The sequence below is a fragment of the Fundulus heteroclitus genome, unplaced genomic scaffold (genome assembly GCF_011125445.2).
Source record: "Fundulus heteroclitus isolate FHET01 unplaced genomic scaffold, MU-UCD_Fhet_4.1 scaffold_180, whole genome shotgun sequence".
Classification (NCBI taxonomy): Eukaryota; Metazoa; Chordata; class Actinopteri; order Cyprinodontiformes; family Fundulidae; genus Fundulus; species Fundulus heteroclitus.
Genome location: NW_023396592.1, coordinates 38,441 through 110,529, shown reverse-complemented (window position 1 = coordinate 110,529; position 72,089 = coordinate 38,441). Strand labels below are relative to the sequence as shown.

The following is a 72,089-nucleotide window of genomic DNA, read 5'->3' as shown; positions in this document are numbered from 1 at the left end:
GAACCTCGTTACTTTGAGGTGGATCCGGTTGAAAGTCCCGGTGAGTCCGTGAGAGCTCCGGATCACGCGGCGTCCTGAAAGCAGGCAGCAGGGACGGGCTCACGGCGCTTTGCTCGGCCAAGCAGAAGCGTAGTCCTCTTCGATCACTGGGAGATAAGGCGGCTTCCAGTATTTGATCAGAGGGAATTAAAAAGGGTACCTTTTTGAGTTGACCTCCTGCTAAGTAAGCAGGGAATAAGTTGCTCCGAGAAATCTCGGTCCAGCGAGAAACTCGAGCACGTGGCGTGGGATTTGCCCCAACGGAGCTTACAGCTGTTGTTTTCTCAGGTTGGCTGTTTGCCAGGGAAGAAGGCAGATTTTCGTGTGTGGCCGCAATAAATACATTTTTCCTAGTAACGTTATCTCTCTGCTCTGTTGTTAGGGCGGCGGCCATTTTTGGGCTGCGTTGCATGATGGGAGTTGGCGGCCATTTTGACCACATTGCATCATGGGTAACGCAGTCCGTCACGTCCCGAATTAATGCAGTTTTTTTTTCGTCACGTCTGAACTGGCACAACAGTGGCTATAGTGTACAGGGCTTGGAGTGGTCAGCATGACTGGAAAAGCTCTATTTAAGTTCAGTCCAATTATTATAAGAAAATATTGTAGTCGATTATAAAAGGCACAATGTGAATTATCATATTCACATCCAGGCAATGAAAACACTACAGATTATCATTATTCTACGGGTTTCTTTATCAATGTTGGTCTCATTGGTGAATGAGGCAGAGTTTCATCAAGCCTATACGGTCCAACATTTCCCCCTCAGCTGCATCACTTAAAGCACACACGGGTTCACGCTGCGTCTTTATGCATGATCCAGCTGCTAGATTTTACCTAAATTACATGTAACGCAATTTTGCGCACCTGACTTCAAGCTCAAGGCAGCCGCTCAATGAAGCACCACTGGTTCTGTGTCGTTAAAAACAAAAGAGCATGAAACACAGCTACTGACTCTCCTATTGATTTTAATTGGGACATTTTGTCACTAGTGGAAGGACATTAAACGTAGTGATTCACATTTTAAAGGCTGGCCGCTGATAAAAGCACCTGGTTCTGAGGAAAGGGAGGGGAGAGGAGCAGTTAGACGGTTGAGGCACAGAAACACGGCGCACGTAGTTAAAAAATGAAGAATAAATAAAAACGAAACTTATAAACAGACTAATTGGCGTTTGAGACTGCATCTGGTTAGCAGATCTGTTTTCTGATCCAGTGTGCAGCCATGACTGGTTCTGAATGAAGGCTTTATCTGGGAGCCACTCTCCCCCTTCGCCTCCTGCTTCGCACTTTCACCGCTGGTTGAGACCAAAAAATCATGACTCTGATCGCTCTTCCTGCTGCTCTGTTAACTGCAGCAGAAAGAAGCAGTGAAAGAAGCAGAACCAGCTCCGCAGAAGGCACGTCTAGACTGAGCTCTGGATGGACAGAGCTGTGAACGGATCATCTGCAGCCCAGATCCTGTCGTTCTCACGTCACATGTGAGTGTTTGCGTACGTGTGTTTGTTGTCATATGAATTGAAAAATACAGAAGAATCTACCCAATGACTGAAAAACACAATTTATTTAGTACAATTATTTACTCGCCATGTGGCAGCTAGCCCTCTGAAATTCGCTCGCCAAACGGGAAATTTACTCACATTTGGTGTCTGGCGAGTGTTAAAGGTATACTATGCAACCGGGGTTGATTTTCCAGCGAGGCTCCCCCCAGAGGGCGAAAGTAAAAGTGCACTGTTGTAAAGATGCTCAGCTGTTCTGGTTTCCCCGTCAAGCCAGGCGCGGTTGTTTTGAGCTTAGCAGACAGGCGAACGCAACGAAAAGTGGAAAAAACGGCACTACAAACAATGACTAACACAGTGAAGGTATGAACATCAAGCTTCCCGCAGCGCTATCTTGGTGAGGCGGCGGCCGCCTCGCCAAGCTGCGGCCACGGTAGCGTCTCGCCAACATAAAAGAAAAAAAAAAAAAATAATAATAATAAAACTCGATATGATTGCATGTTAATTTGACGTTAACACGCGGTTCTTTGTTGTTGCTTTCGCGCGTGCATATAGTGAATGGCAGAGCAAACACACATGGAGTTCTCGCCTTAAAGCGAGACTTCTGTGTGTGCGGGCCGTGAGCTCTTGCAATTGCAAGTGCGGTATTTCCCCCACAGACCCCCAGGGCGGCCGAGAAAACCTTTGTTCGACCTGAAATGACTCATTTAATCATCCAAAACGGTATGGAACACATTAATTAACTGAAAAATGTTGCATAGTATGCCTTTAAGTTCGGACCCTGCTTGCAGACAGCTCAGGGGTTGGATCAGGTAGTGACAAAGTGTACCGTAATGCTCTGAATATCTATTGAGTGGAGCGGCTTTGTTGCAAACCAAGGTCTTACTTACACATTTTAACAGATTTTTGAGTCAATTGTACATAAGATCAGTCAATAAGCACAACTTTAATCACATATAAGGCGCACCGGATTATAAGGCGCACTATCCATTTTTGAGAAAATTTAAGGGACTTTCAGTGTCCTTTATAGTCCGAAAAATACAGTAATAAAATGAGTGCAAGAAGACGTCTTTTTATTTAAATGTAGAAGTTTTGACTATTCTGCCACAACATGACAACTACAGTGTTTTGATATAATCTTCTGATTAATTCCTTCTAAAAACTCACCAAATGACGTGAAACTGTTAACCCACCCACAGCTATTTTTCTAGTTAAAAAAAGACAGATTGGCAACATTTTTTTTGATTTTGGGATTTTATACAGATCGTTTTGCAGCACTGTAGGAGTGGTCACAGAGCAACTGTTCAGCCTAGCCCATCGTGTTCAAAATAAGACCGATTTTCAATTTGTTTTATTTGTGGATTTAATTGAGATTAAAGATAAAATAAGAAGCTCAAGAACAAAGGATGATTGAAAAAAACGGTTCCATTTGCCCGGCTCTACTCGGATCCACCGCCTTTCTGAGCATTTAGATTATAGTTTTTTCAGTAGCAGTGTGACTTGTTCATCTCTACTGTCTTATAATGTCACATGAACAGACCTTTTTCACTGAATGGCCAAGGATAAAGAAGGTTTTCAATGTAGAACTCAAAGGAAAAGTTACATTTAGAGTGATGTCATTAATATTAAGGACCACCAAAAACTGAGTGGGTCTATTGTCATTCTCTCAGAACAGCAGCTAGAGCTGCAGTGAGTCCCTCCCTTCTTCCCTCAGCGTTGCCTCACAGGCACAGGCAGCTGCCTCATCTTGTAAAAATCCCATCATTTTCTTCAATTGAATAAAAAAACTGAAGTAATAATATTTGGACCAATAGAGATCAAAAGTTAGCACACAGATTCAGCTGCTTCAGCTAGAAACCACTAATCAGGCCTGAAGTCTGGGAGTAGTGATGGACTCAGATCTGAACCTCCAAAAGCATCTAAAGACAATTACAAGGTCGGCTTTCTATCACCTGAAGAACATTTCCAGGATTAAAGGACTGATATCTCAGCAGGATCTGGAAAAAATAATCCATGCGTTTATCTCGGTCTTAGTGAGGACGCTGCTGCCTGCGTCCTCACTAAGACCGAGAAAGTAGAGAACATGGACCCGGTTCTGAAGTCATTACACGGGCTCGCTGTATCTCAGAGAATAGACTTTAAAATACTTCTGTTAGTCTATAAATCCCTGAATTAGCTCCTAAATACATCACAGACTTGTTATCAGGGCATCAACCCTCCAGACCACTCAGGTCTTCTGGCTCCAGCCTGCTCTGCAGAACCAGAACCAGAACCAGAACCAGACATGGAGAATTTAGTTCATTTAGTTTGCATTTAGTTCCTATGCTCCACTGATCTGGAACAAACTTCCAGAAAACTGTAAAAGTGCTGAAAGCCTGAGTTCCTTTAAATCAAGATTAAAAACATATTTGTTCAGGATTGCCTTCGATTGTTCTAGTTAAACTGTTTTAGTGAAACATTATTAGTTCAACTTTGTAGTCAAACTGTTTTTAATGTTTGGTTTTAGTTTCTATTCCATTCTGTTTCTCCATTTTATTCCTACTTGCTTTTATTCTGTTTTATTTACCTGTATTTTAATCATGTAAAGCACTTTCCATTGTCTCTGTACTGAAATGTGCTATAAAAATAAATTTGCCTTGCCTTGAAATACCTGCATGCAGTCAGAGCAAAGAGAGCAGAGAGGAGACCTGCTCCATTTTCACAATGCAGATGTATAACGTGCAAAGCTGATGGTGTTTCCTCCCTGGATTACAAAGGGGATATAAAGATAGTGTAAATATAGGTTTTAACATTCTCATATTTTTCTGACACTGTGGCACTAAAATAATTACCTGATTACCACACAGCTTGAATCACTTATTCACCTCTTCAATGTGTGTGCCTCTAATTACTATCTTTCTGGTAGAATTAGATGTATGCAGTGTGGATTCGGGCAATGTATAAAATTTCCTACATTACGACATAAATTAATCCTATTGTGTTTTGCATTTAAATAACATTTTAATAACAGTGACACAGGTTAATCTTTATAGTTTTGTCTGATTGGATGCCACTCAATCCAGAGAGTTTTGGCCTTTAGCTGCAACACAGGACACAGAAACAAAGTAAAGCAATCCTTACTGTTGATAGGAGCAGCAGTTAATGGAAAGCTGCTATCAGTCTCTTCCTTCACAAGGAGCTGCTCTCCTTCCTGACGGGCCCCGGGTTCCTCCTGTTCCTCCTTTATGTGGAGGGGCTCTGACTCCTGCTGCTCCCCCTCAGGACTCTGTTCTTCAGGAGCCTCTTCTTTAACATCTGCAGCCAACACTGAAACACATTACATGCTTTATGAACAACTAGATCTTTACAATGTTACAACCATGGGAAAGATTCAGTTTAGAGAAAAAGATTTGATCAGCAGTGAAGAGAAAACTGATCCTCAGGAACTGACAGTTTCACCCTAGAAATGATCACCGGTAACTTTAGTGTCATTCTGTTGTGGAAATTTAATTTAATTATTCAGTTAAAATGTTTAATAATGACTACATTATTTAAAGATTGATGTATAAATATTAGGGCTGTCAAAATTAACGCGTTAACGCGAGATGATTAATTTCCGGAATTAACAAAAAAATTTTTAACGCATTAACGCAGTCCCGCCCTTTTTTACCCACAATTCAATTGTCCGACATGAGCGAGATGGAGAAATCAGAAGAACCCGTTGGACCGCTGGATGGACAATTAGAGTATAAAAACAAAGACGGAACAATAAATAAACATGTTGTGGTTTGCTCACACTGCAAGAAGGACTTTTCGTTTCACCTAAGCACCGTCCGTCCGTCCGTCCGTCTTCTTCCGCTTATCCGGGGTCGGGTCGCGGGGGTAGCAGCTTCAGTAGGGAGGCCCAGACGTCCCTCTCCCCAGCCACTTGGGCCAGCTCCTCAGGAGGAATCTCAAGGCGTTCCCAGGCCAGCCGGGAGACATAGTCCCTCCAGCGTGTCCTGGGTCTTCCCCTGGGTCTCCTCCCGGTGGGACGTGCCCGGAACACCTCACCAGGGAGGCGTCCAGGAGGCATCCTGACCAGATGCCCGAGCCACCTCAACTGGCTCCTCTCGACGTGGAGGAGCAGCGGCTCTACTCTGAGTCCTCCCCGGATGACTGAGCTCCTCACCCTATCTCTAAGGGAGAGCCCAGACACACTACGGAGAAAACTCATTTCAGCCGCTTGTATCCGGGATCTCGTTCTTTCGGTCACGACCCAAAGCTCGTGACCATAGATGAGGGTAGGAACGTAGATCGACCGGTAAATCGAGAGCTTCGCCTTTTGGCTCAGCTCTCTCTTCACCACAACGGATCGGTACAGCGCCCGCTTCACAGCAGACGCTGCACCAATCCGCCTGTCGATCTCCCGCTCCATCTTCCCCTCATTCGTGAACAAGACCCCAAGATACTTGAACTCCTCCACTAGGGGCAGGACATCCTCCCCAACCCGGAGAAGGCACTCTACCCTTTTCCGGTTCAAGACCATGGTCTCGGATTTGGAGGCACTGATTTTCATCCCGGCCGCTTCGCACTCGGCTGCGAACCGCTCCAGTGAGAGCTGTAGATCACGCCCTGATGAAGCCAATAGGACCACGTCATCCGCGAATAGCAGAGACGCAATCCTAAGGCCACCAAAACGGATCCCCTCAACACCTTGGCTGCGCCTAGAAATTCTGTCCATAAAAGTTATGAACAGAATCGGTGACAAAGGGCAACCTTGGCGGAGTCCAACTCTCACCGGAAACGAGTCCGACTTACTGCCGGCAATGCGGACCAGACTCTGACACCGGTCGTACAGAGACCTGACAGCCCTTATTAAAGGGTCCGGTACTCCATACTCCCGGAGTACCCCCCACAGGATCCCCCGGGGGACACGGTCGAATGCCTTCTCCAGATCCACAAAACACATGTAGACTGGTTGGGCAAACTCCCATGCCCCCTCAAGAATCCTGCTGAGGGTATATCACCTAAGCACCTCGAGCCTTAAATATCATCTTAACGCCAAGCATACATTTGTTGGGGCTTCGACTTCAGGTGTTACGCCTGGCATGCGTCACCCTCACCGAGCGCAGGGCATTAAGTAAGTCAACGTCTGAGAAGCTGACCGACAAAATTGCCAGATGGATAGCCAAGGACTGTAGACCGATTAATACTGTCGAGGACACGGGCCTCGCAGAAGTTTTGAAAGTGGCAACTTTAGACGCATTCTACAAGCCACCGTCGAGAGGCACAGTGATGACTAAAATCAACGAACTTTATGAGGCTAAAATGAAAACGAAGGAAGAGGATTTGGCTTCAGCGGAACATGTTGCTTTGACAGGAGACCACTGGACCTCCGTGAATAACAATAATTATCTGGGTGTGACGGCGCATCACATCACTGAAACCTGGGAACTGAAGTCGTTTGCTTTAACCGTAATTAAATCAGAAGAGCGTCACTTCGCAGAGGCATGTGCTCAACAGTTTCAAACCGTGGCACACAAGTGGAAAATAGAAGGAAAAATCACAACAATAGGGACGGACAGTGCACGTAATATGACAGCTGCGGCTAAACTGCTGCCATATGAGCACATGCCCTGCATCGCTCACATGCTGCAGAGAAGCATCAACGTGAGCCTCTCCGATAGTGGATTTACAAATGTATTGGCCAAGTGTCGCAAAATTGTGGGTCACTTCAGACACAGCGCAGCCAACAGCATGGAGCTTAAAGCACAGCAAGCGGCCCTGGGACAGCAGCAGGAGCCACTGATCCAAGACGTGCCAACGCCGTGGAATTCCACGCTGGAAATGATCAAGCGCCTGAACCGCAATCATGCAGCAATGGGGTACCGCGCACGTGACGTCACCGTCTCAAGAGCAACGCCCCTTTTGCCGCTTAGGTAGGGCAGACAGTTACAGAACGCCCGTAGCAGCCAGTTATTACACGCGCAACAGAACCAGCGATATGACAGACTTTGCAGCCATTAAACTTTCCCAAGACGGTGTCCCAGGCACACGGTTTACTGGTCGCACTGTCGAAGAACACACCAACCTTCAGCTCAAACGATGAGGGCTTAAAAACACCGGAAAACGGGCCGAGTCGATTGAACGGTAAGCTTTGTTTTTTTTTTTCCTGCGCGGCGATCATGGCGGCGTCGGCCGTTTTTTTTGTTTGTTTGTTTTTAATCACCGTCCAGGAATGGGTATATGTTTAATGTTTGTCTCATTTTAAATGTTTTTTAGTAGGCTATCCTGGTAGCAGGGTATCATGTTAGCGCCTGCTACCATGACAGTCTATATGCGATCATGGTAGCAGGCGCTTCTTTATTAACATGTCGGCCACCAAAATACTCTTACCTTGACTTGATGTCGCTGGAATTGGGTCAGGATGTTCTTCGGTTGTGCCCTTTCCTCCGACAAAATGCTTGCTACATATATAGGCCGACCGCATCGGTGTACCAAGCGCACACATTTCTCCTTGGCACTCTTGAATTTCGGGAAAGTAATGAAGAAAACATCCTTCATATGCGGCCGATCAGCGTAACTCGAGTCGCTGTTGCACGTTCCATAGCAACAATGTTTAAAAACCATGGTCTTAGATTTGGAAAAAGCAGTCTTTTACCGAGTAAAACCTAGGCTAGCGCACGTCTCTTTTACAGCAAAACAGCGGCGGGTTTCCGGAGTTTGCCCCACTGCGTACCACGTGATGTGACGTTATCGTGACGTTACGTTTCTAAAAATAGCTCGCTCGCGGTTCCCCATTAGAGCAACCCTGGACCAACAACGCCACAAACTGGTTATGCTGACGCCACCAGAATGGGACAAACTGCAGAGACTGAGCACTCTTCTAGAGCCCTGCAGGTAAGGAATGCACATATAATGTGCAAATTGAAAATGAAATTGAACTGATCAAGCTCCTATTAAATGTTTAACTGATTTACCAGCATACCAACTGGTGTTCAAATATCTTATGTGTGTGTGTTTGTGTGTTATTTTACTGCAGGTATGTAACTGAGATTCTGGGTGGAGAGGCCTATATCTCCTGCTCAGTAGTACTGCCTGCCCTCCGCCACCTGCGTCAAGTGATGAAGGTCTCTGAAGAAGACCCTGCATATGTGGCGAGCTTTAAGACAAGCTTCATGGAAGACCTTGCCTCCCGCCAAGAGAATTCTAACAATGCATGGCTCAAGCTTGCAACGGCTCTGGATCCACGTTTTAAAGACTTGAAGAGTCTGCCCAAGAGTGAAAGGGAAGAGGTGTGGACCTCGCTTGGAAGCATGCTTCATGAACATTCACCCAGAAGGTCTCTGCTGACTTCTCAAGATGGACCACCCAAGAAGAAAATTCACCTTCTACAGATGCGCTCAGATTCAGAGTCAGATGAAGAGGCGCAACCTGACAGAGACAGACACAGGTACAGGGCAGAGCCAAGCATAAATATGGAGGACTGCCCCATGCAGTGGTGGGCTGCTCATTCAGGAGCACATGACAAGCTGGCGCGGCTTGCCCGCAAATATCTAGCAACTCCTGCATCCACAGTTCCTTGCGAACGACTCTTTTCAGTCGCTCGCCATATTGTTCAGAAGAAACGGTCCGCTTTACATTCAGAAAATGTTAACCAGTTAGTTTGCCTTAGCAACTGGCTAAAAGATGAATAAATAAAGGTAAAAGGACCTCATGTAATAGTTTAAAAGGGGAGTTGTTTGTTCAAAACGAAAAACGTTCCATTCACCCATCCTGTACGTGCTAAAAAAAAAAGAGCAATGGCTAAGTTGCCAAAATTGTTGAATGAAATTCTTTTTTTGGATTTGTCATTAATAAAAACTAAATGTAATACCCCCTTCTTGCTTATCTTTCTGTTTTGAAAACAGTACACAGAAAATGTGAATTTTTCAATAATATTTAGGCTTGTGATTAATCGAAATTAATTCAAGAAACCTTGTGATTAATTAGATTAAAAATTTTAATCGTTTGACAGCCCTAATAAATATATATATTTCTTTTTATTATTTTGTTGCATTTAATGGCACAGTTTTATATTATTAGCTACTTTTTAGCCTGGTATTTATTTAAGTGAGTCACTGATTTATTTCTTTATATATTCTAAATGTTGGCAGGATTGGTCCTCCAAAGTTAGAGAAAAAGATTTGATCAGCAGTGTAGAGAAAATTGAATCTGAAGAACTGAGTTTCACCCTAAAAATTTTCACCGGTAACTTTACTGTCATTCTGTTGTTTGGAATTTAATGTAATTATTCCTTTTAAAACATTTAATAATGGCTACAACACAGGACACAGAAACAAAGTAAAGCAATCCTTACTGTTGATAGGCTAAATTGGATAGATTATGACAGTTAAATAAATACGAGAGATAAAATATGACAGTTAAACATTGATTTAAAAGTATATATTTGTTATTTGAATATATATATTTGTAGCTGATTATTTGATCAGTTATTAAATAATTGTCTTTTTATTGTTTTGTTGCATTTAATGGCCAATCCTCCATACAAAACCGTATGGAGGATTGGTCCTCCATACGGCCAGAAGAAAACCTGCAACCCTCTTTCTACACAAGATAAACCAAAAAGCGTTTTTCGGGGGAACTTTTCCAAGCACAAAGAAAAACTTGATACTGAACGGTGCTACATGCTGAGCTAGCATTAGCTTTCCTAAGCTACATGCTAAGCTAGCATTAGCACCTCCTGTGCAGAGCTGCAGGCTTAGCCAGTTTTCTGGGGGAAACCCTGCAACGAGTTGTGATGAAGAGGAGGAATCCATCAGCAGCTGAAAACGGCTCCTAAACTTTAGCTCCATCCACACAGTTAGCATGAAGAAGGAAATCTCCAAACCTGATGGGTGCAGCAGAACTCTGGGCTGGAAAACATCCCCCATCATTGGTGTCTCCTCTGCTGCGTCCTGTCGCTCTTTGAGCTCCTGCTTCCCTCCAGTTTCTCCGCTGTGCCTCCAGCTGCTGGACTTCTTTCCAGACTTCATCACCTGCAGCAGCTGCTGCTCTCTTCCAGATTCACTAACACTCCCGATTCTGGCCTCACAGCAACACAAAGGACAAAGAACCCGGAAGTGATCAACGTGGCTGCGCGTTGGGAAAGAGGCGCATAAAACTCGGCCGCCATCTTGGTGCGGTCATCCTGCAAACAGCACCGGGATGCCAGAGGCGGATTCTCTCATAAACTTGTTTGTAAAACGAAAGATAATTATGTCAATGTTGCCTCTTTGCTTTAATTTATATATTGTTCTTATATATATTGTTGATGAATATATATTTATATATTGTTGATGAAGGTTGTGGAGTGGCCTAGTCAAAGTCTGGAGCTAAGGCTGACTGAGATGCTGTGGTCTGACCTTAAACAGGCTGTTCATGCTGGAAAAGCCTCCAATGTGTCTGAATGAAAAAGTTCTGCAAAGCAGAGCGGGTCCAAACTGGTCCAGCTGATGGAAAAGACTGATTAGCAGTTATCAGAACCACTTGATGGCAGCTGCTGCCGCCAAGGCTTGAAGCAGAAGAAATACAAGAATGACTTTAAAACTACTTTCTGTATCTACTCAGGTTCTGTTTGTCTGACATTAAAATTCATTTGATGATCTGAAAAGTTTCCATGTGACAAAAACTAGAAGAAATCCAACAAATTCTTTAGATTTCTGTTGAAAACGTCTGAAGACTGAGAGCAAAGTGGAAGCAAAGTCAGATTGCTGGTTTGTTGCTCAAAGGTTGGCAGTAAAGCAGATGATTCTGATTAGTGCGGATGAAGCCTCCAGCTGTCTGCCCTTCATCCTGCTCCATGCTGCCATCACACAGGAGCAAGACACCAAAGATCATGTGAACTCCTTGGCTGGAGGCAGAGACTCATCCCTAACCTGGAGGCAACAAAATACAGCAAGTCCTTTCTGTCAACTTTGAATTGACAGCTTGATGGATTCAAAATCTGCCCCAGATCAAATCCATCATTTCTGAGCCTAATTTATGACCTTCTGAGCCTTTTCTCCCTGATGCTCCCCCACATCTAACTGCAGCCCTAACCGTGGCCTTAGTGGCTTTTCTGGCCATTTTAGGAGACACATGGAGACAAAGTAGCTCATCATGGTGAAGTGGAGCAAAAGGAAACTAGTTGTTTGTTTCTAGGTGGGAAAGTTTTGGAGAATCTCTTTCTGCTGCCGTTCTAAAGGCTTTACAGGAGGAATCTGATCTGCTGGCTTTCAGTCCACAAACACATCAACTAACTTCTTGGTGATCTCTTTAGTTTTCAGCTTTAAAGTTGATTCAAAGCTGTTAAAGCTGAAGAACATTTGCTCTGATGCAGCAATGGAGAAAATCCAAGCTTTTCTTCTTGGACTGTTTCAAACTAATGAGTCTTCAAAGAAATCTGCAGCACATTTCATCTTCACTTTTATTATCTGGAGTTATTCAGGGGAGAAAAGTTTCCACTAATGAGCCTGGATGTGCTGCTTTGTGTTGATCTGCCAAATCAAATGGCAGTAAAATCAGCAGAGTTTGTGGTGGTCAGCTGCTAAAAGGACTTTAATGGGGTGTGAATACTTTAGCCTGTAGGGGCCTGTAGTGGAAGTCAGTTTGCTAGCAGGACTCTGCAGCAGCTGATGGATGTTGAGCAGCTGATGTGTGGATGAAAAGCCAGAGAAAATGAATGTGCTCAGCTTTGAGGCTGTGAAAACTTTGCTAGCAGCAGAAGCTGCTGTATTTTAGGAAGAGAAGAGCTGCAGCTCTAGCAGCCCTAATGTCAGAGAAAAGTCCATCTTTAATGCAGCAACTAGAAATCTCTGCTGGTGGGAGTCAGAGGAAGCTGCAAGCTGGCAGCTTGTAGAATGGCCAGCAAAGCAACATGGAGGGAGGCTCTGAGAAATGTTTCCATCCTTCAGCTTTTCTAGCCCACTTCCAGCAGCTCAACATGAAGCCAGATGGAGATTTGGCCAAAGAGCCGAGCGCTTGTCATTGTTGATCATTTAGAGATCAGACTGTGAGGACATGACAGAGCTGCAGTCATCAGAGCCCAGCAGAAAGCAGCAGAAGCCAGAGAAGACGCAGCAGCCATGCTTGTGTTGTGGATCAAGGTAGCGTGCTCCATGTTTGGCTCATTAAAGCAGAAGCTTCACAAGCAGACAATGGGCCACTACTGCACTTTACAAGTTTACAGTCCTAGCAGAGTTTCCTTTAAAGACCTTTGGCTTCCAGGCGCTTCTTTCTGGAGGAGTGGCACCCTGGAGCGGGTGGGCTCAGGAAGCCCACTGCAGCTTGGTGACTAGAAGCCACTTTCTAGCAGTGACTTCTGTGCTGCTGCTGGCTTGGCCTTTAACTTTTTCATCTGCAAAGCTGAACAAGGATCAGATGTGCGCTGAGTCTGGACTCACATCTTGACTGAGAACGCTGCAAATGCTGCGCTGAAAGCACAACTTTGGCTCTTTTCTGGACCCAGGGACAAGATTTGCTGCTCAGTGCTGAACTTGACCTACATGGTGGGGGGGTCCCTGTGGGCTGCCGTACTCCTCCCCTTCTACCTGTCCTTGGTCCAAGCCGTCCTGATGATTGTCCTTCCAGCGCTTCAGGCAGCTCTGCAGGGCCAAGGGACAGAAGTGATCTCTGCAAGAAGTAGAACGTCACCTTCTGCATGTGGAAAAGTTGGAGCCTTTAGCATGCAGAAGTTTGAAGAATCAGTCTTTGTTCCCAGAAAGCCGTAGTGGAGCAAAAACACACAAAGACAATGAGTGCAGAAGAGCAGCTGCAAAAAGGGCTCAAAGAAAGTGAAAAGAAGAAAAGAGCAGCAGCAGCAGGAGTCCGGGTGGCCAGCAGAGCAGCACAGCCACAATTTTCCATCTCAAGCCATGAACTTTAAAGCCAGATATCATGTTTAGCTTTGAAGGGCTCCACAAGCCATCAGAATCAAAGCAGAAGCAGAAGCAGGAGCTCAGCTACTTTTAGCTACTTTGTAGACGGCATTCTGGGAGAAAGAAGAGTTTTCATCTACTTTTTTCCACTCTTGCTGCTCATGTGCATTAATGCGCCACCATGAGAGACGAGGGGAAGCTTCTGCTTCTGCTGCTCACACGCTGCACTCTGGACTCCCCAGCAGAAGAGAAAACAGACTCTGCAATAGTTAGAAAAGCACTTCTCACTAACTTTGCAGCTGCACACCTTGCAGAGGGAAAAAGGCAGAAAAAAGAGGCAAAGCAGCCACTTGTTCCATCCTCTGATGATTAGAAATGAAAGCAGGAAAATCTGCAAAGTGCTTCTTTAGGATCCTGTTCTACGGCTGCAGCTTCTAGCTGCTAAATATCTGCAGACACTTTGGCTTCAGCAGCTTGTGGAGAGCAGCTCTAAAGGAAACTTTCTCACTATGGGGGCTTTATTTTCTGCTGGAACTTTGCTGCTTTTAGCAGCTTTCTGTCCTCCAACACTTGATGCTCAGACCAGAAGCTTAGCTCTGCTTGCTCCCAGCTCAGAGGATGAAGGACGTTTGAAGGTGAAGACGTGACTTTATGGACATGTTGATGGAAATCAAGGACTATTGTGAATGAAGGAGGAGGAGATGGCTGGTCTTGATGACTCAGCATTTCTTGGATCCTTGCAGGGAGAACAGCAGCAGTCTGTGGAAGATGTTCAATGTGCTCTAAGCAGACAGAGAAATGTTCTCTTCTAGATGTGGCTGACTAGAGGCAGCCTTCAAGAGCCACTCCCCGACTGAAGCCTGCAGCTTTCCTTTCTGCCTAGCGCTCTCTGTGCTCCTCAGCCTTGGCTCTCTCTCTCAGACTAAACACAATCAGGAGGGATTGAAGACTTTTGTCAGGCTGGCAGCACAGAAACTTTTTGAACTTTTCTATCTGAGCAACACATGATTGATTTGCTCCTTTAAATAGTCACAGTCATGCTGGGCTCTGGGAGGTCAAAGGTCAGCTAGGTGCCAGCAGGGAAATCCTGATGGCCAAGTTGCTGAATCTTTGCAGCTTTTCCATCTTTTTCTTTTTCTGCCTGCGTTCAGTTCAGATGATCTTTTAGTTGCTTCCTGCAGAGATGTGAACGTTCCACCATGATTCCTGTCTGATTCCAGCAGAGCAGCAACACACATGATGCTTTAAAGCCAAACTGAAGAGGCAGATGCAGACAGGAAGGATTGCTGGCTGCAGTTAGTTGCTGTGGACAGCAGGTGGCGCTGCTGCATGGCCCACAGAGGGAGAGCAGCAGCGCCACCTGCAGGGACACATGAAGAGCAGCCTGAAGCTGAGCAGGGAGACATGAAGCTTTAACATCTGCTGAACTCTTCAGCTCCTCTTTTCCTCACATCTGGCCTGAAGCAGCTTTAAGGTGGAAAACTGCTGCAGCTGGAGGAGATTCAGCAAAACCAACATGTTGCTTTGCTTTCTGGGCCACAAGCTCCACAGGAGGCTTGGCAGCATCAAGGTGGATGCAAGAAGAAGAAGAAGAAGAAGTGAGAGCAGCAGCAGCAGCAGCAGTCACCTCCACACAGGCTCTGCTTCCTTGCTGAACATCTCCAAGCAACACGTTTCCTCAGCTGTGCTGTTAGGATGCTGCTCTGAAACATCTCAGGAGGACAGGACACTTGGAGACACTTTGGAGAGGAGATCTCCTGGAATCAGACTCACCTAAAGCTGCTGAGAGCCTCAACATCTCCAGATCCTCAGCAGACTGAGCTGAGCTGCTGACCAGTCTGCTGAGCAGAACTTTACTGGACCTGCAGCTCTGACTGGGATCTTCTTCCACTTTGGCTTTCAGCACAAACATCAGCAGAAGATTCCCAGAAATCACACATGAAATCAATCTTTTCTGGGACTCCAAGCTGGGAGAAAGTGAAGCTGACTGTGGCAACATTTGCTGAACACTTGCAGATGATTTCAGGGAGAAAATGATCCCCGTAGAACCAGGACTGAATGTTTTACAGCGTAGAAAGAAAGAAAGATTAGAGTCCAGCTAAACATGGATGGAGCCTTTTCATTAGCAATCTTTCACCTAGCATAAGAGCAGCTAAACAACTGCTAACACACTTCTATCACTCTTTAACAACCTTTAAATGCTCCAAAGCAGATTATTTTACAACAACAATCATCAAACTGTCACTTATTATGCTTCAAATACACTTATTGAAGACAGAAAACCAAACTTCATACCTTCTCCCACGGAATGCCAACAGAAAGAGCGATGGAGAGCGCGGGAAACCCTTCACAGACTATAATGGTATGATCCGTTAATTTGTCTTTTTAAACTCAGAACTAACACTCAGAACAACAATCCATCAACTCAATAGGTTCACCAGCAAAGATAATTATTTACATTTTCATTCGCAACACCTTAAATTTGAATAGAAATAATAATTTAGAAACAGGAAGTTACCAGCTGTTTGTCAATGGATCTGTCGTCTTTTCAAAATAAAAGCCTCCATTGCTCATATAGTTTCTTACCGGAATAGCTTCTCACTGGACAATCTAGTGTAATAACATCACACTGCTACATTATGGATGTGGAGAACTGTTCAATAACGTTTAAATAGTATAATAATATCATTATTTCCTGGTGGTTTGTGTAAAAGGATTTTGGAGCTTGTAGAGTCACGTGTGACATAAACACAGAGACTCAGGTTCATGCCAGGTGACAAAAATCGACATTGTTACAGAAATATATAAAGAATAAATAATAAGAATATATCTATCTATATGTAGCAGTACAAATGGTACGCTGCCACTTTAAGGCCAATTATGGCTGCTGTATATCAGCAGGTCTCCACAAGGCTGCTGGTGTTGAACTCAGCTGCTTCTCTTTGTTTGTCAAACTGTGCTGGGCTTCTTTGTTGCTCCTCAGACCTCTGGACCGATCTGTCCTGTTGTTTGCTGGCAGGAAGCTACACTGTGAGGAGGAATTGTGGACTTGTTTACCTGGCATGCTGGGAATTTACCAGTTACAGCCACCTGACCAGCCTCTGATCAGCATTCAACGTGGATTGACACTCGCTGCTGTTTTGCCTATAAAGACATGTTTTAAAGACTTTCCTGAACTTTCATTGGTGGCACGATTTATGGGATGCAGTGCAATATTGTAGTGCCATTGTATCACTGTTTTACTCATATTGATTTAGTTTTGTCTGTCATTTAGGGACTGAGGCTACTGTGGTGGCAGTGGTGAGCCTTGGTGGCGGTGTTTTCGGTTGTGTTGTGTTGGAGCACCCTTTGCTTGTGTTTGCTGTGTTTTTGTAGGGTGGTCCCTTTTCTCCACACCACTTTCCCCCATTGGTAAGCCTTGGTTTCATTTAAAATAAAAAATGTGCTTAATTTGGTTCCAAATGCATTGCAACATTCAAGTCCAGGTTATTGTTGAATTAAACCTGTTGAAGTTTAATAAAGTTTTGTACACGTTTCTATATCGTGTCTCATTTCCTGCAGAACTTACCTGGGCCCTTATTACCATTTTCCTGGAGTTATTCCAGGTGGCGTTGTTGGTTTCCCGTATTGTAAACTTTAACATGTGTGTTTCAAAGTAAAAGAAAATCCACCCTCAGGTTGCCACATATATAAGAATGGATATATTATTATTGAGGTTTTTACGGCACTAGTGGCTGGTTTCTCAGACAGTGGGCTGACAGGAAAGGGGCTACCAGAGAGGGCAGAGACATGCAGCAAAGGACCACAGGTCAGAGTCCAGCCTGCATCAAACGCCTAGAGGACTAAGGCCTCTGTACATGGGTTGTGTGTGCTAACCACTGTGGCACCAATAAAATTATTATTTTTATTACAGGCATATGCTTTGATCTATTATAGAGCTGCTTCCAGAAAATAAAACCAGTCAATTATGTCCCTGTAATCAGACACTCAGATCCTGTCTCCTCCTCACACACCTAAGGGTAACTTAGAGTCACCATTTAACCTAACAATCATGGTTCTGGACTGTGGCAGGAAGCCAGAGTACCCAGAGAGAACACCTGGGTTTACCTGGGTTCTTTCAGGTAAAGCAGGTGTTGAAGCCAGGATCTTCTTGCTGCAAGCTAACAGAGCTACTGACTGCAGCACTGGGCAGCCGTTTAGGGCCAGTTTCCTGTCAATGCCAAGATGAGCAGAAAGGAATCTAAACCTTGTTCCACACAGGTAGACTCACCTGTCCTGTGAGAAGGGGCGGAGCCTCAGAGGAGTCAGGTGTGATGAGATCAGGAGAAGCAGGTCTAGTCAGGTTCAGACTGCAGTCAGTTTAGATCAGAGCAAAGAGAAGAACCTGGATCAGGGTGGGTTAACTTCTCCTGGTTTTCTCTCTGTAAACAGTACCAGTACCAGAACCCATCTGGTTCTGCTTCAGCTTTAATTCTTCACATCTTCTCAGGAAACAGAAGATGTTTTTATTCTCTGACAGTTGAACTAGGAGGTTAAACCTTTGTTCCCTCAGTGGGAATCTTGGACCGACCCGTAGCATCAAAATGTTTGAATGCACCTTATTTCATCCTCATCATTATTTAGATGTGCTTCTGTTTACTCTCCAGTCATTTTACTACTTTATCTATCTGATATTAATGCGCTCTCACCTGTCAGCATCTTACTGGCTTTGCCTTCTGGGAGGAAAGCTGTTGGATTTTGTAAAACGACCAACAGAGAATGGAGGAAAAAGAAGGTGAGAACAAAAAGGAGAAGGACAGCAGCTCTGCCCAGGGCACAGCTCTGGAAGGTGAATAGAGGACTTCTGAAAAGTCAATTGGTCCCTGGATCACAGAGCAAATACAAGCACTTTAAAGCTTTTTGCTGCAGATTAATTTCTCTTTTTCTCTATTTTTACCACCAGCCTGGTGAGAAGTGCTCCGTGTAGCAATCAGAAACAAGGAGATGTACATGTATATATATTCTTTGTGAATGTTTCCACTTGTTATTCAGGATTATTCATTATTTTCCTGTTTATTGATCCTCAGTAAATGACATTACTAGAGCTGCACCTTTAACCCATCAGGCTGCTGAAACTAATTAACCAGCCTCCAGTGGAGGAGGCTAGGCTTTTTGCTTTGGGGGGGGGGGGGGGGGGGGAGGTTTTTGTTCTTGTCTCTCAAAAAGACCCTTACCACCAGTCTATAAGGGTGAGGACCCTATAAAATGTTTCCAGACAACAAAACTACTGAATGAAATAAAATGATGACTGGAAATGAGCTGAAGACTGAGAAGAAACCTGAAGAACAGACAAATTACAACCTGACCTCAGAGTTTTACAGCTCAGTTCACTGCTGGTAGAAAGAGAAGAAGCACTGAAAGGAAAGGTGTTTAAACTCAGGTAAACTCACCTTGACAGGGGGCGGAGCCTCAGGTGAGTCGGTTACAGTCAGGTATCAGATCAGGAGAAACAGGTTCTGACTCCATTTAGCAGCAGAACAGAACAAAGAGAAGACTCTGGATCAGGGTGAGTGTGAACTTGTTCTGGTTTTCTCTCTGTGGACTGTGAACAGAACCAGGAACAGAACTCAGTCTGGTTCTCCTTCAGAACCAAGCTGCTGCTTCATGTAACCGTGGTGCTGGTCAGGCTCTGATTTGCTGCTTATCAGCACCAACAAACGCTCAGTTTCCTTCCTTTGTCTCTTTTCTTCAGACAAAAACTGAATAATGATGTAAAAGCGTCTTTAGCATGGTTTGCTTTCTGAGTGGAAAGTCTAGTCAGACTCATATTTGTGGGAAGACCATCCCACAGGTTGGTTCCTTTGACAGAAAAAAAAACATTTTTACCAAAAGATGTTTTACTAAATGGAACTTTCCATTCTCCACATGTAGCAGCTCCAGTTGTTCAGTAGAACCGGTACCGGTTCTCTGCTGCTTCTTCCTCATGATCTTAGCTAATGCTGACGTCAGAGACTCAGATTCTGTTCTAGATGAATGATTGAGCTGAATCAGGAAAACTGCTTTGAAAACTCTGAAGTCTGCAGATTGTGATTTAGCTGCTGAATAAAAGCTGAAAATCAAACTTTGTTCTCAGTTGATCTCTGATTCTTTGCAGCAGCAGCCGCACCTTTCTGTAAAATCTCTCTAGAGACAGTTTGTCTCCTGCAGAACAACATGTCATGGTTGCTATTTAGTTCTTTTACAACCAGCCTCTGATGACATCACAGCAGGCCACCAATCAGAGTCCTTTAGAATACGGCCATTTGGAGTTTTTCTCTCCTTTTTCTCCTGGTTGTGGATCCAGTTGCTCCTTCAGAGGCGTTTCCTTGTATTTCCTGGTTTCCTTATTTCTTTATTGCTCCACCATGTTTGATCCAGATGTGTTCAGTTGTCCAGTATCTGGTTTATTATCGCCTGTAGTCTTTGTTCACATAAATTCTATTTAATTCAATTTGAAAAACTCACACAGAAAGAAAAAAGACAATCAGAAGAATTTTATTGCTACATTATTTTAAGACTTTGGCGCTCAGACTTCGGCAGGAAACATTAGCGCTGAATTTTACTTTAATATGCATAAGCAGGTGTATGAGAACAGGGAGGTTTCCCCCCAGGCCTGAAACTGGTGGTGGAGTGGAGATAGACCAAGTTGGTCCAGTCCATAGACGCTGGTTGGTGAGACGATCTGCTTGAGCTGTATTGGTGAGACTGGGAGAGCTGGTACCAGTGCTTCACTCAGGGACCCACAAAGATAGATGTCCAGCTTGGATAAACACAGGTTTGCATGAACTGTCCATGATGAGCAAGCATGAGGCGACAGTGGAGAGGAAAAACTCCCCTTTGGGAAGAAACCTCTGGCAGAACCAGGCTCAACATGGCGGTCTTCTGCCGGACCCATTGAGATGTGACAGGGAATGCATTCAGAGTCCAGGAGGAATTCCACTCTGATAGGGACGAGGTTGAAGGAGCACCATGGGAAAGCCAGATGGAGCTTGGCCACCATGGTGGAGAAGGGATGGAGGTGGGTTGAATCAGGGTCATCTGAGTCCATATCAGACATTGGGCAACCACTGCTTGAGCTTTGGCTGGGTAGCAGGCTGAGACGTGATTTAAAGACCTTTAAGATGAACTCTGGATGCTGATTGGGCTTCGTGGAGGTCTGGTTCAAAGCTGATTGGCTTACGTCAGAGCCTGATGAGCCTCTGATTGGATGAATGAAAGTAATTCATTTTCTTCAGTTGAATTTCCGTCTAGGCTTCATATAGTTTATTAATACTTTTAAATCGCTGCCCTAATTGACAAATATCAAAGTTTCTATTGAATGAAAACGAGCCAGAAATGTTTTTCAGCAGATCATGCAGACTAGTTTGTAACAGCGTCACTTTTAACCCTCTCATTGCCGTTTATTCAGCAGACAGGACTTGCCTGAAGTTTGTTGCTTTGCCCTTTAAACAGTTATTGCTCAGTCAGAAACACAATTAATACTGAATAACTGTCAGATAGTGAAAGTTGAAGAAGTCTTGGACAAAACGGCAGAAGGACACTCCCTGCACAGTTTTGGATTCTACAGCCAAAGAAATAAATAGAGAAAAACTTCAGGTCACCTGAAAATAACTTTGGTCATAAAGGAGCTGAAACACCAAGATGTTCCTCCTAAATAAAATCTTTTTCAGAGGAACATCTTGGTTCTGATTGAGCTCATCATGGTAAAATCTTCAATCAGATAAATCCATCTCTGCTGTTCTTCTGGAGAATGACCTGCAGGATGGTCCAAGAGAAGAGTTACAAGCTGCAAAAGAGAACTAAAAGAAAGTAAAACTTTCTGGAAATGAGTGTATTTGTCCTTGATTTGAGCAGCTAAATCAGATTATCTGCCAATGGAATGAGTATTTTGATCCCTAAAATAAGATAATTAGATATACTGACCTTGAAATAAGATGATGGAGATGAGTTGATCCTATATTAAGTGCTAAATCGTATTCAGTTGGCAGATAATCCTATTTAGCTGCTCAGATCAGGGGCAAAAACACTCATTTCAATCCAGTTTTACTTCCTTTTAGTTCCTTTTAGCAGTGAAGCTGCAGCATCTTTGTTCATCTTTGTGGGCCGTTGTGTTCAGAACCAACACATCAGAACTTCAGAGGAAATGTTCTCTCCTTCATTCACTCTGGATGTTTCTACAGACCTGGAACAGGATTCCAGTTCAGACCTGAAAAGGTTTCAGCCTCAGTTTTAGCTTCATTCTCTGAAGAAAGCAGAACTTCTCCAGATGGTTCTGAGGAGATCAGCCAGCAGACATCAGGAGGTGCATGAAGTAGTGAAGGAGAGGACAATCCAGACCCAGATGGTACCTGCTGAACTCAGGTTCCTCTGGTCCTCTACACACATGATGGGAACCAGCTTTCTGCTCTACAGAACACTGACTGGACCTGAACCACTGGGAACTGACTGGTTCTGGTTCCTCTCTCAGGCTGACTGAAGTCCAGGAGATGGAGAACAGAGCAGAACCTCCAGGATCCACCTGTCCGTCTATGAGGAGTGACTGGTCCAAAGGAATGAATCCAGACTTCAGTTCTGAACCTGGACCCTCAGACTCAGAGTAAGAACCCAGTTTCTAACTGATCCTTGTGATTCCACAGAGATATAAAACATAATATTTACTCAGTCTTCAGTTTATAAAGTGAAAGTAAATTAGTTTAGAACTTTAACTTGACTTAAAGCTCCATAATCATCAGCTGTTAGTCAATAAACCAGTAGTATTCACTGCAGAAACATTGGGCCTGGTTATACACACATGTACAATGGTCTTAGTCACATTGGCTGTAGGGAGAATTGTTGGCATGGAAATGTGTAAATATATGTTTAGAAGCATATTCATTCATTTGTTTAAAATGGACCTTAGAGTTTTATAAACTGGTAAGTAAAGCATGAATTAGGAAGAGCATTTATGTTAAGATCTAAAGGAAGGAGAAGGGGTGTGATTACTTTTGTTTTACTTCTTCAGACCAGGACCTGGACTGCTGGCAGCCAATCAGAGCAGCTGTGCTCCAGGTGAGACTGAACATCTCCAATCAGAACTTCCTTCTATCGTCTCTGTTGGACTAATTCCTCGTCTTTAGTTGGCATTTGGGAATCTAAGTGTTTAAAGTCTTTCTGGGATCGATTATTTGCCCTGAATCTCTGGATTTCCAGCTGCTGTAAATGTAACGTCTGTGTTCAACCCAACAACCTATTGGGTTTGCTTTGAAGTGCTTCTGTTTTCAGCCCTTTGTGCTAAATGCATTAAAACTGAAGATCTCCTTAAAGCTGCAGCTCATTTTGATGGAAACAAAAAGGTGGAGAAAACAACCTGCTGCACTGCTGCTTTACAGAAAGAGGGAAGGAAAGTCTGAGAGACAGAAAGCTTTATTTCCTCTGACAATAGATCCCAGATTACAGCAGATATATTTGAAGAAACATGGAATATTTCTATCTGCTGTTTACTTCTAAAGGACCAAATCAGTCCCATGTCATTTCTAATCTGTAATTATTCTCTAAAAACATCCAATCCAGTCTGTGAGGGAGAAAAGCATCTGAAATGTGAACACTAGCTGATCCAAGGAGCTGTTTCTCTGGCAGATTAGAGCATTTCCTCCAGATTTCCTTCATTAAGGCTGAAAATGCTGCCAGGAACCATTTTCTGTCTCTCTGCCTCTTCTGTAGCTGCTGTGTTTGTGGGAGAAGGTCAGATAGAAGCAGAGAAATGAGGACAATGGTGACCTGATGCTAAAGAGTTGATGTTGCTGAAAGCTGCTGCATGTTTCTGTCAGCATTTCTTCATCTGATCTGCTTTGTGAATCAGATCCTGACAGTGAACAGATACTGGCCACAAAGCAGAGGCAGAACTCTGCTGTCTGACCATCTAACAAGGTTCTGCTTCTAAGGATGGATCCCATTGGTTAGCATCACATCATGTGAACTAAGAGACCTTCTAATGATGACACCTCCTGATGTTCCAGATATTTCTGCTCCAACTTCATCACTAAATCAGGTTTTTCCTTCAGTTGTCTCTTCTTCTCTGTTCCAGCAGATGTTGGTCTGCAGGAGGTTCTAGAGGAACATAAGATCAGTCTGAGGAGGAGATGTGAACGTGTGACTGAAGGAAGTGATGAAGCAGGAAGTAGAACCCTCCTCAACAGGATCTACACTGATCTCTACATCACAGAGGGACAGAGTGAAGAGGTTAATACCCAACATGAGGTGAAGCAGCTGGAGAGAGCTTCCAGGATCCAGAACCTCCATGACTCTCCAATCAGGTGCCACGACATCTTTAAAGCCTCACCTGACCAACATGGAGCCATCAGAGTGGTTCTGACCAACGGCGTGGCTGGTGTTGGAAAAACCTTCTCAGTGCAGAAGTTCACTCTGGACTGGGCCGAGGGCTTGGAGAACCAAGATATCCGTGTGGTGGTTCTGCTGTCGTTCAGGGAGCTGAACCTGATCAGAGGTGAGCAGCACAGTCTTCTCACGCTGCTCCATGTTTTCCATCCAACCCTCCAGAAGCTCCCAGCAGAGCAGCTGGCTCGCCACAAACTTCTCTTCATCTTTGACGGCCTGGATGAAAGCAGACTTTCTCTGAACTTCAACCACAGTCGGCTGGTTTCTGACGTCACACAGAAGTCATCAGTCGACGTTCTGCTGACAAACCTCATCAAGGGGAACCTGCTTCCCTCGGCTCTGGTCTGGATCACCTCCAGACCTGCAGCGGCCAATCAGATCCCTCCTTCATGTGTTGCCAGGGTAACAGAGGTACGAGGCTTCAGCGACACCCAGAAGGAGGAGTACTTCAGGAGGAGGTTCAGTGATGAAGAGCTGTCCAGCAGAATCATCTCCCACATCAAGACCTCCAGGAGCCTCCACATCATGTGTGGAATCCCAGTCTTCTGCTGGATCACTGCTACGGTTCTGGAGAACATGTTGACCACTGAGCAGAGAGGAGAGCTGCCCAAGACCATGACTGACATGTACTCTCACTTCCTGCTGGTCCAGACCAGGAGGAAGAAGAACAAGTACCATGGAGGACATGGGAGGAGTCCACAGGAGCTGATGGAGGCTGACAGGAAAGTTCTCCTGAAGCTGGGGAGGCTGGCGTTGGAACATCTGGAGAAAGGAAACATCATGTTCTACCAAGAAGACCTGCAGCAGTGTGGTCTGGATGTCACAGAGGCCTCGGTGTACTCAGGAGTTTGTACAGAGATCTTCAAGAGAGAGAGCGTGATCTTCCAGAAAGCAGTCTACTGCTTTGTTCATCTGAGCATTCAGGAGTTTCTGGCTGCAGTCTACGTGTTCCACTGCTTCACCAGCAGGAACACACAGGTGGTGGAGAACTTCCTGGGAGATAAATACAGTGGAACATCTCTGGATAGGTTCCTGTGGAGAATCGTGGATAAATCCCTCAGAAGTAAAAATGGCCACCTGGACCTGTTTGCTCGCTTCCTTCATGGCCTCTCTGTGGAGTCCAACCAGAGACTCTTAGGAGGCCTGCTGGGTCAGACAGAGAACAGTCCAGGAACCATCCAGAGAGTCATCACCAACCTGAAGGAGATGAACACTGGTGATATCACTGATGGTAGAATCTCTCCTGACAGACGCATCAACATCTTCCACTGTCTGATGGAGATGAAAGACCTCTCAGTTTATCAGGAGATCCAACAGTTCCTGAAATCAGAGAACAGATCAGAGAAGCTCTCAGAGATCCAGTGCTCAGCTCTGGCCTACATGCTGGAGATGTCAGAGGAGGTTCTGGATGAGTTGGACCTGGAGAAGTACAACACATCAGGATCAGGACGACAGAGACTGGTTCCAGCTGTGAGGAACTGCAGAAAGGCTCGGTGAGTCCAGATGTCTTCATTGATGCTGATTCAGCATTATTGCCGTCCGGTTTATTCTTCATTATTCAGTCGGTTCTGGACGTTTTTGGACCTTTAACTACTTCCTTCATACTTTGGACTATTTCAACCATCAGATTTCTAAATCTTCAGCTCATTCAGGTCAGCTCTGCTGCAGCTTTTGGTATTTAGAGATTTTGATCTTTTAGAAAGATTCAATCATCCAGAGACACATTTTAAACTTTAAACAGCTCTTCACTCATTGGACTGTTACCCATTTCAATCTGAAAAACTCACACAGAAAGAAAAGGCAATTAGAAGAATTTTATTGATACAATATTTTAAGAGTTTGGCGCTCAGACCTCGGCAGGAAACATTCACGCTGAATTATACTTCAATATGCATAAGCAGGCGTATGAGAACGGGGACATTTCCCCCCAAAAATTACAGAGGTCCAGGCCGGTGCATCAAACAGGCCGGTTGCCTTGAAGGCCTACCAAAGGTGAGTGAGATGAATGGGGAGATGAGGGGAGGTGTATGTTGAGGTGAATGAATAGAGATGGTCAGTCTCAGGATGATACTTGGAACTGAAAGGCTTGCAAAGGGGAACGTCTAAATGGAAATACTTGGACCTCAGCAGGAAACATAAATCAGAAAACATGATTTATACTTTAACGTAGATAAACAGATGTATGAGAATAGGGATGTCCCCCCCCCCAAAAAATGCTGAGGTCCAGGCCAGAGCGTCAGCAAGTTCAGAAGGCAGAGAGAAGGATGAGCAATGAAGGAGAAAAGATGAGAAAGCTTAGCAAAGAGGGCCATTGCTGCAAAGGCTTTCCAAAATTTAAACAAGATGAATGGAAAGATGAGGTGAGGTGGATGGAGAGGTGAAAGGTCAGGTCAAAGGTCAGTTTCTGGCTGATGCACGTGATTAATGAATAATCATGACAGGGAGCATGGCAGAGAACGCAGGGAACATGGCAGAGAACGCAGTGAACATGGCAGAGAACGCAGGGAATAGGCAGAGAACGCAGAGAATATGGCAGAGAAGGCAGGGAATAGGCAGAGAACGCAGGGAATAGGCAGAGAACGCAGGGAATAGGCAGAGAACGCAGAGAATATGGCCGAGAACGCAGAGAATATGGCCGAGAACGCAGAGAATATGGCCGAGAACGCAGGCAATATGGCAGAGAACGCAGGGAACAGGCAGAGAACGCAGGGAATATGGCAGAGAACGCAGGGCATAGGCAGAGAACGCATGGAATATGGCCGAGAACGCAGGGAATATGGCAGAGAACGCAGAGAATATGGCAGAGAACGCAGAGAATATGGCAGAGAACGCAGGGAACATGGCAGAGAACGCAGAGAATATGGCAGAGAACACAGAGAATATGGCAGAGAACGCAGGGAATATGGCCGAGAACGCAGGGAATATGGCAGAGAACACAGGGAACATGGCAGAGAACGCAGGGAATATGGCAGAGAACGCAGGGAACATGGCAGAGAACGCAGGGAATAGGCACAGAACGCAGGGAATAGGCAGAGAACGCAGGGAATATGGCAGAGAACGCAGGGAACATGGCAGAGAACGCAGGGAACATGGCCGAGAACGCAGGGAACATGGCAGAGAACGCAGGGAACATGGCAGAGAACGCAGGGAATATGGCAGAGAACGCAGGGAACACACAGGGAACATGGCAGAGAACGCAGGGAATATGGCCGAGAACGCAGGGAATATGGCCGAGAACGCAGGGAATATGGCAGAGAACACAGGGAATAGGCAGAGAAAGCAGGGAATATGGCAGAGAACGCAGAGAATATGGCAGAGAACGCAGGGAACGCACAGGGAACATGGCAGAGAACGCAGGGAATATGGCCGAGAACGCAGGGAATATGGCAGAGAACGCAGGCAATATGGCAGAGAACGCAGGGAATATGGCAGAGAACGCAGGGAACATGGCAGAGAACGCAGGGAATATGGCAGAGAACGCAGGGAACACACAGGGAACATGGCAGAGAACGCAGGGAGCATGGCAGAGAACGCAGGGAGCATGGCAGAGAACGCAGGGAATATGGCAGAGAACGCAGGGAGCATGGCAGAGAACATGGCAGGGAACATGGCAGAGAACGCAGGGAATATGGCAGCGAACGCAGAGAATATGGCAAAGAACGCAGGGAATAGGCAGAGAACGCAGGGGGCATGGCAGAGAACACAGGGAATAGGCAGAGAACGCAGGGAATATGGCAGAGAACACAGGGAATAGGCAGAGAACGCAGGGAATAGGCAGAGAACGCAGGGAATATGGCAGAGAACGCGGGGAATATGGCAGAGAACGCAGGGAATATGGCAGATAACGCAGGGAATAGGCAGAGAACGCAGGGAACATGGCAGAGAACGCAGGGAACATGGCAGAGAACGCAGGGAACATGGCCGAGAACACAGGGAATATGGCAGAGAACACAGGGAATAAGGCAGAGAAAGCAGGGAATATGGCAGAGAACGTAGAGAATATGGCAGAGAACGCAGGGAACACACAGGGAACATGGCAGAGAACGCAGGGAATATGGCCGAGAACGCAGGGAATATGGCCGAGAACGCAGGGAATATGGCAGAGAACGCAGGCAATATGGCAGAGAACGCAGGGAACATGGCAGAGAACGCAGGGAACATGGCAGAGAACGCAGGGAATATGGCAGAGAACGCAGGGAACACACAGGGAACATTGCAGAGAACGCAGGGAGCATGGCAGAGAACGCAGGGAGCATGGCAGAGAATGCAGGGAATATGGCAGAGAACGCAGGGAGCATGGCAGAGAACATGGCAGGGAACATGGCAGAGAACGCAGGGAATATGGCAGAGAACGCAGAGAATATGGCAGAGAACGCAGGGAATAGGCAGAGAACGCAGGGAATATGGCAGAGAACACAGGGAATAGGCAGAGAACGCAGGGAATATGGCAGAGAACACAGGGAATAGGCAGAGAACGCAGGGAATATGGCAGAGAACGCAGGGAATAGGCAGAGAACGCCGGGAATATGGCAGAGAACGCAGGGAACACACATGGTGCATGGCAGAGAACGCAGGAAATATGGCAGAGAACACAGGGAACACACAGGGAGCATGGCATAGAACGCAGGGAATAGGCAGAGAACGCAGGAAATATGGCAGAGAACGCAGGGAACATGGCAGAGAATGCAGGGATTTGGCAGAGAACGCAGAGAATATGGCAGAGAACGCAGGGAATAGGCAGAGAACGCAGGAAATATGGCAGAGAACGCAGGGAATATGGCAGAGAACGCAGGGAATAGGCAGAGAACGCAGGGAACATGGCAGAGAACGCAGGGAACATGGCAGAGAACACAGGGAACATGGCAGAGAACGCAGGGAACATGGCAGAGAACGCTGGGAACATGGCCGAGAACGCAGGGAATATGGCAGAGAACACAGGGAATAAGGCAGAGAAAGCAGGGGATATGGCAGAGAACGCAGAGAATATGGCAGAGAACGCAGGGAACACACAGGGAACATGGCAGAGAACGCAGGGAATATGGCCGAGAACGCAGGGAATATGGCCGAGAACGCAGGGAATATGGCAGAGAACGCAGGCAATATGGCAGAGAACGCAGGGAACATGGCAGAGAACGCAGGGAACATGGCGGAGAACGCAGGGAATATGGCAGAGAACGCAGGGAACACACAGGGAACATTGCAGAGAACGCAGGGAGCATGGCAGAGAACACAGGGAGCATGGCAGAGAACATGGCAGGGAACATGGCAGAGAACGCAGGGAATATGGCAGAGAACGCAGAGAATATGGCAGAGAACGCAGGGAATAGGCGGAGAACGCAGGGAATATGGCAGAGAACACAGGGAATAGGCAGAGAACGCAGGGAATATGGCAGAGAACACAGGGAATAGGCAGAGAACGCAGGGAATATGGCAGAGAATGCAGGGAGCATGGCAGAGAACGCTGTGATTATGGCAGAGAACGCAGGGAACATGGCAGAGAACGCAGGGAATATGGCAGAGAACGCAGGGAACATGGCAGAGAACGCAGGGAACATGGCAGAGAACGCAGGGAACATGGCAGAGAACTCAGGGAATATGGCAGAGAATGCAGGGAGCATGGCAGAGAACGCAGGGAATATGGCAGAGAACGCAGGGAATATGGCAGATAACGCAGGGAATAGGCAGAGAACGCAGGGAACATGGCAGAGAACGCAGAGAACATGGCAGAGAACGCAGGGAACATGGCAGAGAACTCAGGGAATATGGCAGAGAACGCAGGGAGCATGGCAGAGAACGCAGGGAATATGGCAGAGAACGCAGGGAACACACATGGAGCATGGCAGAGAACGCAGGAAATATGGCAGAGAACACAGGGAACACACAGGGAGCATGGCAGAGAACGCAGGGAATAGGCAGAGAACGCAGGAAATATGGCAGAGAACGCAGGGAACATGGCAGAGAACGCAGGGATTTGGCAGAGAACGCAGAGAATATGGCAGAGAACGCAGGGAATAGGCAGAGAACGCAGGGGGCATGGCAGAGAACACAGGGAATAGGCAGAGAACGCAGGGAATATGGCAGAGAACACAGGGAATAGGCAGAGAACGCAGGGAATATGGCAGAGAACACAGGGAATAGGCAGAGAACGCAGGGAATATGGCAGAGAACGCGGGGAGCATGGCAGAGAACGCGGGGAATATGGCAGAGAACGCAGGGAATATGGCAGATAACACAGGGAATAGGCAGAGAACGCAGGGAACATGGCAGAGAACGCAGGGAATATGGCAGAGAACGCAGGGAACATGGCAGAGAACGCAGGGAACATGGCAGAGAAACGCAGGGAACATGGCAGAGAACGCTGGGAATATGGCCAAGAACGCAGGGAATATGGCAGAGAACACAGGGAATAAGGCAGAGAAAGCAGGGAATATGGCAGAGAACGCAGAGAATATGGCAGAGAACACAGGGAACACACAGGGAACATGGCAGAGAACGCAGGGAATATGGCCGAGAACGCAGGGAATATGGCCGAGAACGCAGGGAATATGGCCGAGAACGCAGGGAATATGGCAGAGAACGCAGGCAATATGGCAGAGAACGCAGGCAATATGGCAGAGAACGCAGGGAACACACAGGGAACATGTCAGAGAATGCAGGGAGCATGGCAGAGAACGCAGGGAATATGGCAGAGAATGCAGGGAGCATGGCAGAGAACATGGCAGGGAATATGGCAGAGAACGCAGAGAATATGGCAGAGAACGCAGGGAATAGGCAGAGAACGTAGGGGGCATGGCAGAGAACACAGGGAATAGGCAGAGAACGCAGGGAATATGGCAGAGAACACAGGGAATAGGCAGAGAACGCAGGGAATAGGCAGAGAACGCAGGAAATATCGCAGAGAACGCAGGGAATATGGCAGAGAACGCAGGGAGCATGGCAGAGAACGCGGGGAATATGGCAGAGAACGCAGGGAATATGGCAGATAACGCAGGGAATAGGCAGAGAACGCAGGGAACATGGCAGAGAACGCAGGGAATATGGCAGAGAACGCAGGGAACATGGCAGAGAACGCAGGGAATAGGCAGAGAACGCAGGGAACATGGCAGAGAACGCAGGGAACATGGCAGAGAACGCTGGGAATAGGCAGAGAACGCAGGGAATAGGCAGAGAACGCAGGGAACATGGCAGAACGCAGGGAACATGGCAGAGAACGCAGGGAACATGGCAGAGAACGCAGGGAATATGGCAGAGAACGCAGGGAACATGGCAGAGAACGCAGGGAACATGGCAGAGAACGCAGGGAACATGGCAGAGAAACTCAGGGAATATGGCAGAGAATGCAGGGAGCATGGCAGAGAACGCAGGGAATATGGCAGAGAACGCAGGGAATATGGCAGATAACGCAGGGAATAGGCAGAGAACGCAGGGAAACATGGCAGAGAACGCAGGGAATAGGCAGAGAACGCAGGGAATATGGCAGAGAACGCAGGGAACATGGCAGAGAACTCAGGGAATATGGCAGAGAATGCAGGGAATATGGCAGAGAATGCAGGGAATATGGCAGAGAACGCAGGGAATAGGCAGAGAATGCAGGGAATAGGCAGAGAACGCAGGGAATATGGCAGAGAACGCAGGGAACACACATGGAGCATGGCAGAGAACGCAGGAAATATGGCAGAGAACACAGGGAACACACAGGGAGCATGGCAGAGAACGCAGGGAATAGGCAGAGAACGCAGGGAATATGGCAGAGAACGCAGGGAACACACATGGAGCATGGCAGAGAACGCAGGGAACATGGCAGAGAACGCAGGGAACATGGCAGAGAACTCAGGGAATATGGCAGAGAACGCAGGGAGCATGGCAGAGAACGCAGGGAATATGGCAGAGAACGCAGGGAATATGGCAGATAACGCAGGGAATAGGCAGAGAACGCAGGGAACATGGCAGAGAACGCAGAGAACATGGCAGAGAACGCAGGGAACATGGCAGAGAACTCAGGGAATTATGGCAGAGAACGCAGGGAGCATGGCAGAGAACGCAGGGAATATGGCAGAGAACGCAGGGAACACACATGGAGCATGGCAGAGAACGCAGGAAATATGGCAGAGAACACAGGGAACACACAGGGAGCATGGCAGAGAACGCAGGGAATAGGCAGAGAACGCAGGAAATATGGCAGAGAACGCAGGGAACATGGCAGAGAACGCAGGGATTTGGCAGAGAACGCAGAGAATATGGCAGAGAACGCAGGGAATAGGCAGAGAACGCAGGGGGCATGGCAGAGAACACAGGGAATAGGCAGAGAACGCAGGGAATATGGCAGAGAACACAGGGAATAGGGAGAGAAAGCAGGGAATATGGCAGAGAACACAGGGAATAGGCAGAGAACGCAGGGAATATGGCAGAGAACGCGGGGAGCATGGCAGAGAACGCGGGGAATATGGCAGAGAACGCAGGGAATATGGCAGATAACGCAGGGAATAGGCAGAGAACGCAGGGAACATGGCAGAGAACGCAGGGAATATGGCAGAGAACGCAGGGAACATGGCAGAGAACGCAGGGAACATGGCAGAGAACGCAGGGAACATGGCAGAGAACGCTGGGAATATGGCCAAGAACGCAGGGAATATGGCAGAGAACACAGGGAATAAGGCAGAGAAAGCAGGGAATATGGCAGAGAACGCAGAGAATATGGCAGAGAACACAGGGAACACACAGGGAACATGGCAGAGAACGCAGGGAATATGGCCGAGAACGCAGGGAATATGGCCGAGAACGCAGGGAATATGGCCGAGAACGCAGGGAATATGGCAGAGAACGCAGGCAATATGGCAGAGAACGCAGGCAATATGGCAGAGAACGCAGGGAACACACAGGGAACATGTCAGAGAATGCAGGGAGCATGGCAGAGAACGCAGGGAATATGGCAGAGAATGCAGGGAGCATGGCAGAGAACATGGCAGGGAATATGGCAGAGAACGCAGAGAATATGGCAGAGAACGCAGGGAATAGGCAGAGAACGTAGGGGGCATGGCAGAGAACACAGGGAATAGGCAGAGAACGCAGGGAATATGGCAGAGAACACAGGGAATAGGCAGAGAACGCAGGGAATAGGCAGAGAACGCAGGAAATATCGCAGAGAACGCAGGGAATATGGCAGAGAACGCAGGGAGCATGGCAGAGAACGCGGGGAATATGGCAGAGAACGCAGGGGAATATGGCAGATAACGCAGGGAATAGGCAGAGAACGCAGGGAACATGGCAGAGAACGCAGGGAATATGGCAGAGAACGCAGGGAACATGGCAGAGAACGCAGGGAATAGGCAGAGAACGCAGGGAACATGGCAGAGAACGCAGGGAACATGGCAGAGAACGCTGGAATAGGCAGAGAACGCAGGGAATAGGCAGAGAACGCAGGGAACATGGCAGAACGCAGGGAACATGGCAGAGAACGCAGGGAACATGGCAGAGAACGCAGGGAATATGGCAGAGAACGCAGGGAACATGGCAGAGAACGCAGGGAACATGGCAGAGAACGCAGGGAACATGGCAGAGAACTCAGGGAATATGGCAGAGAATGCAGGGAGCATGGCAGAGAACGCAGGGAATATGGCAGAGAACGCAGGGAATATGGCAGATAACGCAGGGAATAGGCAGAGAACGCAGGGAACATGGCAGAGAACGCAGGGAATAGGCAGAGAACGCAGGGAATATGGCAGAGAACGCAGGGAACATGGCAGAGAACTCAGGGAATATGGCAGAGAATGCAGGGAATATGGCAGAGAATGCAGGGAATATGGCAGAGAACGCAGGGAATAGGCAGAGAATGCAGGGAATAGGCAGAGAACGCAGGGAATATGGCAGAGAACGCAGGGAACACACATGGAGCATGGCAGAGAACGCAGGAAATATGGCAGAGAACACAGGGAACACACAGGGAGCATGGCAGAGAACGCAGGGAATAGGCAGAGAACGCAGGGAATATGGCAGAGAACGCAGGGAACACACATGGAGCATGGCAGAGAACGCAGGGAACATGGCAGAGAACGCAGGGAACATGGCAGAGAACTCAGGGAATATGGCAGAGAACGCAGGGAGCATGGCAGAGAACGCAGGGAATATGGCAGAGAACGCAGGGAATATGGCAGATAACGCAGGGAATAGGCAGAGAACGCAGGGAACATGGCAGAGAACGCAGAGAACATGGCAGAGAACGCAGGGAACATGGCAGAGAACTCAGGGAATATGGCAGAGAACGCAGGGAGCATGGCAGAGAACGCAGGGAATATGGCAGAGAACGCAGGGAACACACATGGAGCATGGCAGAGAACGCAGGAAATATGGCAGAGAACACAGGGAACACACAGGGAGCATGGCAGAGAACGCAGGGAATAGGCAGAGAACGCAGGAAATATGGCAGAGAACGCAGGGAACATGGCAGAGAACGCAGGGATTTGGCAGAGAACGCAGAGAATATGGCAGAGAACGCAGGGAATAGGCAGAGAACGCAGGGGGCATGGCAGAGAACACAGGGAATAGGCAGAGAACGCAGGGAATATGGCAGAGAACACAGGGAATAGGCAGAGAACGCAGGGAATATGGCAGAGAACACAGGGAATAGGCAGAGAACGCAGGGAATATGGCAGAGAACGCGGGGAGCATGGCAGAGAACGCGGGGAATATGGCAGAGAACGCAGGGAATATGGCAGATAACGCAGGGAATAGGCAGAGAACGCAGGGAACATGGCAGAGAACGCAGGGAATATGGCAGAGAACGCAGGGAACATGGCAGAGAACGCAGGGAACATGGCAGAGAACGCAGGGAACATGGCAGAGAACGCTGGGAATATGGCCAAGAACGCAGGGAATATGGCAGAGAACACAGGGAATAAGGCAGAGAAAGCAGGGAATATGGCAGAGAACGCAGAGAATATGGCAGAGAACGCAGGGAACACACAGGGAACATGGCAGAGAACGCAGGGAATATGGCCGAGAACGCAGGGAATATGGCCGAGAACGCAGGGAATATGGCCGAGAACGCAGGGAGCATGGCAGAGAACATGGCAGGGAATATGGCAGAGAACGCAGAGAATATGGCAGAGAACTTAGGGAATAGGCAGAGAACGTAGGGGGCATGGCAGAGAACACAGGGAATAGGCAGAGAACGCAGGGAATATGGCAGAGAACACAGGGAATAGGCAGAGAACGCAGGGAATAGGCAGAGAACGCAGGAAATATCGCAGAGAACGCAGGGAATATGGCAGAGAACGCAGGGAGCATGGCAGAGAACGCGGGGAATATGGCAGAGAACGCAGGGAATATGGCAGATAACGCAGGGAATAGGCAGAGAACGCAGGGAACATGGCAGAGAACGCAGGGAATATGGCAGAGAACGCAGGGAACATGGCAGAGAACGCAGGGAATAGGCAGAGAACGCAGGGAACATGGCAGAGAACGCAGGGAACATGGCAGAGAACGCAGGGAACATGGCAGAGAACGCAGGGAATAGGCAGAGAACGCAGGGAACATGGCAGAACGCAGGGAACATGGCAGAGAACGCAGGGAACATGGCAGAGAACTCAGGGAATATGGCAGAGAACGCAGGGAACATGGCAGAGAACGCAGGGAACATGGCAGAGAACGCAGGGAACATGGCAGAGAACTCAGGGAATATGGCAGAGAATGCAGGGAGCATGGCAGAGAACGCAGGGAATATGGCAGAGAACGCAGGGAATATGGCAGATAACGCAGGGAATAGGCAGAGAACGCAGGGAACATGGCAGAGAACGCAGGGAATAGGCAGAGAACAAAGGGAATATGGCAGAGAACGCAGGGAACATGGCAGAGAATTCAGGGAATATGGCAGAGAATGCAGGGAATATGGCAGAGAATGCAGGGAATATGGCAGAGAACGCAGGGAATAGGCAGAGAACGCAGAGAATAGGCAGAGAACGCAGGGAATATGGCAGAGAACGCAGGGAACACACATGGAGCATGGCAGAGAACGCAGGAAATATGGCAGAGAACACAGGGAACACACAGGGAGCATGGCAGAGAACGCAGGGAATAGGCAGAGAACGCAGGGAATATGGCAGAGAACGCATTGAACATGGCAGAGAACGCAGGGATTTGGCAGAGAACGCAGGGAACATGGCAGAGAACGCAGGGAACATGGCAGAGAACTCAGGGAATATGGCAGAGAACGCAGGGAGCATGGCAGAGAACGCAGGGAATATGGCAATTAACGCAGGGAATAGGCAGAGAACGCAGGGAACATGGCAGAGAACGCAGGGAATATGGCAGAGAACGCAGGGAACATGGTAGAGAATGCAGGGAATAGGCAGAGAACGCAGGGAACATGGCAGAGAACGCAGGGAACATGGCAGAGAACGCTGGGAATAGGCAGAGAAAGCAGGGAACATGGCAGAGAACGCAGGGAACAAACAGGGAACATGGCAGAGAACGCAGGGAATATGGCAGAGAACGCAGGGAACATGGCAGAGAACGCAGGGAACATGGCAGAGAACGCAGGGAATAGGCAGAGAACGCAGGGAATTTGGCAGAGAACGCAGAGAATATGGCAGAGAGCGCAGAGAATATGGCAGAGAACTCAGGGAATATGGCAGAGAACGCAGGGAATATGGCAGAGAACGCAGGGAATAGGCAGAGAACGCAGGGAATATGGCAGAGAACGCAGGGAATAGGCAGAGAACGCAGGGAACACACAGGGAACACACAGGGAACATGGCAGGGAACATGGCAGGGAGCATGGCAGAGAACATGGCAGGGAACATGGCAGGGAGCATGGCAGGGAGCATGGCAGGGAGCATGGCAGGCCGCATGCAGACCAGTCCAAGCGGATGCCAAATTGCACCAGAGTTGCAGCGGTTTAATAACAATTGGTATCAATTGCTGAATTTAAAATGCACTTCACACTCCAACCAGTAGGTGGCAGCAATGCCACCAAAAGCCCGGTGGCTACCGGCAACACCAGAAGAAGAAGAAAAGGAAAACAAACAGTAAAATGAAATACGTTCGCCTGAATAGAGGACGAACATGGGTGAATACATATTACCTGAGCTGGCTCCGAACGCATTAGCGAGTGAATGAGAGAGTAGATCCGGCTGAAAAGTTGCGGCCGGGACGAGCGGCAAGGTGGTGCCGCAAAGCCGATGAAAACCAGAGGAGGTCCCGGATGAGTCGGCGGATCCGCGAACCAAGAGCCAGCCCCACGGGATCAGTTTGAGAAAGACCCCGGCGCGCTATGAAGCGAAGCTGACCGGAACTTAGGCAGAGTTGGGACGCGTCTGCGTCGCTTGGAGTTCTTTGCGCCAGGAATCGGAGCTGACGAAAACAGAGGTCGGAAAGGAAGATGTGCGGCTATAATTCACCTCTTTAGAAAATCCCTCTTTAGGTCAGGGCTATTGAACTGATGGTCTGTGGGCCACTTCTGGTCCGCTGGTGATGGTAATCTGGGCCGTAAATGACATCTTTGTAAAAACTAAATAAATCAGAGAAGATCAGAAACATTGTGTGAAAAACAGCCCAGATGAGCGGCATGGTTGAACAGCCTTGGTTTGTCTGCTGTTCAGTTCCTAACCTCTAAGTAATAGGTTAGCTTTCATTGTTCTCTGAAACAGTCAGGAGTCCTTTGGCTTGTTCCACTATGTTATGGAGCTGGAACAGAGATAGAAGAGAAAGATTTCAGCTAACTAGATCCGCTATCATCACACCTCTCAACTTTTAGGGAAAGTTCAGAGTGAGATTATGTTCATTTTTTGGGCTGGGGGAGCGGTGGAGAATGGATCCAGTCAACTGCGTCTCATTTTAACTGACTAGACATGGAAGTGGAGATGTTTTCCTTTGGTTAAAAAGTGAAAGAGGAGTGTCAACACCTTACTGTCCAGTTAGTGAGTTAAACAGAAAAACACTAAACTGTTCTCCTGTGATTGTCCCAACATACCAAGACTGCCTGATATGAGCAGAATCACGTCTATTTAATCTAGGGTGACCAAACGTCCGTATTTCCTGGGACATGTCCGTATTTCACATCCTGTCCCGGGCGTCCCAGGTTTTTTTTAGAAAGTGAGGAAATGTCCTGCTTTTTTAATTACCTTCATTGGACCATTAGGTCCAATGAAGGTAATTCATTGGACCTAATGGTCCAATGAATGCGCAGTGCACTAGGGCACTGCGCACAGCGCTGCGTGTGACGTAATCCCTGAGCCGCGTCAGTGCGGGCAGCCCTGTTCTTAATCAGAAGATAGATAGCGTGGATAACAATATCTATCGATCGATAGACGTGGGGCGTGATAGGAAAAAATAGGGTCGATAAAAACTTCGATAGACAGTTTTACTTCCTTGCTACAGTCGGCACGCCGTCACTAAGCGCCGCCCTCTCAAACCACAACACAGAGCATGTGAATATGTTGCAGCAAGTAGCGGCGGAGGAAACGGTCCCAAAACGAGGTTTTACTAGTTCGCCAGCCTGATAGAAATAAACAACAGTGATTTGTAAAACTTGCAAGGAACCGGTAAAAGCAGAGTCTGGTAACGCAACCCACCAGTATTCATCACGTAGCCGCTCAGCCGCTCACACCCGCAGCAGCGCGAGCTGCGCGGCCCCGCGAACTGTGCGCCTCGTCGTCGTCGCTTAACTTCTTCCAAAACAAAGCAGGTATAGCAGCTAAACTGGGCTCCCTTCTTTGTGATAAAATGACAAAGCGTCCAAGCCGCGTAAGGACATAACGCATGCAGTAACGTGCTTCATAGTGATGGATATGTCTGCTGTTCTCTGCAGCTGAAAAACCTGGCTTCAAACAATAACCTGCCACTCTTGATCCGCGATATAAAGTTATGTTATTTTTCTTAAAAAAAAAAATCTGTTATGGTTAAAAAAGGTGGTTGAATAAAGATGTAATTGGAACTCTGTGTTTGTGTTCTTTAAATCAAATCATTTAGCAATATCATAAAATGTCCAGGCAGAGCTGCACATAAAATATGGTTTTAAATATTTTCAATAATTATCGATATCGATCAATATGCCTTTTGTTTTTTGATCGATAAGCTTTTTTTCTATATTGCCCAGCCCTATGCCACATACATCTCTATGCATGGGAACAGAGATTTCAACCCCCCTCCCCATCCCCCCCCCCCCCCCCCCCCCCCCGCTCAAAGGTGTCCTGCTATTTAATCTCTATTCACAACATTTATGCTCAATATTGCACCTTCTCAACAAGTAAACGGCTCTGTGGTCCATGCCAGATTTCTGAGGAAAATCCAATTTGCTCTGATTTTGGCTCATCTGCAGAAATTCTGTCTGCTGCAACCAAAACTCCACCTTCCTGAGTCCATTCAGCTGCTGCTTTATTCTTGTAAAATAGATTTTGTTACTAGATAGACCCCCATGAATGGATCAAATGAAACAGACCCCACATGTACAAATAATTAGTAAAGTTATAAAGTAGTTGTAAGTTTCTGCCAGCATTATTACACTCCTTTTTTAATCAGAATCAGAAATACTTTAATAACTACAGGTTACTACATAGGTTACTACATGCTGGTGCTAAATCTCACTGCAGAACATGTAAATAATTTAATGGCAATAAAATTAGAACCCTGAAAGATGTGCACATCTCTCAGTTCTTCCATAGCAGGACTGCTCCTCTGAAATAAAAATATGCTATACAGCTCTTTAAAAAAATCCATGTTGTAATTTCATGTAATGGGGCTAAATAAGTTTGATCTAAACTAACAAATCTAAAAGAAATGATTTTTCTTTCTTTGCCTCCATCTGCAGGTGTGAGTGGCTTTATAATGAATAAATAATGAATTGAGCATAAATCTGAAAACATTGTCCACTAATCTACCATTTTAGTGTGTGGTGGCACAAGTGAGTCTAGAGTCAAGACATCTATCAATTTTAATATAATTATGTAGATATGATGATTATTATTATACTCAATGTTCATCATAAAACAATAAATAAACCAAATGTTTTTGAACTTGATTATTATTGACATTAACAAGCTGCAACCAGCTATAAATGGTTGTAACAAAATCTTCTCTTGCAGCAATATATCAAGCTAAAACAGACTTTGTAGTAAATGAAATAGGGCTCCCTCCACTGCAGACAGCAGCAGGTAGAATGTACTTCAGCTATTATACCACTGAAGAAGTAAAGTGCTAAACTAAGTCAGCCACTGGTAAACTCCTGCAGCGGAGAGCATGCTGTGAAGAAAAGCTGCTTTATTGATGCAGTTGTAGTAACACACTGTGTTCTAGTGGAAGTAACGTAACGCCGTTATCTGTTACATTAAGTCATGACTCTCTTTACTAAATGAAAACTGGAGCCTCCTGTTTTCTTTTTGATACATTACCAGTAATTTTACCCAGTTTGGTCACTTCCAGTAAAAGGAAGAGGCGTCACTTGTATGTATAGTTAGAGATGATTTGGAAGTGAGATGAAGCCAAAACAACCATAGTGTATTATCACTAGACTCACATATGTCTAGAGATAATCTGGTGATAATTTACATAGAGGAGACGGCCAAATGCTACCATGGACATCCAGATAGATTTAGTCAGTTCTATTGTTTTACTCTAGATGATCTTTCTTCATCTTTGTGGTTAAATGAAGCTTTTAACCAAAGCAGAGACACAGCAGCTCTGCAGTAGAACCAAGACCTGAAGAGACTGAAGAGATTCTCTGTGTGGGTCAAACAGGACATTGATGTGAAGAGCAGATGTTCATCTGATGATGACATCACTGTTTAGTCATCATCTTTTAGTCTGTTTATCAGTCTTTATTAGTCTGATTTAACTACAACTGATCTGATTCTTTCTCTCATCACAGACTAGTGGGCTGTTGGCTTTCACTGACTGAATGTGAAGTTGTGGCCTCAGCTCTGAAGTCCAACCCCTCCCTGACTGACCTGGAAATAGATCAGATCTATAATTATGGAACCATTGGAGACTCTGAGATGAAGCATCTCTGTGAGATCCTGGAGACTCCATTCTGTAAAGTAAAGAAGCTGATGTAGGTTTTATCTTCACTGCTACTTTAAAACTTATTTTAATTAATAATTTTGTTCTGACATGTTTTCTTTACAGACAACATGCTGTCCAAATGTTTTGACTTGTTAATTATTTATTTTCTTCTTTGATATTTTCAGTATTAAACATTTAACACTTAAAATGCTTTGGACTGAAGAACAAAAATGAGGAAAATAAGTCAAATGATGTGAATTATTGATGGAGATGTTTTAATTTGATTTGGGAAAGATTTAGATTACAAGATCAGATGATTTAGCTTTATTTTTCATTTCTTTGTCACATCTTTACATGAAACATTAATCTTTGTTCCTCCAGAGTAGTGCCAGGATCACATTCATACACATAAACAGTAAAATAAAAATAATAAAACAGCATTATCTAAAAAATGAATGTCTGAGAAGAACAAAGAGAGAAAATGTAAACTAAATCAAAGCGACGGCACCAGCAGGTTGCATGTTCTCCCTGTGCATGCGTGAGTTCTCTCTGGGTACTCCGGCTTCCTCCCACAGTCCTAAAACATGACCGTTAGCTTAACTGGCCTCTCTAAATCCTCCTTAGGTGTGAGTGTGTGTGTGAATGGTTGGTTGTCCTGTCTGTCTCTGTGTTGTCCTGTGATAGGCTGCTTACCTGTCCAGGTGAAGCCCGCCTCTCAGCCACTGACAGCTGCAGATAGACACCAGCAGCCCTCAGGACCCCAGCAGGGATAAGCCTGTTGGAAAATGGTTGGATGGACGGCACCAGCAGGTTCCAGCAGCTCAGCTTTGTCCTGAAGCTGCTGTTCTGTTGGTGCGGCTCAGAGAGGAACCGTCCTCTTCAGTCTGACAGCTCAATCAGACAGAACCAGAACCAGGAGCCAGCAGTGTGGCTATTAAAACTACAGCACAATATTGAAAAGTAAAAAGCTCTACTGCAGCAGACGCTCTCTGGACTCAGCGCTACCGTTCAGCAACAAGCCAACAAGTTTGAGCACCAAGAAGGAAAGCAAAGAAAAACTGAAGAATCATCATTTCTATTAGTCTGCAGACCATTTCTGCCTTGCAGACCATGATCCAGAGGAACATCTGGCTCCAGCTGTTCTCCTCCATCCTCCTCCTCCCAGGATGTGAAAAAGGAGGTGCTGGGAGCCCCATCAGCCCGGATGCTCTGTTGGCTCCTCACTTTAAATCGGCGCTGGAGAAGATCCTGAAGAACGCCAAGGAGTCAGAGACGCTTCAGGACCTGGTGAGGCCTCGCTCCGGGCCGACGTCCCTCGCTGGTCTGCCGGCTGCTTGGAGCACCGTGGCCAGCGTCAGGAGTTCAGGCGCTCCACGCCTCCTGGAGACTCCCTCTGCTCCTCCATCAGGACCCTCCATCAGCCTCCTCCTCCATCAGCCTCCTCCTCCATCAGCCTCCTCCATCAGCCTCCTTCTCCCTCTGCTCCTCCATCAGCCTCCTCCATCAGCCTCCTTCTCCCTCTGCTCCTCCATCAGCCTCCTCCATCAGCCTCCTCCTCCCTCTGCACCTCCATCAGCCTCCTCCTCCATCAGCCTCCCCCATCAGCCTCCTCCTCCCTCTGCTCCTCCATCAGCCTCCTCCTCCATCAGCCTCCTCCATCAGCCTCCTCCTCCCTCTGCTCCTCCATCAGCCTCCTCCATCAGCCTCCTCCTCCATCAGCCTCCTCCATCAGCCTCCTCCTCCCTCTGCTCCTCCATCAGCCTCCTCCTCCATCAGCCTCCTCCATCAGCCTCCTCCTCCATCAGCCTCCTCCTCCATCAGCCTCCTCCTCCATCAGCCTCCTCCATCAGCCTCCTCCTCCCTATGCTCCTCCACCAGCCTCCTCCTCCATCAGCTTCCTCCTCCATCAGCTTCCTCCATCAGCCTCCTCATCCTACTCTCCTCCTCCCCTCCTTATATTCTCCTTCTCTTCCCCTTCTGTCTTCCTCTCTCTTCCTCTCTCCTCCTTATCTCCTCCTCCTCCTCCTCTCATTCTTCTATCCTCCCTCGCTCCTCCTCTCCTCCTTCTCTCCTACCTCTCTTGTCCTTCTCTCCTCCTCTTCTCCTCCTCCTCTCCTCCCTCTCTCCCCCTTCTCTCCTCTTTTTCTCCCCTTCTCTCCTCCCTCTCTTGTCCTTCTCTCCTTCTCTTCTCCTCCTTATCTCCTTCTCTTCTCCTCCTCCTCTCCTCCTCCTCTCCTCCCTCTCTCCTCCCTTTCTCCTCCTCCTCTCCTCCCTCTCTCCTCCTTCTCTCCTGCTCCTTTCCTCCCTCTCTCCTCTCTCCTCTACTTCCTCTTCTCCTTATCTTCTCCTTCTCTTCTCCTCCTCTCCTTCCTCTCTCCTCCTCCTCTTGTCCTTCTATGCTCCTTCTCTCCTCCTCCTCTCCTTCCTCTCTCCTCTCCTCCTTCACTCGTCCTTCTATTCTCCCCCTCTCCTCCCTCTCTCCTCCTCACAGACTGATCAGCAGAGGCTCCACGCTGCACCTCCTCTCTCCTCCTCCACGGTTCAGAGGAGTCATGGAGACGGTTCTAGCGTCTCCAGAGCAGAGCGCTGCACCTCCTCTCTCCTCCTCCACGGTTCAGAGGAGTCATGGAGACGGTTCTAGCATCTCCAGAGCAGAGCGCTGCACCTCATCTCTCCTCCACGGTTCAGAGGAGTCATGGAGACGGTTCTAGCGTCTCCAGAGCAGAGCGCTGCACCTCCTCTCTCCTCCTCCACGGTTCAGAGGAGTCATGGAGACGGTTCTAGCGTCTCCAGAGCAGAGCGCTGCACCTCCTCTCTCCTCCTCCACGGTTCAGAGGAGTCATGGAGACGGTTCTAGCGTCTCCAGAGCAGAGCGCTGCACCTCCTCTCTCCTCCACGGTTCAGAGGAGTCATGGAGACGGTTCTAGCGTCTCCAGAGCAGAGCGCTGCACCTCCTCTCTCCTCCTCCACGGTTCAGAGGAGTCATGGAGACGGTTCTAGCGTCTCCAGAGCAGAGCGCTGCACCTCCTCTCTCCTCCTCCACGGTTCAGAGGAGTCATGGAGACGGTTCTAGCGTCTCCAGAGCAGAGCGCTGCACCTCATCTCTCCTCCACGGTTCAGAGGAGTCATGGAGACGGTTCTAGCGTCTCCAGAGCAGAGCGCTGCACCTCCTCTCTCCTCCTCCACGGTTCAGAGGAGTCATGGAGACGGTTCTAGCGTCTCCAGAGCAGAGCGCTGCACCTCCTCTCTCCTCCTCCACGGTTCAGAGGAGTCATGGAGACGGTTCTAGCGTCTCCAGAGCAGAGCGCTGCACCTCCTCTCTCCTCCACGGTTCAGAGGAGTCATGGAGACGGTTCTAGCGTCTCCAGAGCAGAGCGCTGCACCTCCTCTCTCCTCCTCCACAGTTCAGAGGAGTCATGGAGACGGTTCTAGCGTCTCCAGAGCAGAGCGCTGCACCTCCTCTCTCCTCCTCCACGGTTCAGAGGAGTCATGGAGACGGTTCTAGCGTCTCCAGAGCAGAGCGCTGCACCTCCTCTCTCCTCCTCCACGGTTCAGAGGAGTCATGGAGACAGTTCTAGCGTCTCCAGAGCAGAGCGCTGCACCTCCTCTCTCCTCCAGGGTTCAGAGGAGTCATGGAGACGGTTCTAGTGTCTCCAGAGCAGAGCGCTGCACCTCCTCTCTCCTCCAGGGTTCAGAGGAGTCATGGAGACGGTTCTAGCGTCTCCAGAGCAGGGCGCTGCACCTCCTCTCCACGCTGCACCTCCTCCTCTCCTCCAGGGTTCAGAGGAGTCATGGAGACGGTTCTAGCGTCTCCAGAGCAGAGCGCTGCACCTCCTCTCTCCTCCTCCACGGTTCAGAGGAGTCATGGAGACGGTTATAGCGTCTCCAGAGCAGAGCGCTGCACCTCCTCTCTCCTCCACGGTTCAGAGGAGTAATGGAGACGGTTCTAGCGTCTCCAGAGCAGAGCGCTGCACCTCCTCTCTCCTCCTCCACGGATCAGAGGAGTCATGGAGACGGTTCTAGCGTCTCCAGAGCAGAGCGCTGCACCTCCTCTCTCCTCCACGGTTCAGAGGAGTCATGGAGACGGTTCTAGCGTCTCCAGAGCAGAGCGCTGCACCTCCTCTCTCCTCCTCCACGGTTCAGAGGAGTCATGGAGACGGTTCTAGCGTCTCCAGAGCAGAGCGCTGCACCTCATCTCTCCTCCACGGTTCAGAGGAGTCATGGAGACGGTTCTAGCGTCTCCAGAGCAGTGCGCTGCACCTCCTCTCTCCTCCTCCAGGGTTCAGAGGAGTCATGGAGACGGTTCTAGCGTCTCCAGAGCAGAGCGCTGCACCTCCTCTCTCCTCCTCCACGGTTCAGAGGAGTCATGGAGACGGTTCTAGCGTCTCCAGAGCAGAGCGCTGCACCTCCTCTCTCCTCCTCCACAGTTCAGAGGAGTCATGGAGACGGTTCTAGCGTCTCCAGAGCAGAGCGCTGCACCTCCTCTCTCCTCCTCCACGGTTCAGAGGAGTCATGGAGACGGTTCTAGCGTCTCCAGAGCAGAGCGCTGCACCTCCTCTCTCCTCCTCCACGGTTCAGAGGAGTCATGGAGACGGTTCTAGCGTCTCCAGAGCAGAGCGCTGCACCTCCTCTCTCCTCCACGGTTCAGAGGAGTAATGGAGACGGTTCTAGCGTCTCCAGAGCAGAGCGCTGCACCTCCTCTCTCCTCCAGGGTTCAGAGGAGTCATGGAGACGGTTCTAGCGTCTCCAGAGCAGGGCGCTGCACCTCCTCTCCACGCTGCACCTCCTCCTCTCCTCCAGGGTTCAGAGGAGTCATGGAGACGGTTCTAGCGTCTCCAGAGCAGAGCGCTGCACCTCCTCTCTCCTCCACGGTTCAGAGGAGTAATGGAGACGGTTCTAGCGTCTCCAGAGCAGAGCGCTGCACCTCCTCTCTCCTCCTCCACGGATCAGAGGAGTCATGGAGACGGTTTCTAGCGTCTCCAGAGCAGAGCGCTGCACCTCCTCTCTCCTCCACGGTTCAGAGGAGTCATGGAGACGGTTCTAGCGTCTCCAGAGCAGAGCGCTGCACCTCCTCTCTCCTCCTCCACGGTTCAGAGGAGTCATGGAGACGGTTCTAGCGTCTCCAGAGCAGAGCACTGCACCTCCTCTCTCCTCCTCCACGGTTCAGAGGAGTCATGGAGACGGTTCTAGCGTCTCCAGAGCAGAGCGCTGCACCTCCTCTCTCCTCCTCCACGGTTCAGAGGAGTCATGGAGACGGTTCTAGCGTCTCCAGAGCAGAGCGCTGCACCTCCTCTCTCCTCCACGGTTCAGAGGAGTAATGGAGACAGTTCTAGCGTCTCCAGAGCAGAGCGCTGCACCTCCTCTCTCCTCCTCCACGGATCAGAGGAGTCATGGAGACGGTTCTAGCGTCTCCAGAGCAGAGCGCTGCACCTCCTCTCTCCTCCTCCACGGATCAGAGGAGTCATGGAGACGGTTCTAGCGTCTCCAGAGCAGAGCGCTGCTCTCATGTCAGAACTGCAGGAACTCCTGGATAAAGACGTCATTTCCAGGGTTCTCCACGGGGTTCTATTGCCTTTATTTACTGGTTCTGATCACAGAGAGACGGTTCCACATGCTGACAGTCAGACAGCTGCTGGAGAACGTTCTCCAGAACCACTGGTTCTCCTCCATAGATCTGAAGGACTACTTCCATGTTCCATCATCCCCAAACACAGGAAGTATCTGCGCTTCTCCTTCCAGGGGATTCCCTGTCACTACAACCTGCCGTTGGGTTCCTCTCTGGTTCCACGCACGTTCTCCAGATGCCGCTGCGCTCTGCAGGGATGAGAATCCTCTTTTATGTGGACCACCTGCTCTTGCTGGCTCGGTCCAGAGAGGAAGCGGCGGTGCAGACCAGAGCTCTGGCTCCACAGCCGACAGAACTGGGTTCTCCATAAAGTGCTAAAAGGTTGTGTTCTCCGTCCCAGCTGCTAGGAGCTAAACTGGGCCACCATGAGAGCCCAGAGCAGACGCTGTCAGCGCTGCTCCGCCGGGTCACACCTCCACACAGTGACAGCTCTGTCCGTCATGCGGCTGCTGGGGATGACGTCAGCGGCCCACCTGCTGCTTCCGCTGGCTCTGCTTCATAGGAGGCGCCTGCCTGCAGAGATGCTTCACCCGCCTGCGCAGAGACCCTGTGGCCAGAAGAGGCAGAGGATGACTGCAGTCCCTCCGTCAGTGGGAGCCCACCTGGCCCACTGGGGAAACCCCCCCACTGTGTCAGAGGGAGTTGCCCTCAGCAGACCTACGTCACACGTCCCGGTGTTCACAGACGCTGTCAGGCTGGGAGGAAGGTGTCTGTCCCAGGTAGTGGCAGAGAAGTGGCCAGACCACATGTCTCTCCACATAAAGGTGCTGAAGCTGACTCAGCATTTTGTTCCTCTGCTGCGGGACCAGCAGCTTCTGATCCACACCCACAACAGGCTCACAGCAGCGGCATAAAGCGCCAAGGCTGCTGCTTTTGTTATGAACTAGAATCAGGCAAACCCAGTATTCAAACCAAACAAGCGAGGTGAAGGCAAAAAACAGGATTTAATAATAAAACAGGGACAGGCAAGGCTCAATGGTCAAAATGGCAGTCCAAAATAGGCAGAGGTACAGACAGGGCAAAAGCAAGCTCGGATAACCATGGGATAGAATCAGGTCGGTAAACCGGTAAATCAGTCAGACAGGGCAGGAAAAACAGATCAGGGAACAGGCTGGCTCAGAATCAAAAAAGGCTCTCAGGTTAGCATCAACAGGTCAATCAAGAAAGGAACGCTGGAACAAAACTCACCGTGGGCTCGTTAATGATCTGGCGGAGAACTAAAGACTGAGGCAGAACTATATAGTGAAGTGCACAGGTGAAATGGAGTGAAAACTAATTACAGGGAAACAGCTGGAACTAATCAGAGGCAGGGAAGTGACTGACAAAGAACTGAACTGATAGGTAGGTGACTGCTGACAGGGGAGTGACAAGCTAATAGGGTGAAAACAGGGATGTGAGCTGGCAGGTGAACAGAACTGAGCTAAAAGCTTACAGAACCCTAACAGATAGAATAAAACAAAGAACAAAATCAAACCACAACAAAACTCAAACTATTCCATAATTCAAAACTAAGACAGAACCTAAAATCATGACAGCTTTAGCTTGAAGATGAATCCAGAACAATGTGAGCTGAAACTCTGTTAAATGATCCATGTTTAGAACATTGTGGCTCTGAGAACCACTGTTCTAGCAGAACCCTGAGCCAGACTAGAAGACAGCAGCATTTTAAACAGACGCCAGAGCCATCAGACTTAAATATCCAGCCGCAGCAAGTGATCATGGATGGATTTATGTTCAAGGAGAGTTTATTGTTGGCTGCTAATCTCCAAGCTCTAGTGCCCCCCCAACCCTAAGCCCAGAACATCTTCATCAGCAGCCGCCACTGCTGAGAACCACACCTTGATCTGGACCTTCACACGTCATGATAACATGTACTGGTTCTGCTGGCTTTAACTCTTTAAATCAGTTCTACTGGATCACATATCAGACATCAGTTCATCATGTTTCTGGCACTTTTACATTCAGGGACATTCATTTCCTACATTTGATCATTTATTTGTTCATGTTTCAGTTTTAACCTGCATCCTGGTGGCTTCAGCTCACATCTTTCATTCTTTATTCAGATTGCAGAGCTGCAGTTTGTCAGAGATCAGCTGTAAACATCTGGTCTCTGCCCTGAAGTCCAACCCGTCCCATCTGACAGAACTGGACCTGAGTAACAACAACAACCTGAAAGATGGTGGAGTGAAGGAGCTCTGTGGTTTCCTCCAGACTCCCCTCTGCAAACTACAGAAACTGAGGTCAGGCTCCATGTTTTAGTTCTGATATCTGTGATGTGAAAGTTGTGTTGACACTAAACTGCAGACATCTGGCTGATATTCTACTGATCCACACTGAGGATCTTCATGGTAAAGTCTGCTTTCTTCTTCTCTGCTTTGCTCCACTTAAAGTTTCTTTCTTTTTCTAACTTCCTGTCAGCATTTATTCAATAATCAGCAGAAAACATGAAACAATGAGCTGAATTTCAGTTTAGAGTTGCAGCTTTTATCCAGAACTGAGGAAGAGAGAAGAAATAAAATGCTGATGTTTCATTTATTTGAAGGTTTTTAATCTCTTTAAACCTTCATCAGGTCAGTTTTTCTCCATTTTCTACAGGATGATGTTAAAATAATTGAATAAGTGGATGTAATTGAGCTGAAAAGCAAAGTTCAGATCTTGTATTGTAATAAATCTTTGCTGAGTTTGTTCCTGGACTTGGAGCCAGTTTTTAATGTTGTCTCTCTGTGTAACTGAGTCTGAGCCCTGATCTCAGGTCAGAAGCGGACAGCATTGGGACCCCCAGTGTGTAGAAATGCCCCTCATGTGAAGCGGCTCACAGGGGATTCAAGCCAGTTTAGAAAAGTCAATTTCAGCTCCTGGAATCTGTGTGACAGGAACAAATCTATAATCCCTGATTGATGCTTCAGCACTTTTAGAAGCTCTGCAAGGATTTTACTGACTAAAACACTCAGACACAACATGTCACAGTAGCAGGTTCTGCTTCTGGGAGCTTCAGCTCCTAAAGTCAGTTTACATGAAATATTCTCCATCACATCATGTTTTTATGGCTGTGGAATCATTAAAATAGTTCATATATCTGCATTAATCTCCATTTGTTCATAGTTCCTCCACTAAAATCTTTCTTATTAACAGCCGACATCTTTTATAAACTCTTATTTTCCCCTTACTGTAGAGCGTGGATGTTGGGCTTCACCTTGTGGATGAAATGATGTGTAAAGGCCAGTTTAAGTAGCAGCTTGAGGGCTGCGTAGATGGAGCTCAGAATAATACGTGTGCCCACATCGCCATCTTACCGGGGATCAAATGAAGGACTATGGTAAACTCAATAAGCTAAACACAAAGGCAGAAAATCAAGACAACAAACAGAATGGTCTGTTTCTGAGGCTGAAGGAGAAACAGTTGTGATTACAGAGTTTAAAATGGTCTTAAATGGTCAAAGAGGGTGTGTCCTTTGGTAAGTGGAATCTGATCAAACTTACTAAAGAAATCAACTCACTGGGTGGAAAAGTGAGAAATGTTAAAGTGTTGAGGGATGGATCTTTGCTGATCATTTGTAATGATGTTAAACAAAAAGAAAGGGTTCTGAATATAAAAAGTCCTAGGTGAGAATGTGAGGGGAGAATGTTAGATAACAGGAAATAAGTGTGTGGTTTTATTTCAGGTTATTTCTCCTGATGTTAATGACATTAAATCTAATTTATCAGGAGGGAAAGTAGTTGAAGTCAAACGGTTGAAAAGAAACCAAAATGGAGAAATGAGTGATAGTTTTTCTATCATGCTAAAGTTTGAAGAGAAAACTCTAGCAGACAAAGTGTTTGTGGGATAAATGAGTTCTGATGTTAAACCATTTATTCGTCCACCACTGCGGTGCTTTAAATGTCAAAGATGTGGACATGTGGCGGCAGAATGCAGGGAAACAGAAGTGTGGGAGATGTGCTGGGGATGATGACTATGGAAATGTGAGGAAGGAGCTCCTTTGAGATGTTGTAATGGTGGAGGTGGACATAGTTCAGGTTTCAGGGGATGTGTAGCTAGTAAAAGAGCTGTGGAAGTACAGAAAGTTAAAATCACTGCTGGGATCACTGATGCAGAAGCAGCTAAAAAAGTGCCTGTTCCACCAATGATGCAGCCAAAGAAAGTGACAGGGCTAGAAGAAGGAAGTTCTGATTGTCTGAAGTCAACAAGATTAAAGATGACACTCTACTCATGAAGAAAGAGCATTTGGTTTATTCATGGTGGAGGTTATAAATTACTCTGCTCAAAGGTAAAGAAAAATAAACCAATAATTGTGAAGGCATCCCAAAAGTATCTTGATTTTAAGAATGCTAGCTGGGAATCAATTAAGGAGAAACTGAATGAGACGCAATCTTCTCTGCCTCAATCATGCAGTGGTGGTCCTTCTTCATGTTAGGTATATTCCAGTGGAAGGAAAGAAGTCTCATTAGTGATGGTCTAGAGTTTAAGAAATACATTTCTGATCTGATAATTAAGCCTCTTCTGATTTACATTCAGGAAACTTGGCTTAAGCCCCAATTATATTTTATAATTCCTGGATATACAACAATTAGGAATGATAGAAAGGAAAGACAAGGGGGGGGGGGGTAACTTTTGTGAAAGATGGTATAAGATATAAAGTGGAATGAATAGGGCAGAATTATGAATCAATAGTTGTTAAGATCTGGATAGGCAAGGCAAGGCAAATTTAATTATATAGCGCAATTCAGTACAAAGACAATGCAAATTGCTTTACATGATTAAAATGGAGCAAAAATAAAAGCAAGTAGGAATAAAATGCAGATAGAAAATAGAATAAAAGCAAATAGGGAAAAACAGTAAAACAGTTTAACTAGAACAGCCAAAGGCAATTTTAAACAAATGTGTTTTTAATCTTGATTTAAAGGAACTCAGGCTTTCCGCACTTTTACAGTTTTCTGGAAGTTTGTTCCAGATAATTGGAGCATAGGAACTAAATGCTGCTTCTCCGTGTCTGGTTCTGGTTCTAGGTATGCAGAGTAGGCTGGAGCCAGAAGACCTTAGTGGTCTGGAGGGTTTATACGCTGATAACAAGTCTGTGATGTATTTAGGTGCTAAGCCATTTAGGGATTTATAGACTAACAGAAGTATTTTAAAGTCTATTCTCTGAGATACAGGGAGCCAGTGTAAGGACTTTAGAACTGGGGTTATGTGCTCTACTTTCTTAGTCTTAGTGAGGACGCGGACAGCAGCGTTCTGGATCAGCTGCAGCTGTCTGATCCACTTTTTAGGCAGACCTGTGAAAACACCGTTGCAGTAATCAATTCTACTAAATATAAACGTATGGATTAGTTTTTCCAGATCCTGCTGAGACATCTGTCCTTTAATCCTAGAAATGTTCTTCAGGTGATAGAAAGCTGACCTTGTAATTGTCTTTAGATGCTTTTGAAGGTTCAGGTCTGAGTCCATCACTACACCCAGGTTTCAGGCCTGATTAGTGGTTTTTAGTTGAAGTGACTGAAGCTGTGTGCTAACCTTTGATCTCTCCTCTATTGGTCCAAATATTATTACTTCTGTTTTGTTTTTATTCAACTGAAGAAAATTGTGGCACATCCATGCATTGATTTCTTCTAGGCATTTCCTCAGAGGCTGAACTGGTTCATAGTCACCTGGTGACATGGGGTCCGTTCTTCGTACGTTGCTTAAAACATCCAAGATCAAATGAGACATCCAAGATTATTTCATCCGGCTAATCATGATCCGGCTAATTGGGTTCTTCTGTAACGTTTCTGGCACTGGAGCTGCTGATTGCAATCAGCACACCTGTGTCTGTCTCTGCCCTGGTTGCTTAAAAGCTCTGCTCCTCGCAGTCTCCAGTGCCAGAACGTCTCTAGCCATACGGTGAGCGCTTCCAGCATTTTTGAATTCCTGTCTGCCTGTCTGCCTCTCGACCTGTTCTGCCTCTGTTTTCTGGAAACCTGCCTGCCCCTTTGGATTTGTCTGCCTGCCTGAGTCCTGCCTGTCAGCCTCAGAGATCTGGACTGCCTCACCGTGTTTCTGACCCCAGCCTGTCCGTGAGTAAAACGAGTTCGCCTGCCCCCTGTCTGTCTGTGCTTTCTGGATTCTGACCTGGACCTGGACCTGGACGCCCTGTTGGATTCTCCCTTGGAAACCGCTGCCTGAGTTAAACGGATTTTCCCCTGACAAAGACCTGGACCGGACCTGGACAAGGAGCCCTGGATAACCCCCTCTCAGACGCCTTCGTCATAAGGAGTCAGAGTTCTGCCCTCAGCACGTCCAGGTTAGTGACCCCACTTCTCTCTAACCAACCTGTTAATATCTGCTGGTCACTAACCTGCGACTCTGCCTTCAGGAGCGGCCAGTCGCAGAGTGCGAGCCGATCCAGGGGACCGCGCCGCCAGCGCCAAAATAAAGACTGATAATATTTTGTACTCACTTGTTTTCGGGTATTTCTTGGGTCCTCCTAAATTCATCACAGTACGTTCTGGCCAAACATGGACCCTGTACCCGAAACCCAGTGGCGCGCGGGGGTAGAGAAATCCATTTTTGAATTACAAGCCGGCGTCTCGGAGATTTTAGGCCATCTTCGAACTCAGGGAAGCACGCAGCCTTCACTTCCGCAAGCCGCTTCCTCTAGCCCTCCGTCACTTCCGGTGACGTCATCCTCGTCAGAGCCCCGTCTCTCCCCGCCGGCAATGTTCTCCGGTGATCCAGAACATTGCAGGGCTTTTCTCACACAGTGTGAGATACATTTTGAATTGCAACCTTCCTCATTCCCTTCAGACCGGTCCAAAGTAGCGTACGTGATTTCACTGCTAGCCGGCAAAGCCAGGTTGTGGGGAACTTCCGAGTGGCAAAATGACTCACGCATCTGCCACTCATATCATGACTTCTCCACGGAGCTTGTAAGAGTTTTCTGTCCCTTGCTGCCCTGCCGGGAGTCCTCTAGGGGGCTTCTGACCCTGAGACAGGGAGATAGATCTGTGGCAGATTATGTTATTGATTTTCATTTATTGTCTGCCGATAGCCTCTGGAACGAGTTTGCCCTTATGGACGCCTTTATTTTTGGGCTCAACGATAAGATTAAGGATGAGCTCGCCACTCGAGAGTACCCTAAATCCCTGAAGCAGCTCGAGGAGCTGGCCAACAGAGTGGACCTCCGCCTCATGGAACGGCGAAGGGAACGTCGTTCGACGTCATCTATCCCCCCTCCAGTATCGGCCCCTTCCCCTGTTACTTCACCAGGTTCACCAAAACTATCTGAGCCGGAACCCATGCAGCTGGGCAAGATGAGCCTCACCAGGGACGAGTATCAGCGCAGACTGCAGCAGAGACTCTGCCTCTACTGTGGAGGGACAGGTCATCAGGTCCGGAGCTGTCCAGTTAAAAGTCCCAGCTCAGTAGGGGGTGGGGCATCCCTTCTGAGCTACACCAAACTTACTGTTCCTCCCAACCGTTTAATTCCTGCTACCTTGACTTTTTCCTCACAATCCCACAACATCTCTGTTTTCATCGACTCAGGAGCCGACACTGAGTTTCTGGATGAAGGCCTGGCCAGGAAACTTAACGTCCCGCTTCAAAGCGCTTCCGCAGCTCGTAGTGTCCTCGCCCTGGATGGGCACGAGCTCAACCAGTCACGCCTCATCTCCGAGCCTGTGGAAATGACCTTGGGAGGTAATCATAAGGAGAGACTCACCTTTATGGTTATTGACTCCCCGCAGGTTCCAGTGATCCTGGGCGCTACCTGGCTCCGCAAGCACAACCCCCAGATAGACTGGCGTCGCAACGAGATAACAGGTTGGGCTTCGTCTTGTTCAGAGTTCTGTTTATCCTCCGCTCAGCCTCTCCGTTCTTCCGAGGGTAGAGGAGATGAATTTTACCCAGACCTGTCCAGGGTTCCGTCCGTTTACCATGATTTAAAGGAGGTGTTTAATAAGGCCAAGGCCACGAGTTTACCTCCTCATCGCCCTTATGATTGTGCGATTGACCTGTTACCAGGCGCCGCTCCGCCCAGAGGTCGCCTTTATTCGTTGTCTGCCCCAGAGTCCCGGGCCATGCAGGACTATATTAGTGAGTCCCTAAGGGCAGGCATCATTCGCCCTTCTTCCTCTCCAGCGGGGGCGGGGTTTTTCTTTGTTGAAAAGAAGGATGGCTCCCTCCGCCCTTGCATTGATTACAGGGGCCTTAACAGTATTTCGGTAAAGAACCGATACCCAATTCCTCTAATGAACACCGCTTTTGATCAGGTCCAAGGGGCTCAGGTTTTTACCAAGTTGGACCTTCGCAACGCCTACCACTTAGTCCGGATAAAGGAGGGTGATGAGTGGAAGACCGCGTTTAACACCCCTACCGGCCATTATGAATACCTGGTAATGCCTTTCGGCCTTACTAACGCTCCTGCAGTGTTTCAAAACCTGGTGAATGAGGTTCTTGGGGACATGATCGGCCAATTTGTATTTGTTTATCTCGATGATATTCTCATCTATTCCAAAGACCTCACTACTCATAAGCAACACGTCCGCTCCGTCCTTCTCCGCCTACTTCAGAATCAGCTTTATGTGAAGGCAGAAAAGTGCGAGTTCCACACTACTTCAACCTCCTTCCTTGGTTTTGTTTTGTCGCCTGGGCAGATTGCCATGGATCCAGCCAAGGTTCGGGCCGTAACTGAGTGGCCGACCCCGGTGGATCGAAAGCAGCTCCAGAGGTTTCTGGGGTTTGCTAATTTTTACAGGAGGTTTATTAAGAACTACAGTCAGGTCGCTTCTCCTCTCCACGCCCTCACCTCTTGCAAAGCTAAATATCTCTGGAATGAACAGGCAGACAAGGCTTTCAGGCGTCTCAAGGAACTGTTCACTTCAGCCCCGGTCCTTGTTTCTCCTGACCCAGAGAAACAGTTTGTTGTGGAGGTGGATGCGTCTAGCTCTGGTGTTGGGGCCATCCTCAGCCAGGAGGGAGATGATGGTCGTTTTCACCCCTGTGCCTTTTTTTCCAGGAGGTTATCTAAATCTGAGCAGAACTACGATGTAGGCAACCGGGAACTTCTGGCAGTGAAACTGGCCCTAGAAGAATGGAGGCACTGGCTCGAAGGCTCCAAGACACCTTTTTTAGTCTGGACCGATCATCGCAACCTGGAGTACCTGAAGACAGCTAGAAGACTCAATCCCAGGCAGGCCAGGTGGGCTCTGTTTTTTAGTCGGTTCAGCTTCACCCTCTCCTACAGGCCGGGGTCAAAGAACACCAAGCCAGACGCCTTATCAAGGGTCTTCGAGGCGAACGAGGAGGATCCGCAGGAGGAACGCGGGTTCGTTCTACCGGATTCTGTGAGGTGTGCTGTCTCCCGCCTAGGACTTGAGAGGGAGGTAAGGGAGTCCCTGGCCTCTGTTCAGGTGCCGGAGGCCTGTCCTAAGGACAGGCTCTTTGTTCCTCCAGGCCTCAGACCAAAAGTGTTAGAATTTTGTCACAGCTCCCGTTTGTACGGCCATCCAGGCGTCAGTAAGACCATCCGACTTATCAGGTCCCAGTTTTGGTGGCCGTCCCTGGTTAAGGATGTCGGGGAGTTTGTTGCCGCCTGTTCCCCCTGCAGTCAGGCGAAGGTTTCTCGACGTCCCCCTTCGGGGTTGCTTCACCCTCTCCCAGTCCCTCCTCGACCGTGGTCCAGCCTGTCAATGGACTTTATCACGGGTCTCCCTTCCTCTGACGGTCACTCAGTCATCCTCACGATAGTTGACCGGTTCTCTAAAATGGTTCATCTAGTTCCTTTACACAAACTTCCTTCGGCAAAGGAAATGGGTCTCATCCTAGCCAAGGAGGTTTTCAGGTTACACGGTCTGCCTTCTGACATTGTGTCAGATCGGGGCCCCCAGTTTGTGGCCCGCTATTGGCAAGAATTCTGCGCTATGCTGGGGATCTCTGTGAACCTTTCCTCCGGTTTCCATCCCCAGACAGACGGTCAATCCGAGAGGATGAACCAGGAGGTCGAGACCAAGATCCGCCTCTTCTGCCAGTCTGACCCCTCCAAATGGGCGCTGAATTTACCGTGGGTGGAACATGCGATTAACGCTACGCCCTCCTCCTCTACTGGTCTCTCTCCCTTCTATGTGGTTTACGGGTTCCAACCACCAGTATTTACCACACAAGAGATCGAATCCCGAGTCCCGTCCGCCCGTCTCTCTGCTTTGAGATGTCGGCGTGCCTGGAGAAGGGCCAGGAAGGCCATACACGCCGCTTCTCAGAGTCAGTCCCGTGCAGCCAATCGTCGGCGGGTTCCAGCCCCTACCTACCAAGTGGGAGATAGGGTTTGGCTGTCCACCAGGGATCTTCCTCTGAGGGTGGACAGTAAGAAGCTGGCACCACGCTTTATTGGGCCATTCCCTGTCACCAAGATCATCAACCCGGTGGCGGTCCGCCTCCGTCTACCTTCTACCATGAAGGTTCACCCCACCTTCCACGTGTCCCGTATCAAGCCTGTCAACACCTCCAGTCTGTCTCCCGCCACCACGCCCCCACCTCCCCCCCGCCTGGTTGATGGCTCTCCGGTTTTCACCGTGAAGAGAATCCTTAAGTCCCGTAAGTGGGGTCGAGGCACCCAGTACCTCATCGACTGGGAGGGTTATGGTCCGGAGGAACGGCAGTGGGTCCCGTCCCGCCACATCTTGGACAAATCCCTCATTAGGGATTTTCACAGAGCCCATCCGGACCGACCTGGGGCGTCTGGAATCCGCCCTTGAGGGGGGGGCTCTGTAACGTTTCTGGCACTGGAGCTGCTGATTGCAATCAGCACACCTGTGTCTGTCTCTGCCCTGGTTGCTTAAAAGCTCTGCTCCTCGCAGTCTCCAGTGCCAGAACGTCTCTAGCCATACGGTGAGCGCTTCCAGCATTTTTGAATTCCTGTCTGCCTGTCTGCCTCTCGACCTGTTCTGCCTCTGTTTTCTGGAAACCTGCCTGCCCCTTTGGATTTGTCTGCCTGCCTGAGTCCTGCCTGTCAGCCTCAGAGATCTGGACTGCCTCACCGTGTTTCTGACCCCAGCCTGTCCGTGAGTAAAACGAGTTCGCCTGCCCCCTGTCTGTCTGTGCTTTCTGGATTCTGACCTGGACCTGGACCTGGACGCCCTGTTGGATTCTCCCTTGGAAACCGCTGCCTGAGTTAAACGGATTTTCCCCTGACAAAGACCTGGACCGGACCTGGACAAAGAGCCCTGGATAACCCCCTCTCAGACGCCTTCGTCATAAGGAGTCAGAGTTCTGCCCTCAGCACGTCCAGGTTAGTGACCCCACTTCTCTCTAACCAACCTGTTAATATCTGCTGGTCACTAACCTGCGACTCTGCCTTCAGGAGCGGCCAGTCGCAGAGTGCGAGCCGATCCAGGGGACCGCGCCGCCAGCGCCAAAATAAAGACTGATAATATTTTGTACTCACTTGTTTTCGGGTATTTCTTGGGTCCTCCTAAATTCATCACATCTTCAAACACACCTGTTGTTTATGATTAGTATGGCTGGATTGAGTTACCTGAGACAACTGCGCGTTCATGCGTTTGTTTAAAAGGGGAAATGTATCGATAGTAGAAACAATGATCAGCAGCGCTGCTATTGGCTGTTCAGCATGAACAAAGAACGCCCACAGTTTTTCTCCCAAGCAGAACACAAGCTTTTAATGGAAGGTTATGATGAATTTGAGTCATTAATTAAAACGACAGGGAACACCTCAAAATCTGCTAAAGCCAGGAGAGAGGGCTGGCAAAAGCAGCAGACAAATTAATGCGTAAATACTGTCCATGGTAGATGTTTCTATCACTTTCTACAGTATGTATTTTGACATTTAATAATTTCATAAGTACTTTGTTCTTTTTTGTCAGAGTCTCCACGAGAGCCACTAGAACATGGGGAAAAAAGTGAAGTAGAAGAATATTCTACAAAATGATACCCTTTAATTATTATACTGTATTTTAAAAAGCAACTTCTTCCTCTTTTTTTAAAAGCCACTGTTAAATTATGTGTTTGTCTGTTTTTAACAGCCACCAATAAGAAGGCTGAAAAAAAATCGGGTTCTTTTTACTTTTACATGTTTAACCCTTTTTCTTTTTTCTTTTTTTTTCACAAAATGACCCAAGGTGCCATCTGTTCCCTATATTAACGGCATCTTCAATAAAAGAAAAAGTATTTTGACCTGAGAAAAAAAAAATACAAATTAAGAAGAGAAATTGAACTCCGCAACGTGAAAAAGAGAAACTGCACTAGAGATCGAGTTGCTTCAAAAGGACCTTCAGAGTAAATTCTAATACACCATTTTACACATAGTAGTATTACTGACTTTACATAACTATCTCTTACTGCAGGCAAAAGATGACTTGCTGACTTTTCTTTATAAATAATTGTTTAAATAAAATGACAGGAACAAAGCATTCTTTGTTTCGTCTTTTATTGAACATAAAAAAATGGTGTTCCACAATTCTTTCCCTTCCTCTGCCACTAGGTGGTCCAAGTGCACTGGCTAGACAGACTTCCCTATCTCCTCCGCTACCATCTAATCCTGTTTACATGAAATAAACCTGCTCGGGAGCAGGCTCAACTTTGCGCACATGTTGCTATGACAGCAAGTCCGGGATGAGTTTCGAAGAACCAAAAGATCCAAGATCATGCCAAATCGTCAACAATGAAATCCAGCTAACTGAGTTAGCGACGTACGAAGAACGGACCCCTGGTGATGTAGAGCTGTGTGTCGTCTGCATAGTTATGGTAGCTGATGTTGTTGTTTTTTATTATCTGAGCTAGAGGGAGCATGTAGATATTGAAAATGAGGGGACCCAGGATGGACCTAGGAAATGATCAGATTTCACTAATAAGAGAAAAGTTTCAATCTAGTTTCAATCTAGATCTGCCTTTTACTTTGTATGAGCTGAAAAAAGCTATTTTTAATGTGAAACAGTCAACACCAGGAAAAGATGGAGTTTGTTCTATAATGCTTAAACATTTAAATGATAGATCTCTAACTGTTCTTTTAAAACTGTTTAATCTGATGTGGGAGATGGGGATTATTCCTGCAGCATGGAAACAGTCAGTTATAATTCCTGTGTTGAAGCAGGTAAAAATGCAGCAGAGCCTTCAGACTATAGGCCTATAGCTCTGACATCTCAATTAGGGAAAACTATGGAGAGAATTGTAACAGAATATCATCTTTTCTAGAAAGTAAACATTTATTCTGTCCTTTTCAAAGTGGTTTTCATAAAGGGAGAAATACGAGGGATGCGGTTCTGTGCCTGGAGTCAGAAGTAAGGAAAGCTCAAACAAATAAAGAAATAGTAATAGCTGTGTTCTTTGACATAGAAAAGGTGTGTGAGATGTTATCGAGAGAGGGATTATTGATTAAATTAGAAAAACTTGGCATAAGTGGTGAGATTTCTAACTGGGTTTTAGATTTTCTGTTTGGTAGAGAAATAGAAGTTAGAGTTGCGGCTGCTTTCTCTACTAGATATATTGTTGAGAATGGTAGCCCACAAGGCAGTGTGTGTAGCCCAATTCTTTTTAATATTATGATAAATGACATTTCTGATGAGATAGATGGTAGTATAGGGAAATCTTTATTTACAGATGATGGGGCTCTGTGGTTGAGGGTCAGAATCTGATATGTTTGCAGAAAAAGATGCAGGAGGCCATTTTGAAAGTGGAAGGTTGGTAAATAAATGATTTAGAATGTCAGCTGCAAAGTCCCAAATTATTAGTTTAATAGAAGACATTTAATGAAATTTAATGAAATTTAATGAAATTTATTCGAACATGAACATGATACAAATATAAAAATAAAATAGTGCACAGTAACAAGAAGTGCAAAAGAAAGAAGAGAAAATACAGATTTTTGTTTCAGTTAACATATCATGCTCAAAAATGGGGTAGGAAGAAGTGAGAACTTATAAACTCCTACCCCTAAACACTTGAGACTTTAGAGTCCTACTGTCATTAAAAAAAAGAAAAAAAAATCAAAATCAAAGTGGCAGTTAGAAGTAACAGTTAATAATATTTACCTATACATTTTCCCATTTTATGCTGGTTTATCTTTCTAAACCCTTACACCAAGTTATTATCTTCAATACACACCTTATTGCTTTCTGTCCCCATGTGTATATCTATTGAAAATTACCTCTTTGTACTTTCTTTTGAATTGTGTTAAACTATTGCTTTGTTTTAAATCTTCATGTAACTTATTCCATAACTTTACACCTTTAATTGAAATACAGAAGCTTTTCCTTGTTGTTCTAAAATTGCGGATCTTGAAGATTGAGTGACCCCTTAAGTTATACCCCCCTTCTCTTTCAGAAAACGTGCTCTGTATGTGCTCAGGTAACAACTTTTTTGATACCTTGAACATAAATTGAGCCATTTTAAATTCTACAAGGTCGTCAAATTTGAGAATTCTGGATATTATGAAGAGCGGGTTTGTATGCTCATAATAACCGACATTATGGATGATTCTAATGGCTCGTTTCTGTAGGACGGTTACCGGATGTAAAGAGCTCTTGTAATTAACTCCCCACACTTCACAGCAATATGATAAATATGGTAAAATCAGAGAGTTATATAGAGTATGAAGTGATTTAGCATTCAATACATGTCTAGCTCTGGCCAATATGGATATACTTCTACTGAGTTTACTCTGTAAATGTTGAATATGAGGTTTCCAACCGATTTTGTCATCTATTATTAAACCGAGGAACTTATTAGCAAAAACCCTTTCTAGAGTTACGTCCTCTATTTGAACTTGAATTTCAATATTTTTATAACAGTTCCCAAAGACCATGAATTTCGTCTTGTCCAAATTTAGGGATAATTTGTTATGGTCAAACCATATCTTTAACTTACTAATCTCTGAAGTGACTGTTGAGAGAAGATGCTCTAAATTATCTCCTGAGGCTAGAATATTTGTGTCATCAGCGAATAAGATAAATTTTAATACATTGGACACTTTACTGATATCATTTATATAAAGATTAAATAAAACTGGTCCCAATACTGATCCTTGTGGTACTCCACAGACAGTCTCCTGCCAATCAGATTCCACATCTCCCAATTTCACAAATTGTTTCCGGCTCTTTAAATAACTCCTCATCCAGTCAGAAACTACTCCCCTAATTCCATAGCGTTCTAATTTTTTAAGTAGGATTTCATGATTTATTGTATCAAAAGCTTTCTTTAAATCTATAAATATCCCTACTGCCAGTTTCTTACTATCTATTGCGTTGGTTATTTCTTCTATTAAGTCAGTTACGGCCAGCGATGTTGACCGGTTTGCTCTGAATCCATATTGACTGCTGATAAGTAGCGAATGTTTTTCTATGAATTGTTCCAGTCTTTTCTTAAAGAGTTTTTCCAGGATTTTAGAAAATTGTGGGAGAAGAGAAACAGGCCTGTAGTTAGTGAAGAGGTGTTTGTTGCCAGTTTTATACATTGGTTTGACCTTTGCTATTTTCATTTTGTTGGGAAATGATCCTGTTTGAAATGATAAATTGCAAATATAAGTTAGTGGTTTAGAGATTCCTTTAATTACTATTTTAATAGTTTTCATGTCCAGATCATCACAGTCAGTGGAAGTCTTATTTGTACAGTTATTCACAATGTTTATGATTTCTTCTTCTAGTACAGGGTTGAGATATAAGGAGCTGGGATTATTCTCAATTAGATATTGCTGAGTTGCAGTTTTTGTAGTCGGTATTTTTTCTGCTAATTGAGGTCCTATATTAACAAAAAATCTATTAAATTTATTGACGACACTTTTCAAATCAGTTATATTCTGTTCATTATCTATAAAATAGTCTGGATATTTGTTATTGTTAACTTTTCTAATGACTCTATTTAAAATATTCCATGTTTCCTTAATGTTGTTTTTATTCCTATCCAGTAATTTATAATAATAGTCCTTTTTACATGTTTTTATAATATTAGTTAACTTATTTTTATATTTCTTATATTTGTTTTCTGATTCAGACATTCTATGTTTTAGAAATTCTCTATAAAGTTTGTTTTTCTTTTTACATGCCTTTTGTATTCCTTTTGTGATCCACTGTTCATTTTTTTGATTGCTTTTCCTGTTATATTGTTTGATTGGGCAGTGCTTGTTATATAATATTTTAAATATTTTTAAAAATTCATCATATGCTGAATTCACATCATTCATTTTATATATTAATCTCCAATCATAGGCCAACAACTCGGCTTCTAGAGCTCTTAGTGTCTCTTCAGACGTAACCCGTTTGTAATGCGTCTCTATTTTTTGATTGTCTGTTTTGCACTTACAGTCGTAGACTATGAACACTGGTAAGTGATCGGTTATGTCATTCATTAATATTCCACTAGTTAAATTATTTTCCAGCACATTTGTAAAAATATTATCAATTAAGGTAGCGCAGTGCGATGTAATGCGACTGGGCCTGGTGATTTTAGGATACAAGCTTAAACTGAACATGGTGTTAATAAATTCTTCAGTCATTCTATGTCTATTTGGATTGAGAAGGTCAATATTGAAATCCCCACAGAAAAATATTATTTTTTGATTAATTGTTATAAATTTTTCTTCTATCCAGTTGTTGAATACTTCAATGTTTGATCCAGGGGCTCTATAAATGCAACTCACTAAGACATTTTTCCTTTTTTCCATGAGTATTTCTATAGTCACACATTCAAACATGTTGTCCATCACAGTTGACATTGTTTCAATCAACTTATAATTAATCTTCTTATCAACATATAAAGCTACTCCTCCTCCATTTTTGTTTTCTCTGTTCTTACAGACCATTTCATAACCATTGATTTCAAAGTCTATGCCCTTATCACTATTGAGCCAAGTTTCTGATAAGGCAATAACATTGAATGTCTGTGAAAGTTGTTGGAGGTATTGTTTGATGCTGTCAAGATTTGCATAGAGGCTTCTGCTATTAAAGTGAATTATTGACAGCTTTTGTTCCATTTTAATGCTGTTATTGAACTGATCATCACTGTAATAGTGACAACTATCATTGCTGACATTATAGAAGTTGTTATCAGGATCAATGTCAATTTCAATATCTTGCTGATGATAGTTTCTGTGTTGGAATACGGGTAGCTCTATATCCTCATAGGCCGTGATCTGTTGCATGTTTCTCTTTCAGAAGTGAACGTCAGCTATGTCTGGCTGTCTGTCATACATTGTTGGATAATTTAGGGGTACTAGTACGTGGATGGGTGATCAACTTATCATAACGTAGGTAAGCAATGTCCCCTCTTTGACGTGCTGCTTTTAAGTCCGGCATTAGTTCCGCCCTCCTTTTCCTTACTGCATCCGTGAAGTCTTCGTTAATAAAAATCTTAGATCCCTTAAGTGCCTTGGTGCTCTGCAGAATAGTTGATCTGTCCTTGTATCGTAAAAATTTGACAACAATGGGCCTGGGTCTGTCTCCTCTATGTTTACCGGTGCGGTGAGCTCTCTCAATGTCAACCTTATGTTGAAAGTTTAGCTTTTCATTTAAAATAGTTTTCACTTTCTCCTCAGTCTCAGCCCAAGTCTCATTTGGTGATTCAGGAATTCCATCAAAAACCAAATTATTTCTCCTTGATTGCCCCTCAAGGTACTCCATTTTATCCGTGATAGTCATCATACCCTCACATACTTTAAATATGTCTGACTGCACCGTGTCATTTCGGTCCTTGTGCTTAGCACTTTCTACTTTAATGTCGTCAATGTCTTTCTGTGTAAATTGCAGACTGGTTTTAATATCCTGTAGTTCTCGTGTCATTGCGTCCATTCTGGTGTTAGTAGTGTCCACAATTATTTTAACAAAACCCTTAAAATTGTCCTGTTGTTGTTGGAGTAACTCCATATACATTTGCTTTTGCTGGCTCAGCAACTCTTTGACTTGCGTGAGTGATACATAGTCCTCATCTTGTCTCCCGTCGGTCTTGGATCCTTTTGGAGGCATTATTTTGCTTCTTTTTGCCTGCCGCTTCCTTAAGGCTCCTGCTCAGCAGTTGGAGGCCACTGCGCTGTCTCTCTGTGAACACAGACACCCTGGGCCAGACGCGTTGTTCAAGCACAGCCGATCTCTCGCTGTTCAGCTAACTGTGGTGAGTAGCGGTACTTACGGACAAGGCAGAGTTTTACCTCTGCCTGTTGTCAATCCAACGCGTCGTTTTCCACTGGTTGTTTTCTCTGTTAGGTCGGTTAGCTGCCGGACGTTGGCCTCGTCCCGGTTAGCAGCCGTGATGTTAGTAAGCTAGCCGCAGCAAGCTAGCCGCACTGTCGCTCCCTCCCTCTGGTGGCGCCGCTCTTGGCTCACCGGTAACGTTGATTCACAAACTCCAGCTCTCGTGAAGCGAGACACGTAAGCGGGAAAAGAACCGCGATGAAAACTCACCTAATTAGTATTACACATGGAGCGTAAAAGTAAGATAAAACATCAGGAAGTTAATTTAACTCTTTATAATCAGAGGCTTGAACAAGTTAATAAAGTCAGGTTTTAGGGGTCATCTTTGATGAAAAGTTAACTTGGAAACAGCAGATAGAATAAGGGGTTTTCAGTGACGTCACTGGCCAGCTTCCGGTCCGCCATCTTGGGTGGCTCACTTCATTATCTCTAGTTGTCTTACACTACACGTATTATCATATCGTGAATAGATAAGTAAGCCAGCACGCTAGAGCCACCAGATAAGGACGTATATCTGAGGAAATGTTCCGTGATCGACCATATGGACCCCTATGCCCTCCGCGGTGCCTTGTTTAGCACTAATCCAGATGATTGGCCAAATGTAGAGCACGGCGACATAGTGCATTACCTGGTGTTCAGTGAAAACCCTCTGCACACTCTTGAGGAAATGAGAGCTTACAAGGATCTAGAGGCTCACAACCAGTTCACATCTGGTTGGGTACGAGATGTAGAAGTTATGTACATGAAGGAAATCGCCATCATATGTGGACGGGTGAGTTTTAATAAGATGGTAAAAAGGTAAACAATCCGACGCAGGGCTCGCTATATATGTTGTCATATTTCACGCATTGACCGTGTGACACACGCATTTCACTAACTTCAAACGCTCACAAGCAACACATGGCATTTCACACGCAACACATGGAATTTCTCACGCATAAAAATCACAAAGCCCATCTGGGCTGCGGACGACAAAACTCCGCCTTCTGCTGAGCTGTTTTGGCTTCTTTTACAACTTGTGGCCATCAGCGCAGAGACTCGGCGCTGCGCCGCAGCTACATAGGAAAGGAGCGGCGCAGTTCAGCGGGGGTGTGTGCGCACTATTAAAACAAGGCTCAGACTCCTCCGCATGACTCACTCTGATGCTCGCTTTTCCAGCCTGGAAACCAGTGCGGATTGTTAATCAGATGAACTTTTGCTGCAGTTCGTGTTAACAGAGCAGCAGGAAGAGTGATCAGAGTTATGAATAATTTTAGTCTTAACCAGTGGTGAAAGTGAGCCGGTGTTATGCTCAAAAGTGCATGCCTGCCGAGATATGCATCCCCTGTCGCGGGAGCGCGCCTCGCTCTGTACAAATGAATATCGACGGAAAACAAATTAAAATACGACCAACGGAGCGACTTGTTCTTATATTAATTACATAAAAACGTTTAAATGTACTTGTAGTGTGAAAAAACTGTGTATTTGGCAGATTCGTTTACAAAAGTACGGGTTATGAACAACATTAAATCCAAAGTTTTTATCCGAGGTACGGCTAATTTATTTGTTGTGGTCTCTTGTCATTCACACAAAACAATAAACCGTGAGAGCCGACGTGAGTTTTGAAACTGCAAAGCTTTTTCTTAAGCGGAAGATCAAACGTGCAGAAACAGCACAGCGTTCATATAAATAAATAAATAAAGACTTGATGAAACTCAGCCTGATTCACCAATCAGGTTATAGATCTACAATGATAAACAAACCCATAGATTAATGTCTAACAGTGTAATAATTCGGTGAATAACTTAACTTGTAGTGTTGTGTAACACGGGGAGATGGAGCCCGGACTGTGACAGAGGACGTGGCCCTAAAGCCAACTGGTAGACCTTAAATATCGAGTGGCCTAGGGTCTCCCAATTAAAAGTACCCAGGTAGGTCTGGCTTAAGAATTATGAAACAGAAATAGTATACAAAATATATATTTTATTTATACAGTCTTTTACAATATCAAAAATAGACTTTATTATACCAATCTAAAACCCAATAAAGCACGGGAACACAGGACAATACTAGAAACAATCTGAGAATTAAACACAAACAACTGCAACCCAAATTAGTAGCAACCAAAGACACAAAATAATATTAGATAACCAAAAAAACAAAACAAATCTCAAACTGCATCAACCCAGTCCTGTAAAGCTGTGCCAAATCAGCTATTTAATAAAATTTAAAAGAAGAACCCCGTACTATTCTCTGGTTCAATGTGTGTGGTGCTACAACACTAGCTCTAAACAACCCCTTTTCTTAATTAACCCAGAGCATTAACCATGCACCTGGGTGAGAGCATAATATGCAGCAGCAACCTGAAATACCAAAAAAAGATCACAATCAAAAGGGTCTGCTAACAACAAGACATAAGAAAACAAGGGAAAAACTGGTACCTTCAGATGCTGCAGTGAGAAGTCACTGAAATAATCCCAGCAACACAAATTTCCTGATACAGCAGGCTAACAGCTCCAGTGGTCAGCCAAGTGAGATCCAAATCCACACCTAGCTTGGTAGGCACACCTGGTGCCTATATACACCTACTAATGAGCCCAACAACGCTGCAAACCAGAGGAAGGTGGAGAAATAGGGCACTGATGCATTCAGGGACATGAAATGGGTTGGAATTTACAACCACTCCATGTAACCACTGTTCCCAACCAATAAACCACCCGGTTACAGTTGCCTAATATTACATGTAATAATATGTTTATGCATGTTACAGTGACACTTTAAACCACCCGGGAGCTGGTTGCCAGTTTGAGCTTGCCGTCCAATATGGCGGACGCGCTGAGTAGTCACGTGAGCGTGACGTCACCTGAAAACCCCCTATTAGTTCAAAATAAATGTAAAAAGTGAATAATCTGTTGAGATGTCTTTGTGGACAGGAATGGGAGCTTCAGGAAGTGCTGTTGGCAGTTTATCAGGCTCTCAGGAGATCTTCCTTGGATTATGGCTGTATAGCATATATGGCAGCTGCTGACAGTCATTGGAGAAAACTTGATAGTGAACAAACACAAGGGTTACCAATATGTTGTGGAGCTTTCAGATCATCTCCTTTAGCTGCTTTGCAGGTTAAACTGGTGAGCTTCCTTTAAGCTTAAGAAGATTGAAGCTAATGTATGTGTACTGGCTAAATCTACAGGGACATAATTATGGTCATCCAACTAAGGCTGTGCTGCAGGACTGTTGGCAACATCATAAATCTGATTGTAACAGCTTTGGATGGATTGGGGACATAAAAGCTCCACATTTGGCTTTGACTCAGTTCCAGTATAGTTTTACGGTTCCACGGTCACCAATACCACCATGGTTATTTATCACACCACAAGTTGATCTGCAGTTAGGGGAATTTCTTAAAAAGGGAAAGACTCCAGAATGGGTTATAGTTAATAATTATTTTGGAAGATTTAAAGATAGTATAATTATATACAGGCCAGCTAACAGCTTTGCCAGGGCCCGGGACAACATAGTCTTTTTGCCCCCCAAATTCAAAGACTGTGGGGGGTAATAGTTGTATGAATAGAAGGCAGAAAGAAGAGCTAGTCATATCTCTACTGGACTTAATAGTTCTCTTTTTAGAACAGGGAAACATGAAACAGGGACTTGTAATCAGAATCAAGTTTATTGCCAAGTAGGTTTACACTTACAAGCAATTTGACTTGGTGTTGGTGGTGCAGACAAAACAGAAAGCTATATACACGATAGACCGTACATTAATGTAATGTAGAAGGTCTGGAGATGCTACGTTCGTGTAGCTTGTAGGTCCTGAACGTGGAACAGAGGCAGGGTCAAAGGTCACGGCGGCTATTGGCCTTGTTCATCAGGCCGGTAGCAGATGGTAAAAACTGTTGTTGTGGCGTGAGGTTCTGGTCCTGATGGAGCGCAGCCTCCTGCCAGAGGGAAGTGTCTGAAATAGTCTGTGACTGGGATGAAGGGATCAGCCACAATCTTCCTGCACGCCTCAGAGTCCTGGAGGCGTACAGGTCCTGGAGAGATGGAAGATTGCAGCCAATCAGCTTCTCTGCAGACCTGATGACACGCTGCAGTCTGCTCTGGTCCTTAGCGGTGGCACCAGCGTACCAGATGGTGATGGAGGAGGTGAGGATGGACTCAATGATGGAGGAGTAGAACTGCACCATCATTGTCCTTGGCAGGTTTTTACTGTAATCAGATGGAAACAGTGGAACATGTCTTATTAGAATGTGATTAGAGGAACGTCAGCACTTAGAGTCGATACTAAATAGAGGGAAAATAGGATTTTCTGTGATAAATCTTTTAGGAAATTAAATTTTGTTAGAAATAAATTAATTAGATTTTTAAAGAAACACTGGGTCATTTAATAGTATTTAAAGTGTGTATGCAAGTGTATGCATGTTTATACACACACATACATATAGGGATGGGAATCGAAAATCCGTTCCTGTTCAGAACCGGTTCCGTGTCGTTTTCCAATTCCGTGGCACCGTTGCGCAGCTCGTTAAACGATTCTCTTTTCGATTCCGTCGTGCCGCGGCTCTGAGCAGCATAACGGTAGCACGACGTATTGTTTAACGCAAGTTACGTCACGTTTTATACACAAGTTACGCACACGGCATTCAGTAAGCACGTGTGCGTAACCTGCGCACGACGTGACCCGGCTTAAAGCAAAACAAAAAAAGTGGCGCCCCATCGGGTAAACGGTCAAAAGAATGATGGCAACAAGGTGCTTTGCAATCATTGGAAAGTGGCATTTATATCCGCGGGAGGAAATAGATCCAACAGGCAGAAACACCTCCGCACACAACATGGCATACAATTTAACAAATGCTGTGTTTTTGATTCTTAGCGGACAGAAGTTAAAGTTACGACCAGCATGGAAGGCAGCTCTGGTGGTAAGTAGCTAGTTTTACATCACTGGCTGGTTCCTAGTAAATCACATGCCATTTCTGGAAATAAACCAGTTTCCTGCCTCTCTTTGGGGTTATTAAGCGAGTGTGCCTTTCTCGTTAATCCAGCCTTTATTGGTAGCATGTTTAATTAGAACTACTGGTAGCTGGAATTCTTACATGATTCTAGCTATTGCAATGGATGTAACGAAACATGCTACGAAGTTGCTCCGCAGTTCAGGGAGCGAGAGAATGGTGACGCTCTTTTATTTAAATCAGGGGGAGATGAGTTTATTTCCCAAAATTGTACAGTAATGCTTTTTCATTAAACGGATGGCTTCTCCATTAGAGTTAGATGCCTGAGGTTATCTAAAGAAAGATTAATAAGCAACTGTCACAACAAACTTACATTTTCTTGTATTCTAAACAACTCATCTAGTGTATTTAAGTTTGTTCTTATATTCCTTTTTTATTTAAACAAAGATAAATGTTACTCCAGTTGCACATTTGCTGTGGACATCTTGACCTTGTTAGTTTGTAAGCTCATGTGATAGTTAAGTAAACATAGTTGATGCTCATCATCAAACTGTTTGTTCTCCTTTTCCCCCAAATTGGAATCGAAAACAGAATCCAAAAGGGAATCGGAATCGTTTTACAGAATCGATGAGGGAATCGGAATCGTGAAAATCTTTTCAATTCCCAACCCTACATACATACATATGTGACATGTGATAACTAATATATTGAAGTATTATTGATTTCCCTCTGAGATCATTAATGACCACACTCCAGTCTGGTAGGTGGCGGTAAATGGACCTTAGGTTGGTTGCCATCCGGCAATAAAAAAACAAAAGAAGAAGAAGAAGAATGTGTATTTTCCTACACAGAGGCAGTCATTGAATGCATCGTGAGTCTGGCTCAGAGAGCTCAGCAGGAGAAGCCTCAGAGATTCTGGTTCTGCGGCCATAAGTAAACATCTGCATGTTAAGCTGCTTGTCTTTGGACTATAAACAGTAATAAACCGTGTAATAAAGTAATAAACCGTAATATGTGCCGTGGTTTGTCCCCACGATGATCCACAGTGACTAAGTGAGCTTCAGTCTGAGGTAGAAGACAGAGAGAGTTTTTTTCCACTGGAGAGGAGGACTAAAGGGAGCAGAGCGTTTCTGTTAGCATTATTATTCATCTGGACCAAGGTTCCTTTTTAGTTTATTATTTGCTCTTTGAGAGAAGCCACCACTGAGTTTGGTCTCCATGTTCACATAGAAACAGGCCTGCAGCGTAGGCTTAGCTTGGCTTTTACCGCCTTTAGCTTTAATTAATAAGCATTTAAGCAAATATTATTGAACTGGGATCTAAGATTGACACCCTGAGGGTTTTTATTTTGCTGTTGTATGCAGAGAAGTGCTTGTTGTCTTTATTCAAAGGTCCTAAAGTACATTTATTTATTCACCTTTTTATTTTCCTAAATAAAGGGGGGGGGGTGTTAACAGTTTATAACTTGTGTCAAATGGTGATTTAGTCGGTGCCTCATTATTCCAGTGTTTAGTGTTTAGTGCTAAAACCTAATAGCGTGCATAGATCTGTGGTCCACGTTTGCACTGCAAGTTTGCTGGTTCAAATCCCACAGGCTCCTGCCCTGGGTCCCTGAGCAAGAACCTTAGAGCCAGAATGCTCCGGGGCGCCACCCAGTGGCAGCCCACTGCTCCCTGAGGGACGGGTTAAATGCAGAGGACACATTTCATTGGTTTCCAAAGATGTGGTGAAAAATGCAGATGATTATTATTTAGTCCAAAGCTCTGAGCTGCCCTCAGGTCTTCAGGAAGGCTGATCCACAGCTGAGGGCCGCAGGTGGAGAAAGTCTCCTCATGGTAGGTTCTAGTTCTCACAATGAGCCAGCAGACACACAGAGACCCACTGAGAACAACTGAGCCAGGATGATGGAGAACATGTGAGCCCAGCAGCAGAACATGGACCAATGTTCAGTGATCAGGGACTGAAGGAGCAGAACTTTAACCAGACGCCATGTTTCCTTAGAGAAAAGCTTCCATGTAGGCTGCTGGTTTAGCTTGAAGATGAATCCAGAACAATGTGAGCTGAAACTCTGTTAAATGATCCATGTTTAGAACATTCTGGCTCTGAGAACCACTGTTCTAGCAGAACCCTGAGCCAGACTAGAAGACAGCAGCATTTTAAACAGACGCCAGAGCCATCAGACTTAAATATCCAGCAGCAGCAAGTGATCATGGATGGATTTATGTTCAAGGAGAGTTTATTGTTGGCTGCTAATCTCCAAGCTCTAGTGCCCCCCCAACCCTAAGCCCAGAACATCTTCATCAGCAGCCGCCACTGCTGAGAACCACACCTTGATCTGGACCTTCACACGTCATGATAACATGTTCTGGTTCTGCTGGCTTTAACTCTTTAAATCAGTTCTACTGGATCACATATCAGACATCAGTTCATCATGTTTCTGGCACTTTTACATTCAGGGACATTCATTTTCTACATTTGATCATTTATTTGTTCATGCTTCAGTTTTAACCTGCATCCTGGTGGCTTCAGCTCACATCTTTCATTCTTTATTCAGATTGTGGGGCTGCAGTTTGTCAGAGATCAGCTGTAAACATCTGGTC

The 72,089-nt window shown here is 46.2% G+C and overlaps 1 protein-coding gene and 1 long non-coding RNA gene across 2 annotated transcripts; both read left to right on the top strand.

Annotated features, from left to right (window-relative positions):
- Positions 1 to 8,306: 8,306 nt before the first annotated feature.
- Positions 8,307 to 8,698, top strand: LOC118558937. The gene is made up of 2 exons (XR_004928552.1): positions 8,307 to 8,396; positions 8,539 to 8,698. It is a non-coding gene; the product is annotated as an uncharacterized LOC118558937 (long non-coding RNA).
- A 16,422-nt stretch (positions 8,699 to 25,120) lies between these two features.
- On the top strand, positions 25,121 to 40,932 carry LOC118558935 (NACHT, LRR and PYD domains-containing protein 1-like). The gene is made up of 2 exons (XM_036129529.1): positions 25,121 to 25,278; positions 40,644 to 40,932. The coding sequence occupies exons 1-2, from the start codon at positions 25,166 to 25,168 to the stop codon at positions 40,828 to 40,830; spliced, it is 300 nt and encodes a 99-aa protein (XP_035985422.1). The 5' UTR covers positions 25,121 to 25,165; the 3' UTR covers positions 40,831 to 40,932.
- Positions 40,933 to 72,089: the final 31,157 nt, after the last annotated feature.

Bases quoted from the DNA above. Each gene is read 5' to 3' on its own strand.
- LOC118558935 (XM_036129529.1), top strand. From the start codon at position 25,166: ATGCTGGAGATGTCAGAGGAGGTTCTGGATGAGTTGGACCTGGAGAAG. The intron at 25,279-40,643 runs GTGAGTCCAGAT...CTCTCATCACAG, and splicing joins AGGAACTGCAGAAAGGCTCG to ACTAGTGGGCTGTTGGCTTT.